General features: G+C 35.9%; 3 protein-coding genes across 5 annotated transcripts; 1 reads left to right on the top strand and 2 right to left on the bottom strand.

Moving 5' to 3' along the window:
* Window positions 1-16,371: 16,371 nt before the first annotated feature.
* LOC120158026 (GDT1-like protein 3) lies at window positions 16,372-19,826 on the bottom strand. Its single transcript, XM_039168966.1, has 9 exons — window positions 19,496-19,826; window positions 19,319-19,387; window positions 18,824-18,949; window positions 18,511-18,609; window positions 18,262-18,334; window positions 18,078-18,163; window positions 17,507-17,590; window positions 17,337-17,396; window positions 16,372-16,752 (listed from the first exon to the last, which is right to left on the bottom strand). Exons 1-9 carry the CDS (start codon window positions 19,571-19,573, stop codon window positions 16,564-16,566), a joined length of 864 nt encoding a protein of 287 aa, XP_039024897.1. The 5' UTR covers window positions 19,574-19,826; the 3' UTR covers window positions 16,372-16,563.
* Window positions 19,827-25,468: 5,642 nt separating this feature from the next.
* LOC120158027 (protein ASYMMETRIC LEAVES 2-like) lies at window positions 25,469-26,637 on the top strand. The gene is made up of 2 exons (XM_039168967.1): window positions 25,469-25,622; window positions 25,944-26,637. The coding sequence occupies exon 2, from the start codon at window positions 25,962-25,964 to the stop codon at window positions 26,619-26,621; it is 660 nt and encodes a 219-aa protein (XP_039024898.1). The 5' UTR covers window positions 25,469-25,622; window positions 25,944-25,961; the 3' UTR covers window positions 26,622-26,637.
* Window positions 26,638-31,978: 5,341 nt separating this feature from the next.
* Window positions 31,979-42,446, bottom strand: LOC120157988 (probable E3 ubiquitin-protein ligase ARI8). Of its 3 annotated transcripts, XR_005519188.1 has the most exons (17): window positions 42,332-42,444; window positions 42,035-42,237; window positions 41,083-41,207; window positions 40,727-40,832; window positions 40,516-40,606; window positions 39,958-40,130; window positions 39,245-39,349; window positions 39,063-39,151; window positions 38,370-38,477; window positions 37,991-38,081; window positions 37,784-37,873; window positions 33,850-33,897; window positions 33,627-33,698; window positions 33,453-33,552; window positions 33,077-33,203; window positions 32,430-32,806; window positions 31,980-32,264 (listed from the first exon to the last, which is right to left on the bottom strand). XR_005519188.1 is itself a non-coding variant. In XM_039168936.1 (16 exons), exons 2-16 carry the CDS (start codon window positions 42,230-42,232, stop codon window positions 32,533-32,535), a joined length of 1,797 nt encoding a protein of 598 aa, XP_039024867.1. In that variant the 5' UTR covers window positions 42,233-42,237; window positions 42,332-42,444; the 3' UTR covers window positions 31,979-32,532. The 3 variants fall into 3 exon arrangements, 2 of the variants coding, with proteins under 2 accessions (XP_039024867.1, XP_039024868.1); XM_039168936.1 differs by having other exon boundaries at window positions 31,979-32,806; XM_039168937.1 differs by having other exon boundaries at window positions 31,979-32,806; window positions 42,035-42,446.
* Window positions 42,447-72,089: the final 29,643 nt, after the last annotated feature.

Raw genomic sequence — 72,089 nt, forward strand, 5'->3', positions numbered from 1 at the left:
GGAAGAAAACAATTTGCAGATATATGGCTCATTGATTTAGGAGCAACATATCACATGACCTCAAGAAGAGAATGGTTCCATCAGTATGAACCTGACTCAGGAGGATCTGTGTATAGTTGCAATGATCATGCCTTAGAGATCATTGGCATGAGAACCATCAAATTGAAGATGTATGATGGAATAATTAAAGTTGTTCGAGATGTGCGGCACGTGAAAGGCCTAAAGAAAAATTTATTATCCTACGGATTGTTGGATAATAATGCAAGCAAGATTAAAACACTGAAAGGAATCATGAAGGTGTTCCGTGGAGCGCTTGTGGTGTTTAAAGGTGAAAAGATAGCGGCAAACTTGTACATACTGAAGGAGAGACTTTGCTAGAAGCAGAAGCCTCTATTGCCTCATGTAGTTCAGATTCTGCAATGCTATGGCATCAGAAACTTGGACGCATGTCAGAACAAGGAATGAAAGTCCTTGTGGAGCAAAAGCTACTTCCCGGCTTAACAAAGATATTACTTTCTTTGTGTGAGCATTGTATAACAAGTAAGCAGCACCGGTTGAAATTCAACATGTCAAATTCTAGAGGCAAAAATGTTCTAGAATTGGTTCATTCTGATGTATGGCAAGCACCAATTACATCCCTAGGTGGAGCAAAATACTTTGTCTCATTTATTGATGACTACTCTAGGAGATGTTGGGTGTATCCTATTAAGAAGAAGTCAGATGTGTTTTCAACTTTCAAAATCTTCAAAGCGCAGGTGGAACTTGATTCTGGAAATAAGATCAAGTGTTTCAGAACAGATAATAGAGGAGAATACACAAGCGAAGAATTTGATGACTTTTGCAGGAAAGAATGCATCAAAAGATAGTTCACAGTGGAAAACACTCCTCAACAAAATGGAGTGGCAGAGCGGATGAACAGAACCTTGTTAGAAATAACAAGAGAAATGTTGAGGGATGCAGGCCTAGAAAAATCATTCTGGGCAGAAGCAGTCAATACCGCTTGTTATTTGGTGAATCGAGCTCCATCAATTGCAATAGAGCTGAAGACATCAATGGAGATGTGGACTGGTAAACCATCTGATTATTCAAACCTCCATATATTTGGAAGTATTGTGTACGTGATGTACAACTCCCAAGAAATCTCAAAGCTGGATCCAAAATCCAGGAAATGCAAATTCTTGGGGTATGCTGATGGAGTCAAGGGGTATCGCTTGTGGGATCCCACTGCCCGCAAAGTGATCATCAGCAGGGATGTTATCTTTGTAGAGGATAAACTACAAAGAAAAGAAGACAATGATAGCACTGAAAAGTCAGAGACTACACAGATAAATGTGGAAAAGAAGTTTGAACAAGGAGATTCTTCAGAAGCAGAACCAGCACATGATGAACAATAACCAGAGAGTTCTGAAGCACCAACAACTCGTCAATCATATCGTGTAAGAAGACGTCCCAATTGGCACTCAGATTATGTTATAGAAGGTAATATTGCATATTGCCTTTTAACAGAGGACGGTGAGCCATCAACATACCAGGAGGCAATAAACAACTCAGATGTTTCACTGTGGGTAATGGCGATGCAAGAAGAAATTGAAGCCCTTCATAAAAATAATACATGGGACCTTATGCCACTACCACAAGGAAGGAAGCCAATTGGTAACAAATGGGTTTTCAAAATCAAGCGAAATGGTGACGATCAAGTGGAGAGGTATCGTGCAAGACTGGTGGTTAAAGGATATGCTCAAAAAGAAGGTATTGATTTTAATGAAATATTTTCTCATGTGGTTCGACTAACAACAGTTCGAGTAGTTTTGGCAATGTGTGCTACATTGGACTTACATCTAGAGCAGCTAGATGTTAAAACAGCTTTTCTTCATGGAAATCTTGAAGAAGAAATTTATATGCTCCAGCCTGAAGGTTTTGAAGAAAAAGAAAAGAATAACTTGGTTTGCAGGTTGAACAAATCTCTGTACGGTCTAAAGCAGGCGCCGAGGTGTTGGTATAAGAGATTTGATTCCTTCATTATGTGCCTTGGATACAACAAACTTAATGCAGACCCTTGTGCTTATTTCAAGAGGTATGGTGATAACGATTTTGTTATATTGTTGTTGTATGTGGATGACATGTTGGTTGCAGGACCCAACAAAGATCATATTGAAGAATTGAAGGCACAATTGGCTAGGGAATTTGAAATGAAGGACTTGGGATCAGCAAACAAGATTCTAGGGATGCAAATTCACCGAGACAGAAGTAATATGAAGATTTGGCTTTCACAAAAGAATTACTTGAAGAAAATATTGTCACGATTTAGCATGCAAGATTGTAAGCTAATTTCTACCCCTCTTCCTATTAACTTCAAATTATCCTCCAGTATGAGTCCTAGCAGTGAAGAAGAGAGGATGGAGATGTCTCGAGTACCGTATGCATCAGCAGTGGGAAGTTTGATGTTCGCTATGATATGCACAAGACCAGACATTGCACAAGTAGTGGGAGTGGTTAGTCGGTACATGGTGAATCCAGGCAAAGAGAATTGAAATACAGTAAAGAGGATCCTGAGATACATCAAATGGACCTCAAATGTTGCATTATGTTACGGAGGATCAAATTTACTTATCAATGGGTATGTTGATTCTGACTATGTAGGGGATTTGGATAAAAGCAAATCTACTTCAGGATATGTGTTTAAAGTTGCTGGTGGAGCTGTAAGCTGGGTTTCAAAATTGCAGTCAGTTGTGGCTACATCCACAACAGAAGCAGAATATGTAGCAGCTACACAAGCCAGTAAAGAAGCAATTTGGTTGAAGATGTTATTGGAGGAGCTTGGGCACAATCAATAGTATGTCTCTCTGTTTTGTGACAGTCAAAGCGCCTTGCATCTAGCAAGGAATCCAGCATTTCATTCAAGGACAAAACACATACGAGTTTAATACCATTTCATTCGTGAAAAGGTGGAAGAAGGACGGTAGATATGCAGAAGATCCATACCAAAGACAATATAGCAGATTTCATGACGAAGGCGATCAATGCTGATAAATTTACCTGGTGTCGATCCTCTTGTGGCCTGTCAGAGACGTAAGCAACATGATGGTATAAGGTAGAAAGAATGGTGTGAAGATATGATTGTTTCAATCAAATCTTCAAGTGGGAGATTGTTGACTATGCATCGAAAGTGTGCATAATAAATGCAACTTTCGGTGCTGCTTGGAAAAAAAGAGGGTAGCAGTTATTGCTGAATTTTGGAAATGGTAGAACCTCAATTTTAGCCATTATAATTTAGGATATTTACAAATTAGTCCTTAAAGCTTCAACTATAAATACCCTAGCTCATTTAGCTTCAAAACCATCCCAAAACATTTTAGCTTTCTTCCAATACTAGAGAGAATTTAGAGAGTTTCTTGAGAGTTGTTTTCTCCTTTTTATCAAGCGAGAATTATCATTGTTTTCTCATTGGTAGATCGAGAGAGGTTGTAATTTCTATTTTCTCATAGTGAAATTCTTCTACCGTTGCCCGTGGTTTTTACCTTATATTATATAGGGGTTTTCCACGTAAATTTTGTGTCTTCTTTATCTTCATTTTTATTTTCTCAAATTATCAGTTACGATTTTACTCTATCCGATAGCCGTCTTCCGCAACACATGAATGATTTTCGGAAGTTATTTAACTATCCAACCTTGGAGTAGATCTTTCAGGACTTCGGAAAAACACCCATAGCAGGTTATTGTCTGGATACGCTTACCAGGTTTGCCGTATCGTTACTATACCAAGGCTCTCTTTTGATATATTGCTTCATTTATTGGCAGAGTTGTTAAAATTCACTACAATACTGATGGTGGGGAGAGGTAAATTTGCTAGACTGGCGGTACTCGTCGACCTTAATAAATCGCTCTTATCTTGCATCCGTATTGATGGTTCCATTCAGAAACTTGAATATGAATACAGCAGGTTTGTTTTAATTGTGGAGTTTATGGGCACACTAAGGACAATTGTGGATCTTCGCAGTATTCGTCTACCGCATCTAATAACGGGGAGGGTGCTAAAGCTGAAACAAAAAAACAGATTGATGAGGATATATCCGAATCCAGTTTATTTGGACCTTGGATGGTGGTGGATAATAGGCGTCGTCGGTCGGGGTCGACTAGCAATTCTTCAAAAATATTTAATGATCCCAGTAATAGTGGGTCTCGTTTCTCTATCCTTGAGAACAATGCTAATAAAGACTAATCTGAAAAAATTGAATCGTTCAAATGTTAAGCATTCTGCTGTTCAAAAAGATTTACCAAAGAAAGACCAAGCTAGTAACACCACGAAAGGTAAAGCCCCGGATGTGGTTCGAAATGCTGCTTATATGGCTTCTAATCCAGAAAGGAAGAATAAGTCTGCTAGACCTGCCACCCAAACAACGGAAGCTATTCCCTTAATAGAAAGCCAAGGTGTCCAGGTTGTGAAACATAACTCGTCGGTTACTGGGGGTTCTCACAAAGCGGCTATTTTAATTGGGAAAAGGACAATGGGGTTTCAACTTCTACCTCTATAAAGAACCGAAGTCGTCATATTATCATCAGGGGTCAAACCGATAAGCCTCGTCATGGTTTTAAAAATCGAAAGTCTCATGATTCTCGTACTGCTCACCATATGACTCCTTTCGAATTAGCGCAGCACATTTCTGATCAACTTGGGCAGGTCAGCCCTGGAGAGATTTCTTTGCCTCGTACTCGTCAATAGTCTCTAATCCAGATTCTTCATTAATTCATGAGGTGGCTATTGAGGCTATGGAGCTTAATGACTCTCACGTTGTGGACAATGACATTGGGATGGAGCAAGAGTTTGGTCATCCTGCTAATGATCAGTAAGGTTTCTTCCTTGTTTTTCCATTTTTTTATGATTAAGTTTCTGCTTTGGAATTGTCAGGGTGTTGCTAGCCCGACCTTCAGGAGATACCTCAAAATGTTTGTGAATGAACACAAATTGAACTTTGTTGCATTGTTTAAAACTCGTGTGAGTGGCCAGATTGCGGATAAAGTAATCTCTAAAGCTTGGGTTTGTTAATTCCTTCCGAGTTGAAGCTCACGGTTTTAGCGGTGGGTTGTGGTTACTTTGGAACGATATGATCGTGGTGGATATTAGGCAGATCTCTAATCAGTATATTAACAGTATGGTGCATGTTAAGAATGGGCATTCTAAATTCCAGCTCACAACTGTTTATGCCAGTCCGCAAAATTCTAAGCGTTGACATATCTGGAGACAACTTGAAAATCTTTACCCTTGTGAAAATATTCCTTGGATTCTTGGAGGCGATTTTAACGTCATCCTCTCTGTTGATGAACGTGTTGATGGTAGTCGTCTTTTTGCGGATTTTATCCATAATATAGGTCTTTCTGATCTGGGTTTTTGGGGGTCGCCTTTTACTTGGTCTCGTAGTAATCTTCATCAAAGGGTTGACCAATGTATTGTTAATGCTAAGTGGAATTCAACCTTTATGAATTCTCATGTTTCTCATCTGGATAGACTCAGATCAGACCATCTCCTGCTGTTAGTTTCTCCTGATGGCGATCTTGTCATCGGAGGAATAGTCCGTGTCGTTTCATTAATGCTTGGCAATCTCATCGGAGGAATAGTCCGTTTCGAGAACAATATTAATCAATTCCAGAAGAATATTGAAAATTGGAACAATGAAACTTTTGGTCATATTGGCTCTAAAAAGAAACGAATCCGTGCTCGTTTAAGAGGCATTGAAAGAACCCTTTTAATCCGCCACTCTGAATCCCTTTTGACGTTATCGGTTGTGCTGAAAACGGAACTTGAGAATATTATGGAGCATGAAGAAAGTTTTTGGGGGTAAAAAGCTTACTCTCGATGAGTTTCTTATGGTGACCGAAATACCTCATGCTTCGGTTATGGCAAGACGTAGGTCAAATTTTATATCGACTCTTCGGAGAGATGATGGTACTTGATGCACTGATAATGATGAGCTTGAATTTATGGCTCTGGAGTTTTTTCGCAATTTATTCTCAAGCTCTCTTAATTCCGGCCTAGCTACTCTATTCGGAATAAATCCCCCAAGTTATCTGACTCTGCTAAAAATGGGTTTTTGTTTCCTGTTATTAATGATGAAATTCGCCGGGCACTCTTTGATATGGGCGCCTCTAAAGCTCCTGGGGTTGATGGCTCTAATGCCTGGTTTTATCAAGCTAATTGGAATATAATTGGGGAGTATGTTTGTAAGTTCATTAAACAGGTGTTTAGTTCTGGGATAATTCCTGCTCGCATTAATCGTTCTCTTTTGGTACTTTTGCCAAAAGTTTCTGTTCTTGAGTCTCTGAATCAATTTCGGCCTATTAGTCTTTGTTCTGTGATTTATAAGGTCATTTCCAAAACTTTAGTTAATTGGCTAAAACTTTTTATTCCTTCTTGGGTCTCGGATAATCAAACTAATTTTGTTTCGGGGCAATCAATTACCGACAATATTGTTATTACCCAAGAAGTGGTGCACTTGATGAAGAAAAAATCTGGTAAGCATGGGTGGATGACGATTAAAATTAATATGGAGAAAGCGTAAAACAAAATCTGATAAGCATGGGTGAGACTTTATTGATGACACTCTATCTGACTTCGGTATTCCTGATTCTATGCGTCTTTTGATTATGCAATGTATTTCCACTGTTTCTTTTCAAATTTTGTGGAATGGTTCCATGACTGATTCTTTTATCCAGGGTCGAGGCATTCGTTAAGATGACCCTTTATCCCCTACATATTTGTTTTGTGTATAGAGCGTCTTGCTCAATCCATTCAATCAGAAATTGCGCACGATAGGTGGCGATCATCCAGAACTTCTAAGACTAGTCTGTCGATTTCTCACTTATTTTTTTGTTGACGATATGATCCTATTTACTGAAGCTACTCTCGATCAGTTAAATATCGTTCGAGTGGTCTTGGATGACTTTTGTCAGGCTTCTAGCATAAAGTTAGCATAGCTAAAACGACAATATTCTTTTCTAAGAATGTCTCCAGCGCTTTGTGTCAGAGTATTAGTGGGGGATTTGGTTTCACTGAGGTGGACGATCTTGGTAAGTATTTGGGTGTTCCGCTTTTGCATAGTCGGGTTGATTCTTCTTCTTATCAATACTTGGTTCAGATGGTTCAACGGAAGCTTAGTGGCTGGAAAGCGAGTTGTTTATCTTTGGCGGGCCGTATTACCCTTGTTAGAGCTGTTCTTTTCGTTATTCCTTCATATATAATGCAAACTGCAGTTATCCCGAAGCATATTTGTTTGGATTTCGAACGGTTGATTCGTCAGTTTGTTTGGGGCAACTATAACTCCAAAAACGGCATCCCATTAGTTAAATGGGATGATGTTCGTCGCTCGGTTCCTGAAGGGGGTTTAGGCTTCCGCAAAATTGCTATACAGAACGAAGCTTTTCTTATGAAACTTGCGTTCAACCTTTTAACCCGTAAGAACGACCTTTGGGTCAAGTTCATATGGGCGAAATATAAATGCAGTGATGGTGTTCAGACGATGCTTAGGAGTTCGAACTGCTCTCTTCTTTGGAAATGTCTGAGCGTCATTTGAACGATGTTCGTAATAATATTGTTTGGTCTGTTGGATCAGGGAATAATGTGGATTTTTAGCATGATTCATGGCTAGGTGATTTTGGTCTACTTGCTCATGTTGTTGATACAAACTATGTAGCTCATCTTGGAAATATTCCTGTTGCTGCAATGGCCAATTCTAATGGGGATTGGAAATGGAACACTTGCTTCCTCAAGATGTGCTCCTGCGGATTGCTGCCACTAAGGGTCCATCTTCTTCGACTGCCAATGATATTATTATTGTTGGTAAAATAGACTGCTGCAAAACGAGGCGTTAGCACTGACTGAAAAATATTAAATAAAATAATCAATCAGAATAATAACCGTGTCGTGGTAATCCACTGCCTTAGAAGCAAATTCGCCCCGATATGTGTAATCGCTACAATGAACGAACAACCCCCTGAGGTTAACACGGCTCTCCAAGAATTCGTACACCCGAAAACTGGAGTGAACTTGGTGGTATTGCTCTTCTCTCAACTCAAACAACACTCAAAAGAGAGAGTGTTTCAAAGCAAATGATTGCTTGGGATATCTCAAAGTGAATGAAATTACCCTCTATTTATAAGCTAAATAATGAGGGCAAAATAGTCACTTCCAAATAACAATTTAATTCTATTAAACATAGAATTAAAAACCATTAAAAGACTGTTACAAATTGAGCATTACCAACATTCCCCCACTAATGCGAAAGAATTCTTTCGTAAAGATGAGAGCAATGAAGTTAAAACACGAGAAGAGCAATAGCGAGATTAGTTGCTTAAGCACTAGTGAACGTATCTGGAACTAGTACATAGTGATGATGAGCAATCCTTCTCTTAGATAAGTAAAACTAGTCTGGAACTTTCTAAGATTGGGGTAAACTCATAACACACAACTAACCCCTTCATCCACCTGAGTCCTCGATGTGTAAGATATATATATACAAAAGTATATATTTGGCCATCTTACCTCAGGATTCTAGTAAGTGTGCTAGAAAAATGGCCCAACATTTTTCATAGAAGGCGGCTAACCCTTATCACTTACATAGGTTATTTCATCAAGTTTATCTCGACATAAACCACCCTTAAAAGGGATATGAAATAATTAAGAGCTTTTATAATAGCTCAACCTCACAAAGGGTATGGTAACTTTCTTCAAGTTCATTATTAATGAACCACCCAAACTCTGGGCTAAGAAGTCATTAAGAATAAATATTTAACTTCATTTATCGGTAAATTAAATAAGTCTTCTCACTAGAACCATCCAAATACTTGGATTTGAATTTATTAAGAGTTTAACAAACTCAACATTTCTGTCGGTAAGTTCATTGTTTCCTTCTCATTTAGGAATACCCACTTACTCTGGGTTATGAACCTATTAAGAATAGATATTCAGCCAAAATCGGTAAATTCATCAAGTCTTTCTCACTAAGACCACCTAAATCCTGGCTATGAATTTATTAAGAGCAATTAAGCTCATCCTGGGCATGCACATTATTCATCATAGGGATAGGCAATAAGAATGTGCACTATGAGTCTTTCCATGATTTCGTTTGACCACATGGAACTTAGATAACTAAGTTGGGTATGCACCATGAATTCCTCAACCAATGGGCTTTAGACCCATCCCCCTCGATGAATCTAGGACCACAGATCTGCTAGGTTCCTTTCCGACTTCACATACTCTAAAGAGATATATGTTAGTGTCACAAGGGTTCGAACAGGGACGACATCAAAACTGTCAAATTTCTTTAACACTTTCTCAAGATAGTGTGCTTGACATAAAGAAAATCCCTTTCCAGTAATTTTGACTCCTAAGATTACATCAACTTCACCCAGATCTGTCATCTCACATTTAGTAGACAAGAAATTGTTTGTTTTGTTAATGGACTCAATGTTAGAACTGAAAATCAACATGTCATCAACATACAAAACTTATGATGACGTAATCAGTACCAAACATCCTCGAATACACACAAGCATCCGAACCATTCACAACAAAACCAAAACTAAGTATAGTTTTTTTAAATTTCTTGTACCATTGTTCCCATATAGATCTCCTCATCTAGATCTCCATTCAAAAATGCAGTCTTAACATCCATTTGATGTACTTGCAACTTATGAATAGAGGCTAGTGCAAATAATGCACGGATCGTTGAGATGTTCATGACGTGAGAGTAAGAATCAAAGTAGTCTAAAATAAACTTTTGAGTGAACCCTTTGACAACTAGCCTTGCCTTGTCAACTAATCCCAAGTATGATTAGACATTATCGATTCTAGTTCATCATTAATAGCGCGTTTTTCTAGAAACTAGCATCGATAGATCTTATAGCTTTTTTAGGATCCTCATATAATATTTAAGCTATATGATCAGAAAGAAATTCTAAATCATTTATCTCAGAAATAAAGGAAGTGATAAAATTTGGTCCAAATAACCTTTTACTTCTTCTAGTCTCGAAATTAATTTCTTGCGAAGACCTAGCAGGAATACTAGAAGAAGTTGATAGAATATTTTCTATTTGAGTTTATGCATTTAATCTACATTTTAAGACACCCCCACATTTCTAACATTTTAGGATATCCATAAGCATCTTGTAAAACGTGTAAACAAATACTCAATCATACTAGAGTAAAGTTTGTTATGAGTTTTAGCCATAAACTATATTTTAACAAACTCAAGTTTTGTTTACACATAATTATATTCTCAAAGTTTTGAGAAGTTACAAATCATTAAGATTAAAATGCATAAACCAATATGAAATTCTTTATGACTTTTCCTCATTCAAAATGAATTTCGATTTTTTCCTAACATCAGGAAAAAATGTTCTCAAGTTTAAAACAAGAGATTTTAGCACAACTGAAATAGATAATCTCTTTTCTTTCCTCTACTTGGGAAAATCACTTAAAGAGATTTAATAGCTACAACACACTTTTAGTAGCAATAGATTATATCATATACTCATTCATGATATTCAACATATTAGCCTTAAAGAGATCATCATATATTTTATTTACTATGACAAAATTTGGTATTCATTCAACCAAATTAATCTCTACTCTTTTAACTTCTGCACTAAGTTTTAAGAGTTTTTATCTTGTCATAGTATTTTATAAATTGGAATAGTGAGCATAGTAATGAACAATGCACCATGTAGGTTTCTATGAAAGAGAGGTGGTGCACTAGGCACGCTTAAGTACCAAGTCTTCATAGAACCAATCATAGACATGCACTTTCATACTCATCACACTTCTTTCCAATAAATCATTTTTGAATTTTCTCTTTATTTAAATAAGATCTCTTTAAAGAATTATGCTTGATAATATTACTCACAATAGTATCTTATTAAGCACATATATTTCGGGCTTGCACTACTACGTTATCCTTAGTAGCACTACCTTAGTCTTTACTAGTGGTTTATCTCATTTCGTAGTATTTCCACTAAGTTTTAAAGACTAACTCAAAGGCACATCTATACTAATTCATGCATCATTATAAGCATAAATTAATAAGTAACAAGTCTAAATAGTCTGACCTCGCAGGTAGAATCACAATTTTCAAATAGACTTGTTCATCCTCACCATGCATGCTACTTCGGCCTTTGCATTAGGACCCAAAATCTATCATGACAATCACTTCATCTGAACCATCATCTCTTTTGAATCTTCTGAATTCAAATGAAGAATCTTCTTGTCCAACATCATCATCTTCATGATTCTCCAAAATTACAACCGTTATGTTATCTTTATAAATTTCTCAAAAGAAATTATTAGTATGATAAAATAGTTGATATTTGTTTTCAACTTAATATTCAGAAACTGAATAATCTTCCCCCCACATGAAAATAAATAGTTACTTTTTTCACATATTAACCAATCATACATGCATTATCTCACACAAAAATGTTAATCAACTTTATAATCATGTCACTTCTTGATTATAGCATATAAGTTTCAAAATTGAACATTTACTAAATACCAACATTTATATAGTTATTTAATAAACCGTTCAACCTCCTTAAAAATCATTTAAATATAATGATTATAATTAACATTCATACTTAAGATTAAAAATCATGAAACTGCAACACTAAATGTGTAAACATGAGTTTCATGTAAAAATTAATGCAAAGCTCTATTGCATTTAAATGATTAACCTTAATGCACATTAAAGGTTTCTTTCACCATGCATATAACAAATGGGCACTTCAATAACAATTCAAAATTTATTATAAAAATAATAATAAATTAACCAATTTCAACATTCTCATGAACCAAGACCCAAACAAGAACGAGTGAAATCACCATCGGCTAATACTTCAATCTGTATATTACTTTGTAAATAAACACCGTTAAAGCTATAATTTGCACAATTAATGGCCAATTAAAATTATTCAACGTTTCAATTCAAATTTATTTACAAAGTAATATAAATCCAATATTTAAAGCTATAATAAATGCATAGAATTGTTTCAACCCAAATGTATTAGTAAATAAAGATGTTACTCACCTTTAACTCATGTAACAACACCTTTCTACATGCTCCTTTTAATATAACAACATAATGAGTTACAAAAATCACATTAGTGAAACCGTTATAGCATATTAATAAATATATAAATTCTCATTATGCTAACGGTAGTTATAACTCATATCATTATAGCATCTAAAGCATCTTAGCATTGAAAGCATCTTTTTTCCCAAATACCTATTTTACTATATTCTAAACTATAGCAATAAAATATAGATATATATTCAAAAATATTTTAAACGTTTAAACAACCATGAATTCTAAAAATCATTTCTCCTTGATTATGATGTTACAAAAATTAATCAAACATCTTTAAAGAATTTTCATTTAAGAGAAATTTAAAGTCATTTATAACTTTAATCTCCAACACATTCAAAGGTAAAACGTTTGACATTTAAACGCTAATTATTACCTCTATTTTTTTATTACAAACCTTTCTAATCAAAGGTAATAATATAAATTAAAACCATTTAATATACCACCCAATGGCTTTATCACATAGCTTTATCACAAATGCCTTTTTATTCACCTTTAAAACCAATGTTAAAATTTTTTAATAGATAACGTTCACCTGATTTTAGACCTCATGCATAAAGGCTTTTAACAAAACATTAAAAACAGTTGTTAAAATGATGTGTCTAACGTGCAGAATTTGATTTAAGCTAAAATATTCTGCTTTTAAACATTTCTAACGTATGATCATCTTATAAACAGGAACCGTTCCGAAAAATGTTTTAGATTAACACACTTATTCAAAAGTGTGTTTTAATATTACCTCAATATTAGTAACAGGAACAATTTGAGTTTCTTACCGATAATTTTTCAGTGATCATAGAATCCATCTTTCTTCACAACACGAATAATAGTAATTATTGTCGTATTTAGCAGCAGTAAGAATTTGCTTCTAAATTGTTGGTAAAATAGACTGCTGCAAAACGAGGCGTTAGCACTGACTGGAAAATATTAAATAAAATAATCAATCAGAATGATAACCGTGTCGTGGTAATCCACTGCCTTAGAAGCAAATTCGCCCCGATGTGTGTAATCGCTACAATAAACGAACAGCCCCCTGAGGTTAACACGGCTCTCCAATAATTCGTACACCCGAAAACTGGAGTGAACTTGGTTGTATTGCTCTTCTCTCAACTCAAACAACACTCAAAAGAGAGAGAGTTTCAAAGCAAATGATTACTTGGGATATCTCAAAGTGAATGAAATTACCCTCTATTTATAAGTTAAATAATGAGGGTAAAATAGTCACTTCCAAATCACAATTTAATTCTATTAAATAGAATTAAAAACCATTAAAAGACTGTTACAAATTGAGCATTACCAATAATTGGGTGGCGAGGTAATAGTGATTTGACTTTCTCAATTAAATCGGCTTATAACCTTCGTTGTAATACTGCTTCAGCTCGTCTAGCAGCGTTTGGAAGATTATTCACAAGTTCAGGGGGCTGCCACGCATAAGAATTTTTATGTGGTTAGTTGTTAGAATAAAGTTATGACCAATGAGGAACGTGTCCGTCGGCATTTCACGTCGGATAGTAACTGTCGAATTTGTGGAGCTGCTGTGGAGAATATTAATTATGTTCTTCGCTCATGTCCCCCAACTATTCTTGTTTGGAACGAATTGATTAAACCAGATAAAATTTCAGCTTTTTTTTGGCTCTTGATTTGACAGAGTGGATATCTACTAACCTCACAAAATCAGATTATTCTGTTAATCCTAATGATAATTGGGATATTTTATTCGGGGCGATACTATGGAACCTTTGGTTAGGCCGAAATGCTAAGGTCTTTGATTCTCCTCTCGTTAATGGCAGTGACCGTAGTAAACAAATGGTGAGTATGACGCTGCAGGCGATGGAGGAGAGTCAGCGAAACCTCCGGGTACTCACGCTGCAGGTCCAGTCCTTGTCATTGGTCTCCACCGCCTGAACACTGGATTAAGCTTAATACCGATAGCGCTTGGCGTGGTTCGGATTGCTACGCTTCCTGTGGTGGCGTAGCTTGGGATAATTCTGGCTCTTGGCGGTTCGGTTTTTTATAAGTTCATCGCTATTTGTTCGGCTATTGATGCGGAAATTTGGGGCGCATATGTCAGATTATCGTTGGCTTGGGATGCGGGATTCAAACACACTGTTCTCGAGCTTGATAGTCTTGAAGCTCTTCGGATGCTTCGGAATGATTACCATGGCCATCATCCTTTGATTAAGCACCGTGCCGATCATCGTCACCATCATTGGATCGTTGAGATTAAACATGTGTGTCGTGAAGGGAATAAAGTGGCCGATGCTCTTGCATAGTATGCAAATCCTAATTATTTTGATCCTGTTTGCTCCATACTGTGCCTGCCTTGGTGGATCCTCTCTTACAAGTTGACAATTTATGCGTGTAGGACCTGGATGTAGAGTGTTTTGTTTTTCTTTCACCTAAGTTGTTTTGATGGTTAATGGCTGTTTATTGTTTGTTGTAACCGGTATTATCACATGTACTCTTTTCTTCCGAAGAATTAGAGGGGTTTTTAACGAGTCATGTGATAATACTTCCCTGTGTATGTTTTCATCTATTAATCCATACCATTTTACCAACAAAAAAAAAAGAGTTAGGATCCACTTACATCTAATGTAAAATTAAGAGCTTTACACCTTTTTGGGACAGTTTGATGAGGGAAAAACAAAAGTTGCGGTTAATTCCTTATTTTTTCCAATAAATATCTTATCATTTTCTAATGTTAATCTCAACCTTTAATTTTCCAACAATCCTAAAAAGATGTAATTTTTTTTTAGTTTTACACTGTATAATTGAATCCTATCTCATATATAAATAGATGATAATAAAATAGATCTTAAAATACAAGTCGGATAAAAAACATTGTGGGATGATTTGCTCATTTTTTTAAGAGGTACTTTTGATTCCATACGTGGTGCTAAATGTGTTTTGAATAGTTTCCATAAATTTTTGGGATTATAACTCAACGAGGCTTAGAGTAAATTATTTTTTCTCGAGAGTTTCCAAGGAAGAGTTAGAGGGAATTCAGGTGTGCATGAGATTTAAGTTGGGTCAGCTTTTGGTGCAGTACTTGGGTGTGCCATTGGTCACTAAAAAGTTTGTATAGAAAGACTGTCAGCTGTTGTTAGAAAATATACAAGGCAAGTTTAGCCAGTGGACAAGCCGAAACCTTAGTTATGCGGGGCGACTTCAGTTGATTCGTTCGGTATGTGTAGTATTACGAATTATTGGTGCATGCAACCAATCTTTTAAAAAGTGTTGAGCGTAAAATTGAGGAGGACTCGGGCTTAGAGATCTTGCTTGCTGGAACAAAGTGTGTCTTCACCGTTTGATGAGGAAGATCCTTACTAGTGAGGAATATCTTTGGGTTGTGTGGGTAAAAGATTAAGCTATTCGCGTCAGAGATTTTTGGACCATGGAATTTCCTATGTCCTTGAGTTGGAGTTTGCAGAAAATCCTTTCCCTCAAAGCGGTTGAGGATATTATTTTTGTGGCTGATGTGGATATTAGACGAATCTTTTCCCATATAATTTGAGAGGAGATTAGAGTTAAAAGGGGGAGAGTTAGTATAGATTGGTATGGTTTCCTTCGTACACCACCTAAGCATGCGATTATTGTGTGGTTGACTATTTTGGGTAGGCTAAAGATAAAGGAGAGAATGGCTCGTATGGGGGAAAATGTGGACAGTTTTTATGCGTTTTGTGGTGCTGGTAATGAAACAAGAGATCATATTTGATTTGGTTGTTCGTTTTCAATAAGCATTTGAAGGAGCATTTTAGACTTATGAGGTGAATTGAGCGTCTACCTTCCTTAAAAGTAGACAGTTTCTTACTCTTAAAGATTGTATAGGGTGTTTTTATTGGAAGGCTGTGAAGGGGGTGGGATGTAGTTTTTAATATTATCCGGGATACCCTACAGATTTGATCTGCTGGAAAATGTATAGATATGGCTAATGTGGTGAACAATCAATTACGTATAACTTAAGATATTGTGGATTGAGTTGATAGGTTCTTTTGACTTGTAACAACTTGCTACTTTCTTTGGATATAACATGTAATTTTTCTAAAACAATTAATGAGCCGTAAAAGAATATTTTACTAATCTTAAGGATAATATCAATACTGATTTGATATATAATTTTTAAACAAAAATTTTAAATACTGAAGGAAAAGTTTAGATATCGATATTACAAAATGAGTATCAATACTCACCTATCAGCATCCTACACTGTTTTTGCTTATTATTTTGTTAGAAAGTTTTGAGCTTAAAATATAACATATATTTTAACATATTATATATGTATGTATACAAAAAGAATAAGGACATTGGTCTGGTTTTTATGCCAGTTAGTATAAAAACATTTCAGTGTTGCACATGAACTAGAGATAAAACACTAGGAACATTTGAAGAGCAAAGGAAATTGGGTTCTTCCAAAAGAATCATGTTAACCTACAAATCATAGGGGAGGGTAGAAATATGATGAGAGAGAGAAGCCAAGGAAGAGCAAGCCTCCGACCATGGCAACAGTGCGCTGCGAGATCTTGGCTGCTAGCATGCTTCCTCCCACCACGGCCAGTGATGTACAGATGGTGTGCCCTATCACAGCTCCTACTGCTACACCCACCGCGTTTTTATGCGTTGCCAGCTGCAGAAATAGAAAGGGCTTCATTTAGATGACAGTATGCGATTCCTTTCAGAAATTACAAACACCATCACAACTGCACTGTTTTATTTTTTTAACCACATAGATAAGGATTTATCCATGCACAAGTTCAAAAAATAGTGATGTAAACTTGTTCGAACCTCCTTTTTACCAGATAAGAACTGTTATCAAGGGGTTTTCAACCGAAACCATGGTAGCCTTCTAAAGGATTGACAAGAGTCATCAAATACAATGATCCCAGATAAGAGTCGTACAAAACTCGTATAGCATTTTAAGGTTGATATGAGCTTTTACCTAATTACGAACCAATGACATAAGGGAAAAAGTTTATCGTTGTCCTAGATTTAAACCCTAAAATCTCCCGCATCATTTTAAACTAGCATGAAGCACTTTTCCCCCCAAGTGTGATGAGCAGGTATATACCAATAGAGATGGATTGCCAATTTTTAAGAAGAGCACATGCCAGCTATTGTTCCTTACAAACTTCTACAGTAAAAGAACCGAAAAATATGAGTAACCATCAGATCACAGTAATGACTTAAGGTCAAGGATAGGATTTATCTTACAGCAATTGTGGCAATTTGGCTTCGATCCCCCCATTCTGCTAGAAACGTTAGAATAAATGACTGTGTGGAAAGAGAAAAAGAAGAATTCAGTAATCATAGATGATTAAATTGATGTATGAAAATAGACTAAATCTAAATATTTAAGACAAATGGTAATGTGGAAACAAAACCTCCAAGAATATTGGTGTACAAAATCTGGAGAGGAAGCGTCGATAATATGTTTTCCCTTGGCCAGTCTCAAGTTTTTCTTCCACCTAAACATGCGAGATAATCAGAGACCAAATTCAATATGAAGGTGATATGAAAGTTGACAACAAAGAGAAAAAGATTTCAGATGCTATATGATGCAATCTTTAAATATAGTACATATCGTTGATGCTGGATAGGTTAAAATTCAAACAATATGTACGTGTATATAACATAGATATATACATATATATATGCAAGAATATGCACACATTACACGTGGATGAGAGAAATTCAAGATCCTCTTGAAGAACTTGTTCACTTACTGAAAACGAACATGCATTTATCCAACCTTCTATAATATAGAAAACAGATAAAGGAAACACTTTGGTAACCCAACTAACTAAATTACAAGTATAACCATTCGGTCGGCCTCGAAATTATATCTGTCACCTTATTCCAGTTCTTTTATTGTGAGAAACATCTATAGTAACCAAATATGATTAAATGGACGTATTAAAGAAAAAAATCAAATTTAAAGTTAGAGAGACACACTTCTTCCATTTCCTTTTTCTGAGATCCCTTTGTGTCTGATCTCCAAGCAATGTAAAGTAACCGAAGCCCAAAAAATGCATAGAGAACTGCATATAGGGAGAAATGGTTATAACAAAATGACCATAAAATTAAATCATCAGAAGAAATAAATAGGAACATTAAAAGACGAAGTCATTATATATACCTGTAGCTGCACTATTTGTGTGCTTCCTTGATATCAGATTCGGCACAATCCTACCTAGTCCAGTGGAAAGTATCTAGTTGAGAAGAAAAAAATAAACACTGATAACATTAAGAATTTAGCAAAAATGATTTTCGCAGTACATGATGAAAAAAATCATTTCTATGAAGCCAAAAGGGAAGGGAACTAAAACATATATAGGTCAATCAAAGTCAAAAGATGAAAAGAGCGAGAGAGAAAATGGCCGCGTACTGTCATTACAAAGAGGGCAGCTAGCGCACCAGATAAAACAATTGACTTTGGGTGCCGCATAGCCATAAGAGCTGCTATTATAAAAGTTTCATCTCCAATCTGACATTGTATCCACAGCATACCCAATTCAGCATTTGCTCCAAATGGTATTACTTATAAAAAAATGTAATGAATGGACATGTTTCTCAGCAAAAGACCTTCCTTTGAAAGCACGTAATTTGCAACATAAATTTGCAAAAGAGCGAGCGCGCGAGCGCACATATATATATATATATATAGAGAGAGAGAGAGAGAGAGATCTGAATACACAAACCTCACTGACAATTATCATGGAAAAACTTGCAAAGAATGCATCCAAGATGCCGAGACCAGAATCAAAACCAAGAGCAGTACCCACCGGATCGTCTAGTACACCATTCTTAAGGTTCTTCGCAGCAATCTGTATTGCATAAATCGATTAATCAACATAATCGGATAATCCAAATGCAAACACAAATTACATCTTCAATTACATGGATTAAAAAGTTGAATAACAGTGTAAATTACAAGGTAAACATAAACCTTTTGATCAGCACTTTCAGGTGAATAACTAACACCCTGTTTTACTACTTAACTCTATTACCTAAACAGCTGCACGAAAGCAAAACAAAAATCGAAAAAGAAAACCAACTTCCCAACAGCTAATAACTAAGCAATTAATCAATATTCAAAATAGAAACTAACTAAACCATGTGAACTCTATAATTTCCAAGTTTATCAACAATCAAACAGATGGAAAAAAAAACCGGAAAAAAAAGAGAAAGCAGACCATGCCCCGCCGGCCCAAATCTTTGATTGACCCACCAGATTCCTCCCTTTCAGCTTGAACTTCTGAATCCTGAGAAATTACACAAATAGGGAAAACCCCATTTTGTTATTTACATTAATATGGAAGAATAAGCTTTCAAAAAGTATAAAAAAATACACAGAGAGAGATGAATAGTACCTGAGCAAATGAAATGGAAGACACAGCGAAGAAGACAAAGGAAGCAATGAAGAGAAAGCGAATGGAAGTGGAACCCATGACGAAAAAAACTGGGTTTTGAGAGAGAATCGAGGGATCTTGAGATTTAATCGGAAGATTAAATTTTTAAGAAAAACTTTGAAAATTGAATCAAAGGAGAGAGATCTGGGAAAAGGGTAATGGATCTGAAGGAATCTTCAATAGGATTGAAGGATTCATTTGTGAATCAATGAGATCAAAGAAAGAAAGAGAGATCGTGCGAAGAATTGTGAAGGTCTTCCTGCAGATTCTACATACGAACTGCTTCTTCCGCCCTCTCAAATTCTTTCTCCTTTAACATGGTTTAATTGCATGATCGCATCTAACATTTCGGATATCATTCGAATGGTAACTTTTATTCCAGTCCCTGTACGCTTTAAAATTCTGAATTTTAGTCCCTATGCTTTGGGGAAATATACATTTTACTACATGAACTGGCTTCAAGGTGTAATTTAATACTTAAGCTTTTAGGCACTTTGCGCTTTGCACACGCATAGGAGTGTTTTTTATATGGTTTTAAGGTACATGAAAATGGATGTTCATGATTATTTACTTATCCTTCCTAATAATAGCATCTCAAAAAGGGTTGAATTTAGGTTTTTATCTCCTTATCTGTCTGAACTGGGTTTTTTGAATTGATGCATGCATAAAGATAATATTTAATTAAATAATTGTTTTAATTTGTTTTAATACTTTAATCTTAACGGTATTTATTTAAAGATAAATATAAAATACTTGTCGCATCCAAAACTTAAAGAACATAAACAATCACATCTAAACACGTTTTAAAACACAAATCCTTTAATTCACATCTACTCTAAGCAAGGAACTATAAATCTTTTAACTATTAAAATCGATCGATAAAAATATATATATAGAAGTAAAGGGGGGGGGGGGCAGAAACAAGATGGGTTCTGCACACCTAAAAGTAGGGTTTGATGATAAGAATCAGAAAACAAGGATTTCACTTCAACTGCTCACGGTTTGACCACTCCTTGTAGCAATAAGCAGTCAAGCATGTCTTTCCAAATGTCACCAAATCTGGCATAATAATTACCCCGCAAACACCACTCTTTTGCCATTGAAAGCTTTCTCCCCCAACGGAAGAAAGTAGAGGCTAATCAAGAGTTTCATACTTTGAACCATATAGCACGAACGGATCTATGATTAAAATTTTATTATTATTATTATTATATTTTGATTATACTATTAGTTTTTCGGAGTTTTACTTTGATTAATTAATATCTATTCATGTCGTACATTTAATTTCAATAAATAAGTATTTTAATGGAATTTTTCGCATTTACATGGTTTTGAATTCAATATGTACTTAAACAACATTAATTTACTTACTACTTGAATTAATCTTCATTGATTAGTTATATTATTTATATATATATATATATATATATATATATATTATAGGAATTGCAGGTCTCGTTAAAAACCTCCTTCCGGAAGGAGAAAAGAGTGCCTTAAGATTTTATTAACCATAGAAAGAACACGATACAACCAGGGAGCCACCCCCAATATGAACAAAACACCAAAAACAGCCACCAACAATCCTACCAGAACCAGCCTAATCCAACAAAGCAACAACAACAGCCTAAAAAAGACTGGCCAAACAAAAAACCTAAACGAGGCCCGATAACACTCAATCAAACAAAACAACTAGAAAAAAGCCAAGGGTGACAGCTAACTAAAACCATAAAAGCCAACTTCTAACTCAAAGGCCACGGAGCTTTCACATGATAAGAAAACAAAAAAAACACGCATATAGCCGCCTTTCCACCACATCACCACGTCTTGTTGGCTAAAGACTATCCGAACTTCCAGTTCCAGACAAAAAACATGGTGTAGATCACCTGAACCTTTTACTCCTTCCCCCGCCATCGTCTTCCGACAATAGATACACTACTGCGCCATTAGACTCACAACCCAAATCTTTCCCAAAAGGGAAGGAATTGAACATATCCTTCTGTTGAGAATGCCCCAATACTGGAAAATCAGATTCATAAGTGAATCTGCCATCAAAAACATACACCTCTTCCTCCCAATACACCTTACTCTGATAGCTCTTGCTTCGGGAACCCCTATACTTTCTTTTAGGAGCTGTAAAATTCCCTTGAAAAAATTATTTAGATCTAAATTTGTTGCCAGAACCCACCTTAGGTCTCATGTACTTCCTTGCGATACCCTTTGGATTTACGAAAGCGTAGTTGTAAGAACAACCCTCGTGAATCCCTTCCTCCACCTCCCTTATCTCAACCCGATCATCCAACATGGGGAAATCATTAAAATAATCCTTTGAGCCTACAAAAGCACATGCAGACTCATTATTTTTCCTAAAGGCAACTTCATTATCCCTCTCCACGTGAACCAACAGATCCACTTTATCCTTTAGGCTCACATCTTCCAATTCCTTTGACACTAAGAGACCATCCTGGATGGGAGAATTAATTAAAAAATCCTTACTCTCCACAAAACCACGTGCAGGCAAACAAGTGTCCTTAAAGACATCCACTGCTTCTCTCTCCGCATGCACCAGCAATGTCTTGTGTTCCCCCACTCCCTCCATTTGGGAAAGAACCATCCTTTGACCCCCAACGTCGCTCCTCGGACCCATCATCAAAGCCTCTCCTATGTTCCTGTCCTCCACGCCCTCACCCGACAGGATGTTGCCTCTAGCACTAGTCCCCAAACAACAGAAAACATTTTCTTCATTCTCAGAACACCTCACGGTCGACTGCACCTCCGAAGAGTGAATGGAACTTCCAGCTTCTTCAGAACCCTCTTCCAGCTCAGGAAACTTAACTGAAAAGGCACCAACGAGCTCCCTCACCTTGGATAACGGGGATACGACTGCCTCTTCAAAAGAAGACGACTCTACCCACTTAATAAAAATTCTGCACCATCCTAACAAGCTGTCTTTGAGAGTTGAGAATTTACTGTCGTCAACAGAACCATCAATGGAGCCACCATGTGACTAACATCCTTCCTTACATTGTTTCCCTCGACTGAATAAGGACCAGAGAACTTCTTCCTCCAGAAAACATCACGAGGAAGATATCTCGCCATGAATACTCTAATTTTGTTGCCTTGAATCCAAGATCTATCAACACAGTTGATAGCCTTCCTCGCGTCCTCCAGTCTGGTGAAACGAACAAAACCAAACCTACTTCCTCCCTTGCTTCTTTTATTGGGGATGAAAGAATCCACCACCTCGCCATATTTATCGAAAAATAACCAAAGACCTTTGTAATGAAAACTCTCTGGAATGTTGAAAATGATCACAGTGACACAGTTTTTCCCAACCGGAACTCTCACCTTACTCGCCATTAAGAGAAATGATAAGGAATGAAAATAGAAAAACTTATCTAAAACACCTGATTTTTAGAGAGAAGGAGGAGCTTCTCTCACTATGTACTAGCTGATTGGTACATCATATTTAAGCTAAATTAACAGTGATTAATAATAATCTGAGTCGATAATTAAACTACACATGATAATGTATAGATGTTGGGATCAAGCCATTTAAGTATAGTAGTATTTTAGGTTCTTTTTAGTTTAAAATTAATCAAATAAGGTATTGTTTTCTTATAATTTTTAAATTTAAATATTTAGTAAATTCATGTTCCTTTATTGTAAAGTAAATTATTTTCTCCCAGTGTTTGATCCTAACTTCATCCTTTTATATATATATATATGACTTTTATGCTACATACATAGACGAAGCTATGCTTTTCCCTAGGGGTCACTGCTCTTACTTTTTCTATCGTTAACAAATATATAGAGATATATACTTATTCAGACCTTGTAATTTTAATTATTTTGATTTCATTTTCTATTTGCTATTGTTGATTATAGTACTTTATCTTATTGAACTAATATTTTGATTCCGTCCCGACTCCATAACAAGTTCTAATTGTTTGAATGTTCCTGTCATATGAATGAAGATCAATTAGAACTATAAACCAATATTTCGGTCTACTTTTTTTTAGACCTTTTTTTTATAAAAAAAAGTACTTAAGATATAATTTTATGAAGTAATTTATTATTTAAAGAACATGAATTCAAATATATTTAGATATGTTTTATTCTTAAGTTGTAGGAAAGTTTGAATATATTGTTTAAGTTGGGATATAAATATAGATGAATACAGGAGTTTATGTTCAAACTTCAAAGTGTAATTTTAAAAAATATATATTAAATTTTAAAATATATTATGAGTTATGATCTACTATCAACATTCCTCGGTCCATCCTTGAATATAAATGAGGAACTTGGTTACATGGACAGATGCAATAAGTTATACCAAGGGATGCAAACTTAAAAAATAATATTACAATCTTGAGAGTGTGATATTACAAAATTACAGGAGTGCGAAATTAGATCATTAACAAAAAGTATTAAAAAATATTTAAATTATATGTGAATTTAAACTTTTTAGGAGATAAAACCCATTAGACGACTTTAGTGGTCAAAGAGAATATTATTCTCCCTTGATATATCGAATTCAAACAGTTACGTTTGTAAGATGTATATACATTATGAATATTTAAAAATAATTTTAAACATATACTATCATATAATTAATTTATAATATTTAAAAAATTATAAAAAATATGATGGTACCAAAACAACCCTTATTCATACCTGCCTGGCTAATAAATATCATTTGATCCATTGAAATTAACAAAACTACAGAAAGTAGGTGGGTGGGTAAACCCACAGAATGGGACCACATGCAAACCTGAAACCCTAAAAGAAAGAAAACAGAGAGAGATGGTACAAACAATGCAACAGTATGTGCAGAGAAAAAGGAGGAAGGGTCATGTCACAGCAACACCAACATGCCCCAAAGATCTCTGATAAGTCTGACTAATAATAACCAGAAAAAAAAACTACCCATCAATAATAAAAGAAAGACAGAATAAGAAAGGTTAAACTACATATTAATACCTAAACTATTATTTTTATTCCATTTTTATACCTAAATTTTATTTTTTTAAATTATACTTAACGTTTAGTTTAGATTTCAATTTGGTATCTTACCGTTAAAAAATTAGTAGAACTGTTGACGTTAGATTTTTTTCAATGATGATATGGTATTATTTTATGATGGCACATCAACATCACCGTTAAGTTTTTAACGGTGGGATATCAAAATGAAACATAAACTAAATGTTAGGTATGATATTGAAAACAAATAAAGTTTGTGTACTAAAATGGAATAAAAGTAATTTAGATACGTGTAGTACTTTACCCAAAAAGAGTCAACACAAAGAGTCATCCCTTTTCTCCCACAAAATCAGTCACTTCACCTTCACCATCCTCAAACCACTCACTCGTTTGCTTTCTCCCCGTCCCCTTTGCCTCTGCTACTGGGGGGGGGGGAACAAAAACAACGTCCCCCTTCCATTCTCTTTCTCTCTATCTTTATGCTTCTTTATCTCGGTCTTTCTATATAAGTAGCTAGGGTTCTTCATATATACTCCATCATCATCTTCATGCAACTTTCTTGGGGGTTTTCCTCCCAAAGTTATAGCTCCCAGACCATCTGCCCCATTCTACTGTAGTAAAAGGAGTCTGCAGGCCAGGAAAGTAATCAATAGAGAGCTAATGAAAATAATTTTTATAATGGTTTGACTGAAGAAACCGAGGCCACGCTCATCTAGTACTGGTAGTGATATCACTATTTTTCTCTTCTCTACTTTATTCTTTTTATTGTATTAAACTCCCAAGACAAAAAGAATAAGAACAATAGGTTAATTCTTCATCCCAATATCTCCCCATTGTCAGAGCCAGACGTCTCTTTTCTTTTTTAACTTTATTTAAAGGATCTAATTTCTTACTGTTTGATCGAATTATTTTTTATATTTTTTTCTTGTAATAAAGTTTCTTTATTACATTTTCTTTTACACCTTTTGCAGCAAAATGAAGCAGCTGGTGAGAATATAGTATTTTCTATGAAATTCAAGCAAGATCTGTTCCCCAGAAGCTTTTCCATCGAAATTTGTGTAGTAAAAGGTCTTTTTCGCGAGATCCAATCACTCCCACTAGCCTACTGGTAATTTATCAGCCACCATGAATTGCTCCTTTCTTCTTCTTCTTCTTCCTCCTCTCTTCTCATATAACCCTAAAATTTTACAGTCTTTCCGGTTTTTCTTTCTTTCTAGAAAGTATCATTTCAAGATTTTGTTATCATTTTTCCATAAATAAGAGAGGTTTCTTTCCGGTTTTAAGTGTTTTGTTTATAGACGTAAATTTTGTGCAAATCTGTGAAATTTCCATTTCTTTTTATATGGTACACTACTGGGAATTAAAATATGGATTTATAAGCATAGATTTGATTCTTTGTTTTTTTTATGGTTGTTTTTTGGTGTTGCAGAGAAAAGGGTGGAACAACATGGCGTCATCGTCGTCGAATTCTCCGTGCGCGGCGTGCAAGTTTTTGCGGCGGAAATGTCAGCCGGAGTGTGTTTTCGCGCCTTACTTCCCGCCGGACCAGCCGCAGAAGTTCGTCAACGTCCACAAGGTGTTCGGCGCCAGCAACATCACTAAGCTGCTCAACGAGTTGCACCCGTCGCAGCGGGAGGATGCGGTGAATTCGTTGGCGTACGAGGCAGATATGCGCCTCCGTGACCCCGTCTACGGCTGCGTCGGGGTCATATCGCTCCTCCAGCACCAGCTCCGCCAGCTGCAGTTGGATCTCAGCTGCGCAAAGTCCGAGCTGTCCAAGTACCAGAGCTTGGGCATCACCGGACACGCCGGGCTCATTGCGGCGGCAGCTGCCGCCACTGCTACAACACACCAGAACTTGGGGATCAATCTGATCGGGAGCGGTGGAGGTGGCGGAGGGCGGGAACATCATTACCACCACCATCAGTTCTTCCCTAGAGATCATCATCACCATCAACAACAGATGATAATGAGCTTAGACGCCAGCAGTAATTATGATTCAAACCTTCTCGCTATGAATGTCTCGTCGGGGATCGGTCAACTCAATCAGTTCCAACCACCTAGAGCGGCTGCCGGAGATGAACGCCGTACCATTCATCCATCTTAGGTTAGGGTTTATTTTAACCCTACAATCATCACAGCCACCTAAAGATATACTCCGCCCTTCTCTGTTTTTATTTATTTTTTCTGTTGAAAACCATGAACGATCGAGTTGACTCACATGCCATGATCACAAAAACTAGGGTTTTTATGCAATTTGCTTGCTGCTAAATAAAATTTTAAAATTAGGGTTTTAATCTAAAAAAATCATATATAATCTTAAAATTTCAAAACTACTTTCAAAATATCATTTAATCAAGAAAATTCTTATTATTTATTTTTTAAAAATATTTTTAAATATATAAAAAATATTTTTCTTTAGATAATCTGAATAAATCATCCTCCTTATTATACATATTTATTTCCTTACTAAAAGAAGCTTTAAGTAACATAGGATTATACAATCAATCATCCGATCTAGTAGGATTAGCCGATTAGGGATAGATTATAGGGGTGTTGGATGGGGTTGTATTTCTGGAAATTTAAATTTTTCTATAATTTAAGTAATCTATTTGTATTTTATATTAATTATATAATTTCGTACTCTTAAAATTTTATCATTTAGTATCCCATAAGTTTATATTATAACTTATTAAGTTCTCACGCCTTGACATATTGTGTCAGTTCCTGAGTGGGATAAGACATTGTATCTATTAAACAAAATTAGAGATTTGAATTGTAACACCTCAACCCGTACCCGACCCGGATACGAATATGATGTGTTACATTGACTTTTTCAAAACTGACTCTTATAAAATTGTTTGAAAATTTAAAACTTTTTCTTTATATTTTGTGGTGAAACCATCATACAACAGTTTATATATAAATTTCATAAACTTAAAATAGTATAATTACAAAACTGATCAAAGCATTTTCATTTAATACTTTGTAATACATTCCAACAAATTTACAAAATAACAAGAACCTACAATTCAAATGGTTTTGATCTGATCTTCTTCAGGCGTATGTTGTCCCTCCCTAGCTTTAATCTCCTGATCTCTTTGAACCTACGTGTGAAACAATCACACGTTAAGTCGTTGACTTAGTGAGGCAATAATGAGTATAATAAACCATTTAAAAACACTTGCTTATTCAATCCACATAAAACATTTCATATTGAAATCAAGATACATTTCATGAAAATACATATATTGTACTCATTATTCGATTTATATCACTTTATTATTTTATGCCCAATGCATATTACTGAGAACTCAAGTATTTGAGTACATTGAGGTTGTGCACTAATGTAGTCACCACTGTTCATATAATTTGTACCGAAGTGCCACGTAGAATTTGTCCCGAAAGACCACGTAGAATTGTCCCGAAAAACCGCGTAGAACCCTAGACTCTTGGCATGCCAACTATACCTCTAGTTCTCATACATATACCTTGGGCTTTAACCATATAATTATGTTTCATTTCATTATTCAAAGTGTGTTTTATTCACGTAGAGTACATTCACATAGGTTATTTTCACGTAGAACATTTTTCACTTAGCACATTATCACATACCAATAAAATCAAAAAAATAATTTGAGGGTACACTTTAAATAGAACATCATAAAAATAATTGCATAAAATAAAAAAACCATTTCCGATCAAAAACTTTGAGATTGACTTATCGCAAGCCGTCCTCATATCTAATGTAAAATAAATTAGTTGCACTCACCTTTGTCTCACGTAAGTTCTAAACAAAGTCCCTTTCCTTTCATTCAATCTCGTACTTTATTGCTTCGTTAGTAAGCTTTTGATCCAAATCTACGCATCAACGTATTCAAGATAAATTTTGAATCTCGATTAACGATTAACCAATACGGATTTACATAAACAAAATAAACCATCCAATTTAAAGTCTCAAACTGAATAGTATCAGTACCCCTCATACAGTACCAATACTTCTCCTCTATGGTACCGATACCCACTTCAGTACTGATACCATTTCAGCATTCTGGAATTTCATTTCAATTACAGTATAGATACCTTCCTCTTGGTATCGAAACCTCCTCATCAGTATTGATAATACTTCAATCGATATCGATATTGTTCATCTGATTCAAACATTTTTCCTTCAATTTACCCTTATAGTACCGATATTGTTCTTCTAGTACAGATACCCGAACCTAGATTTTACCTCTTTCACTTTGAAAATTTCTCACACTTCACCTAAATCTTAAGTTTTTAACTCTATTCATACCCTCAAACTTATTATACTTATCCTAGCTAACTTACCTCCATAAATCCCCTTATAACATCTAAATTTCTCCATAGACACTTAGAACTAAAAAACACACCAAATATTCAAACATGTTCGTAATCCTTTCTAATACTTCTAACTTCTTAATTAGACAATTGACAAATTAAATATATCATTATAAATCCAATTACTAATCCATCTCATCAAATCCCTTAAAAACCAATTTCACCAATTTATCATTAATTCACGAAACTCTTAGTTTTATTCATCCTTAAGCTTTCCTTAAGTTTCTATACCACTCAAGGCTTCAAAACCAAACCAAAATTTAAAGAAACAACCAACTTAAAATCAACTTACCTTAACAATGGAGTCACGGAAAGAGAAGAAGAAGAGAAGTGAACCAAGTTCCAGACTTTTCCTTATTTCCCCTTTATCCAACACATGTTAAATATCTTTAAAGAAATTAATATTAAATTCATTTCATACTAAAAGACTATAATGCCCTTCCATTTTTCCATCTTTGGTAATAAGTTCTAGACACAATTTACAAAAATTAGTCCTTGAACTTTTCAATTTATTCAATTAAACCACCAATTTTAACTCCTTACATATTAGTCATTGACCCGATGTTTGGGGTATTACATGAATTATGATGTTGTGAATGAAACATATTGAATTAGGAGAATTTTCCTTATAATGAGTTTTTTGTAGTACCCGATTGAGATTAGTTGATAAATAAATTAAAAATCGGTTCATCAAGAAATACTAGTTTAATTAACCTAAAAACTTTGTTAAGTAGGCACTCTTTAAGTTGTCATTTAAATAGATATTAAATAAACCTTGAACACTCTTTAAAGCTTTGTAAACTAGCTTCTTTCAAGGGAACCTAAAACATTCCTGACCAGGTCACTGTGAAACCCTAGTTTTTAGTTTCACCATAAAAAGGTTTACTGCAAATAGTAAAAATAATTTAGCATATTTTGAAAAATTTTAATTGGTTGGCAGAATGAAGTGAAACCCTAGTTTTTAGTTTCACCATAAAAGGTTTACTGTAAATAGTAAAAATAATTTAGCATATTTTGAAAAATTTTAATTGGTTGGCAGAATGAAATGCATGGTATTGTCGTGGTCGTATCTTTACAGTATCAAAATAAAAATAAAAGTTTTTAAATGGATGTTAAGACAGTTTCCAATTGTGGTTGACCAAACAACCTTTTATATATATATATAGAGAGAGAGAGGGGTTAAGATTTACTTCTATAATATAAAACTATTTTAATTTTATACAGATTTAAGATCATTAAATGAGTGAAAATAGATTACTTATATTAATTTTTTATTTTTTTAGTGAATATCTTATCATTTTCTACTGTTAATCTCACTCATCCAACGACACTAAATTTATGTAAAACTAAAAGAGTTTTATATTGTGTAATAGGATTATATCCCTATATATATATAAGATGCAGTATAATTGACGTAAAAGGTGAGACTTTGATCATGCATCCATAATTATCAACTTTTGTACTTAGGTTAGGTAATTGTGTTTATATGTTTGAATAGTGTTCCATTAGTATTTGATTTTCGTATATTTTAGAATCTTTATATATATTACGTTTCGTGTTGTATAATCGTATAATATTAAACTACGAACTTGATGGTAATATTCATGGGGGAGATATTGGATTAACTTATCGTTTTGCTTATAATGCAGGCAAAGTGGTGGTAGATTTCAAACCAAAGATTCAGCATTTAGAGACTGCCTTTTTTTATTTTAATTATTAAAGAATGATTAAAATAGGGCTTCTTCTCTGTTTCTGTTTTGCTTTTGGTAGACATAATATAAATTATTTTCTTTAGTTTTAAATTTAATATTCATCATCGTTGTAATCATAATATTATATATTTGAGCTTAAAACAATGCACTAAAGTATAAACTCTTCCCATCCATGCTTTGGTTTTTGTTTCCGTTCTTTTTAATCTTTCTCCTTCGGCAGTTCTCTCCTCCCCCCTTTGGGTGTGTGTAAGTGTACATATATATACTGTTAAATATTCACTTATATAATGTAAAATTTTATTACTTGTATATAATTTTATAACTGTGATTAATATTTTAATAACCTGGCCGTCGTATTGATCACATGGATCATATTTTAGATTTAAATTAATCGAATACAAATAGATGGATGTAAATAGAATGAAAATTTGGAAAGATAGAGGCATAGAAATGAGCATTAAATGGGAGAAGACAAGTGAAAGAGACAAAGGGGAGGGTGGGGAATTTAAAGCTCACAAAAACGAAGGCATCCGCAGAGGAAGCGTGGATTGTCAAATCCCATCAAAATGCATTTAAGAGACAATGCTAAATGCTATTTGCCATTCATCTCTAAACCCAAAGCATTCACTATGCCATTGACGATGGAAAAGAAACACACTGCCTTTGCCTTTGCCTTGCATTGCATTGCATTTGCATGCATGATAATGATGACGTACTTTTGCAATGATGCCTTTTCCATTCAATACATTGCCAGTGTGTATTTATTTTTAATACTATTTTCTCTCTCTTAATAGGCTTTCAATTTTCAAACCCTCCCACTATCATTTTTTAAATAGTTATATAAAAATATCGATTTCAGTTCGGTTCGATGTAAGTTAAACTTTTAAACGAGAGTAAAACTCTCCCTATATCATTTTTTCTTAATATAAAATCTTACTTCATAGAGTTTGGATTTGGTTATTTCAGTTTTATATATCAAATCGTTTTATTATCAAAATTAGAGTAATCGAATCAAGTTTTTTCTTTCATACACTCATTAATAGGTTATTCTCAAAACGGAATAAAATTTGAACAATAAAATAATAATTACAAATTCAACTATTTTTTTCCACTTAATTCGATCAAATACTCATTCTCGCAAAAATAGCGAAATAGGGTCCAAAACCTAGGTTGGATGCATTAAATTGACGATTGAAAGGGGGGATAATATCTTTGAACGTATAAACAGCACTAATAAAATTGGGCACATAAGCGATAAGATTCAATCATACTGTAATAAACAGAGGAAGAAATTTTTATGTTCATTTCAGCATTGAATTCAAACAGCCCAGATAACAACACAACAGAATGTGTTGCTTTCTCTACTCTGTCTAACATTATACCCATGCATGACATTATTAAAAAAACGGCACCGGAAAATAAACGGAAACACCACTCAATTTCTAACGTTCGACACCATCGGAAACCAATCTACAAGTAATATGACGAAATTATACATACAACACATGCACGTCGGAAATTTAGTGCCCCCCATATGATTAAAATGGTTACAACAACAAATTATTTATCATCACAGACGGTCACAGTGCAGCCTATCGTCGCATTTCATTGCAGTCTGCTTGAAACCCGAAATCCATTGACCCTAGAAATAACTTAAGAATACATTGGACAGACGCCTGCCATATGAAGAAAAGCCAAGTTGAAGGGTTTTCGTAACTACACGGTATAACTATATATATACAATTCACGTAAGATAAACACACCCCTTCTCCCGATATCAGTTCCACAGTGCTGCATCACGGCAAATTCGATTTAAGAGATGGAAAGAGAAGTGGAAAAACCTTTTTTTTTTGCTCTCCCTTTGGCAATCCTCTAAAGTCCTATGCCATTGGAGACATGAATCAAGAGGCGAAGCCAGATAGGATCTGGTACAGCCAATGATATTTATCGACGCTGCTGGCACATTACGCAAAAGGTGGCTGACTTGACATTTGCGAATGTACAGTATTCGCAGGACCAATGGCCGGAGTCGTCAATATTTCTGTTGGAGCAACTGGGTCTAGAGGTTGAACCTTTGCCCTTCCCACTTCTTCCCCTACTGCTACCACCTACCATGCCCTTTGAGCTGCCCATCCTGCTGCAGGCTCCACGGGAGTCCACATCTGATAGACCATTTTCTAGAGCTCGAACTAAATTCTCAAAGTAATTCCGTGTCACACTGTTGTCACGAAGTTTTTGCAAGTAATTAATTTATAGATGAAAGAAGGAGAAGGGTATGAGAAAACGCTTTCTAAAGAGGTTCAAGTAAAATATAAATCATCTTTTCCCAACATAATAGATTTTTCCACAAAACCAAGCTTTTGAACTGAATCTTTTCAATAAGACTTGATGCTAAGATTATCAAATTCTACTCCATAATGAGTTTCAAAAGGAATCTAAATGGTATATATATATATATATATATATATATATATAAACAAAAAGTTACCTAGTCAATCCAGCAAGTTTTGTCCGAAACTCGTTAAAATCTTTTGATGGGCCTTCTGCATTGAGGTAAACCTGCAGCTCCTTCTCTGCACATTGATGAAGTCGTTCTAACCCAGACTCGGCTTCACCTGCAAGACAATAGAGGGCATGAGAGTGCAAACCACTGACGTTAAGGGCACGAGGGGCAGTTTAGGTGTTATATTGCCTGAGGTGAAAGGCGCTAAAAAAGCACCCGCTTAAGTGAAGAAAGGTGAAATATGTGTATTTTGTGTGTCTATCCGTAAACAAAAGAAATAAGCTTAAGATATATAAATATAATAACAAACTCCGAAGAGTGGTCCAATATTAGCCATAGCTTATAGATGGAGAGACATTACCTTGTAAGTATTCAAAGAACTGTCTTTTAGCATGTTCGTGTTCTGGTAAATAATATCCATAGGCATATGTCCATTTGAGAACTCTCCTACATTCTACTATCTGCACAATTTAAGTAGCAGTGATGAGCTAAAGTAACATCTAGAGAGTGAGCCCGGCAGAAATTTGGAAATTACCTGTAGCCATGCCTCAGTGATGAACTTCAGCTGTGACTCGGGTTGGCACTGTATGTCACTCAGCTTCTCAAGCTGCAATCGACACATGATTATCAGCACTCTTCAATGTTTTTGATAGCCTTTCAATAACTATATTCATGACAACCATGATAAAGGGTAATAAAATAATTGTCTTGACCAGCATAACCATATTTGGTAAAAAATTATACAAAGTTTGGCTTACATGCACAGATTGCATTTGCTGTAGATCTGCCACTGCCTTTTGCCTAGACTGCATCGAGTAAAGAAAGTTTTAGAAGAACCAACAAATGCTTCTAATTGAAGAATAAGGTGGCTATTCACCCAGAAAGTGTTTCCAGAAAATAGACTTAAGCAGTCAAAAGAAAGAAGTCAATAATGTATTGCATGCATCCAAGAATATATACATAGAGGGCGGGCTTTTAGTGAGAGAATGTCCCTCTTCTCTCTAGATTCCAGTTTTTTTTTAAAAAGTCACGTGGGTATGACTGAACACTCAACCCTTCCACAACCTTGACCACTGCCATCAGTCGTCAACTATCCACTTTCCACCGTTCTTCGTCCACCATCACTGTTCGCCGACCACCGTCCGCTGCCGCAGACCGCCGGCCGCCGCTGCAATTCGATCTCCGTTCGACGCCATTTTTCTCAGGGAAGCTCGTCTGCTTATGGAGATTCCAAATATGGGCTTAGATTTGCGATGAAGTCTTCCAATCGGTGTAGATCTATACTTTCTTCACTGCCGATTTTCGCCGCCAACCGCCGTCCGTTTCGACAAAGCCTCACCACCAAGCTCTGCGTCATTTGGCGACCAAAACCCACCTCTCCTTGAGTTGAGAACCGTTGCTGTTCTCCGGGATTCGATTTTTACTGTTTCGTAATTTCCAGAAACTGTTACTGTTCTGCCTTCTACTGCCGTCGTTCTGCGTCGACCAGGTTGTTCCGACGTTACTAGGTTCTTTGACATTACCGGGGGTGCTACAGATTATCCAACAATTGCTCTAAATCTGTCCGTTTGGGCTCAACTGGTGTTATTTCAGATTACTGTTTTCTGCTGTTAATTTATTGAGAGCATTTCCGGATTGCTCTTTTGAGGAACAAAAGTTAGGACGGATGGCTCAAAGCTCAGGGAAGGAAGGTGAGATAGTAACTGTTTGTGCAAAACATACCGCCTACATATCACTGGAGTGGGTTGAGACATCTATTCGGGAGGCATGGTGATGTGATTAGTTCTTATATAGCAAGGAAAAATGATAGAACAGGAAAGCGCTTTGGCTTTGTTAGATTTTCCAACAGAGGTGACTCAGTTAGAGCAGTCCAAAGATTAAATGGATTCTGGTTATTTGGATATCGGTTATCAGTCAAAGAAGCTCGGTATGGAGCCAAGAATCAAATCTGGAAACTGAAATATCCTTCAACTTCCAGTGCTACAAACAGGGTAGAACAAGGAACAAGCGTTAGTGGAGAAAGTCCGGAGGAACTTGCAAGGAGGACTAGGTTAATTCAGGGGGATGTAGATGAGGAAGTTGTTCAAAAGCTCCAGAAGTGCCTCGTGGAAACGATGGCGACGGTATGCTTTTCGAGTCAGGTGGATGACAAATTACAAGCTGGTGGTCTAGGAGAAATTAAGACCAAGTTCCTGGGAGGGAGAGATTTCTTATTGCAAATAGCTGAGGAAGAGTTATACAGAACCTTGAAGGAACAAAACTGGTCGATTTTAAATGAAGTTTTCCAGGAAGTTCAACCTTGGTCAGAATCTTACAGAGCTTCGGAAAGAGTTACATGGATTAAATTGTTTGGAATGCTGCTTCACTGCTGGAATCATAGCACCTTTAAGAGGATTGCACACAATGGGGAGAATGCTTAGCACTAGGGGAAAACACACTTCAAGAATTGGGCTGCGAGGAGATGACTATTCTGATAGCAACTACTAGGAAGGAATTAATTGAAGTGGTAGACTTGGAAGTAGGTAGAGATTTATTTCGAATTAGAGTAGTGGAAGTTCCCACAGTTAGAAGTGATTCTTTGTTTCGAAAGCGGGAAGAAAAAGATGGTGCGGTTGTAGTCGATTCTGATTCTCCGGCAGGAAGAAGCGTGGACTCATCGGAGGAGAAGAATTCCTAGAGGTGTTCTGAGGAAGAAGACAGTTAATTATTGTGTATGGGGATCAGAGCTGAAGGTAGCAACTTGTCTGGTGAGGATGAGGAGGAAAGGAACATAGGGGAGGAAATAATTATGGGTCTGAGGAATAATGTTGCTGGTCAGGGGAAGGTTCAAATGCAAATCGAGGAAGCGGTGGAACATGAGGAAGTGCTGGAAGCGGTGGAACACGAGGTAGTGCTGGATCACGTGCTGAGAGGGGCAGAAGATGACAACAGGAAATTTGATAAGACTACACGTGTTAATGAGGGGATGAAGGATAATTTAATAGATTTGCCCATCTTGGATGGTCGTTTAGAGGATGTGATTAATATGGGCCTTACAAATAATTGTGCTATCATAAGATCCAAGGGAGAGGAAGTCCAACATGATGGGGTTTGTGGTTGAACGGGTGATTGGAAAACCCAAATCAGGGATAGTATGTGAGGATTTGGACCAGAGTCTTAGCTTGTCAACACAATTGAGGGACGTTTCTTTCTCACTCAATTCCAGGCAGATCCAGAGAGCTAAGGAGGGGATTAACAATAAATATAGCTCTCTCCAAATAATTGAAGAGAAATATTCGACTCCCCGTAGGAAGACTAGACTCTGCCGAAGCAAGATTAATCAGAAGAAGGTGCATCGCGAGGAAGAATGGACTGAACTTGAAGGCTCACAAGTATTTTTGATTTCGGAAAACTATAGCAGTGGAAGAATTGGAAGCTTCAGGTGATTCGCATTTGATTATTGAATGAAGTTGGAGGTTCGGATGGTCTCCGATGACAAGACGAGCAATAAGTGGTAGAAAGGCGGATAGAGTGATTTCGAAGCTAGATTTTTTTACTCTTATACTGTGGAAGCTCATGGCTTTTGTGTTAGAATTTGGCTTTTTTGGAATGAGTCAGTTGATATTGAGGCTGGCAAGATGATGGATTCTTTCATAGTATCTACAGATCCAGGCCCTCCAACTTTGCTGGAGCTTTTTCCTAGGTCTTGTAATATGGAGGCAGACAAGTTAGTTAAGGAGGGGATTGGTTGATTGTTTCAGGCATTTGGTTGTACTGTTTTCTGTTGTATTCCAGGAAATGTTTAGCCGTTAAGTCTTCATTGTTGTTGCTAAATTGGTTAACAACTCAGCCAAAATTTATACTGTGTTAGTAGCTTAGTTGGTTTAGGCTGAGCTAGTTCTGTTGTATAGGGTTGTCTTCAGTTCTTTTTTGGTTTTTTGGTTATGTTGGGGGTGTTTATCTGGTTGTATCTTATGTAATTTCTTTTGGTTAATGAAATCTTTAGGCACTCTTTTCCTCCTTCCGCTGATTAAGGAGCTTCTCTACAAGCTCCTTTAATCAAGAAGGGGGTTTTTAACAAGGCCTTCAATTCCTATAAAATATATATATATATATATATACATGGTTGTTCATGCAAAGGGCTAATTAATCAGGTAACCAGCAAGCATTAATCATACTTCAAAAATAGTTTAGCGAACTGAACAAATGAGTTCAAATAAATATTCCTGTATGGGCACAATGATGCACGTGCTCTCTCAAACCTTTTGCTCGAGCTGATCTGTAAAAGTTCTAAAAAAGTATGCAGCATGATTATCAACAGGTCATACATGAGAAAACTATCACGTTCAAGCTGATTGTAAGATTTTCTTCAACCCATCACATATTTTATCATTTTAATAACTATTTCTATCTTAAATCCTTCCAAATTACTTCTGAAAGCGTCCTCAATTCCATGACAAGGAAACCACTAACATTTCTCTGCACTTACTCATTCTATTTTTACCAATATGACTTTCAACACAAAGCACCCTCCTTGGACACAAAAGATCAACCGAGTCCTAGCACATCCTACAGGGCTTTTAGAATAGTATAGCTAAAAATATATAACATCCTACATAAAAGAATATTTATAATACCAACTGGTTATTCAAAATTTAGTACAGTGACAAGCATAATCTCATTTTCACTAGAAATCTCATAAGTAATACATACCGATTGGTTCGTTGCCCATCGTTCATAATAATGAGTATATCTCTCCAGAGAATTTTTAGCCATCTCTCTTCGTTTCTCGGCCTCATCATACTGTAAATAAATACTATGGATCAGAAACTCAAAGTGGGCAGTTAAATAATGACGCAAACTGACTAATGACAAGCCCAAGGGAATGCTGAATGCCAGAGGAAAGAACTAGTTCCCTACCACACCATCTTGCTTTGCTGTCTCATAACGGTTGCAAGCATAAAACCCACCAGTTCTCTCACCATGTTCTGACCATGCACCATGGCAAAGCCTGCACATATCTATGGTCAATTGACAGCAATTCTCATAGAAAAAGGAGAAAGAACACACTACACATATGAAAGAAAAGGTTCAATTTGGTCCAGCCTTCATTTACGAAGTATTAACTCTTGCTCAGTACAGAATAACGCTAAACAAACAATAAGAAAAGATACAAATGAATAAGAGAACTATTTATTTTGTTTTTCAACAGAAAAACAAAATAACCCAAATCAAGTAGTGATGTCAGAATCTCATCAAAATAAAAGCAACACATATGTATGCAGAGGTAAAAGCTCACCAGCAAAATTCAAATTTACATGGTGGTGTGCATGTAATATGCATACACCCCTGGTTCTTCTCAATTGGACGCTTGCATTTTGGACAAGGCTTGGAATTAGCCAATATCCTGAAGATTAAGACAAGCACAATGATTAATAAACTGACCATTATAACAATATGGCACAGAATGATATAATATTGCAGAACCATTTTAAATGTTCACCTTCAGGTCCAATGGTAGAGGGAGGAAAAGAAAATGAAACTTCATTTTAAATATAAAAATTTCACACATGCATTTTGTTCATTTCAACTTTCAACATATTCAGAAGAATATGATGCATAATTTTGAATATAAAGTTTTGTTAGTGAAGATGTATAAGGGAATTCTTATTTCACCACTTCTTTAGTTCAAAGCTCCCCCACCCCATCCAACCCAGCCCTAGGCATCCCTTTCTCTATTTCTATCAAAATAATGATTAAGGACTGAATCGACTATCGAGAAAAGCTTTCTCGGGCGCATCAGATACTATCCGGTAGAAGTGGTATTAAGATAACAAAGCATTCTATGCACATCCTGTTTACTTTTAGTGAGGAAGAGCAAGCAAATTTCTTCTTTTGGGTGTGCCAATACTACACAATTTTAAGAACTTCGCATTTTGGAATGCATTAAACAACCTCATGTATTGGAATAAATCTAATTACTATTTCCTACCAATTCATATTTTCAGACTCTGCACTATTTTTCAGTATCCATTTGGCTACAGTGCCACAATCAACAGGACGGTGAGCTTCCTCAGCACACTGCAAGGTCAAATGCACATTATGTATCAAAATTCTGTTAGCAACTTCAAAGCAAAATAGAGGTACTACAGCCAGAATGAGAAAAAATCTTACATTCCAACAAAAGCTATATGAGCAGCGACAAGTAACATCATAAGTTCCACTGCCCAAAATAAATTCCACAGCATAATCACACCCTGGTGCAGGACACCATTTGGTCTACAAAATAACACAAAAACATATAGAAAATGGGTTACAATACGAAAGAGGTGAAAATGAAAATAATGAAAAGTTATTCATCTATTTCTTTTAGAGATTCTGCTACTGAATACACACCACAGTAATTAAAAAAGAAAAGAAAAAGGTCTACAAAATAAAACATTTAGAAATATAGAAAAATGGGTTTACATAAAATTCATATTTTGATTCAAATGTATATAGAAAACTTCAAAAATCTTTGAGGAAAATTTTACAATTGAAACCCAAAAAGCCAAAATACGCATATTTTTTGGGATAAATAAGCCATAGCACATACATGATATAAAAGTGGTTAATGTATTTTTATGAAAAATTGTTAAAGAGCACAACAAATTTTCAAATTATCCCCAATTAAATACTAACCATAAAACATAATACATACAACTCCATTACCCATGCAGATGCTCCCCCATCCTTCAACCCAAAAAAAAAATATTGCAAAACTGTAAAAGAAATGTAATTTTAAAATCTTTTTGCAAATTTAACAAGTGAAGCAAAAATAAATGAACACATTAAATGTCACTACTGTACGACTGACCAATTAATCAAGCTATATTAAGTATTATTACCTTCCTATTGTCTTCAACATAAGATCTAATTAAATAACGGAAGTACTTCTCTCTGTCTTCTTCAGAAGCCAATGCACTAATCATATCTTGACCAACAGCAGCAGCACAGGATGGATCAGGGCACCGCAACATCAAACATCCAGGACCATCATTGATGGCTGTGCTAATATAACCTAAGCAAGAAAATCATTGAGATGGTCAGTTCCATAGAAAGGTTAGGAAAATACAGCTAGAATGGCTAAAGTACTGTCAGGCTAGCTACTGAGCTTAACAATACATACAGCTAAAGTACAATAATCATGTACAAAAAAAAACTTTTTACATGTACAAGGGCCATATTGAGCTGATTGAGAGTTCCAAAATATGGACTATTCATCATAATCAGGATAAATAGTAGAAATGAATTATTCGCAGATCATTAGCCCTTTAGCCCTTCAAAGCCAGCTGAGCATGTGAAGCCATTGCTTTGACCAAAAAGAGATATCCAACGTCTAACCTATAACTCTTGAAACAACATCAAAACTAAAAAACATAGAGCATTGCTGAATCAAAACGGACCTGTCCAGCAAGATTTACAAAAAGGATGACCACATGCAGCAGCATGAAGCCTATCATAAGCATAGTTTTCAAAACATATCCCACAAATCATCTGCCAAAAGAAGAAATATGAAGAAGAATAAAAGGTATAAGCCGTCAAAGCAAACAAACATAGGAAATCCTAGCTCAAAAATAAACATGTGAAAACTCAGTTGAGTGTTCCACAACTCACTTCTCTACCATTAGGAAATGGAACTACAGGCTTCTCCAATAAGCCGACAGACCTGCGAACCTTTTCCTCATCTGCAAACCATTCATCATTTACTTTACTGACACTCCTGTAAGCCCAAAATGAACATAAATCATTTACAACAACAAGCCACACAAACATACCATTTCCAAGAGATTGCAAAATAGATCCTTGTTGACCAAAACAGAGAGACAATAATTTCACTCTACATTTACATAGATGCAGTTAAAGTCCATTAAAAATGATTTTGTAAATAAGTAAAAAAAACCTCTGCAAAAATTGACAAGGAACAGAAGTGATTTCAAATAACATAATTTAAATCAATCAAGATCACTCACCAACTATAGTACCGTAGCAGATTGCTTGCTTCAACCTTTGAGATGGAAAGCACAGTAGATATCCTCATGATATCATCCTCTTGATGCTGGCGAATATCTACTTCACTCAAAATGGTATAATTTTGCTAAGGAAAAAGAGACATCAATTTAGGATAAACCACTTCAGAAAAACTAAAATAATTAACAAAATGAGGGCTCAAAACCCACAAACTTTTATGTACACAAGGTTGAGAAAAGATATAAGCTTCCTGGAGGGAGTTATAGCAAAAATAACTGAATGCATGCTCTACAAGTCAAAAGCATAAATTATCACATTAATTATAAGATTGAAAAAGTGAACGTGTTTCAATTTTAGACATTAGTTAGGGCTGTAAGTTTCCTATGCAGCATTAGAAAAGATAGGTCTTTCCTGACATACACTATGGACTGTTCAGTAATCTAAGTGTTGCACATAACATAATCCAATAGTTCATATTAAGTAAAAGTTTAACCGAAGAAGCAAACAATAGGTAAATTCCTTTCACAGTTGAGGTCTCGTTTCTAGATTTTAGTGTGCATTGTGCAATGACATCACATGAATTAAACCAAATCCACAAATGCTCCAAAAAGATTCAAAATCTGTGAACATCGTCAAAAATTTGAAAACAAGGCAAAATTGGAAAATTGGCAACGACTTTCAGAAATAAGGCTTTTTTAAAAATATAAAAGTTGAAACATATAATTATCCTTTTTTTTCTTTCTAAATTTTTTATCACTTAGCACGTCCTAGTTCATACAACTAAATAGTATAGATTTGACAAACATCTTAACCAAAACCAACCCTTATCATCAAATGCAACATAATGCTCTAAATTAACAATAACAAAAGCAAGGTAGCAAGAGCTTGAAAATTCCAAAATGAAAAATCAAAGAAAATAAAGCAAAATCGAAAAAGCAGAAGAAGGATAAATACCTGGTGTCGATGAGAGACGAGATCATCGGAATCATCTGAATCATTGTCGATGAACTCGTAATCGGCAACATCGGCATCTGAATCATCGTAAGAAGCGGCGATGGGCCCAGCATCATCGTCACCGCCGCTGTAGAATTCGTCTTCCTCTCCTGGTTCGTTGTCGGCGTCGTGCTTATCGAACTCATCTTCCGATACCATTTTCCCTGCCGTATTTGTTTCCTCTTTAATTGTCAATGTATTAATAGGAATTAACAAAGTGAGGAAATTGAAGTTTGAAGAATCTGAGAGAAAGCAAACCCTAGAAATAAATAATGATCGGATGGTGGTGAGAAATCGATGAAGCAGCAGAGATTGGAGATAGATTGCGGCTGGTGAAGAAAAGAATTGATAAAACTGTGAGATAAAGTCCAAGTGAATAGTTAATTCAATTTGGCAATCGATGGAGTAAAGAGAGTAAATAAATGGAGTTTGAATAAATAAAAATATATTTATATTTGTTTATTGGTAAAGTATAGTATTGGTCATTGAACTTTTCTAAAGATTTCATTTAGGTCTCCTAACTTTTAAAATTTACAATACAATCCTCTGATATTTAGTTCATTTGCAATATGGTCCCCGACTGTTACACTGCCGCTAGTACGTTTGCAATATGATCACTGAACTTTTCAGGCACTTGCATTTAAGTCCCCTAACTTTTAAAATTTACAACACAGTCCTCAATTTCATTCTAAACCCTAAATTTCAAAATAATTCAATTATATTTTAAACCCTAAATTTTAAAATACTTCAATTTAGGGTTTAGAATATAATTAAAGTATTTTGGAATTTGGGGTTTAGAATGTAATTAAAGTGTTTTGGAATTTTGAACATGAATTTACTATTTGATAGTGTTTACTTCAATATAAATTTGAGGTTTATTACATGCACATACAGTGGATGCAGTACTTTGAACATGAAAAGTGCATCTATCACGTTTATTGCATAAACCGTTGAAGTAAAAGTAACAAGGCTAATTTGTCTTGTTCGTAGCTACCACACTTTGGTATGACAATCCAATAGGTTTGGATGGAACTTGAGCATGCACATCCAACGACTGCGAAAATAGTAAAGAGTTTTAGTTCATAGGACTACAACATACAACCAAGCAATAACTAAAATAAATCAAAAATATCAATTAATAACTAATTCAAAATGAGGACTTAATAAATAAAGGGAAAGAGATTCGGTCATAGTCACTCCAAAAGCTAAGGCGTCAAATGGCATATCCTTTTAACATATAATTGCTTATAATGCTCCATGTTTAATGTTCCTCAATAGCCAAACATGATGAGAATATAAAGCAGATAGCGGAACTAAAATCATAGGACCTCATAATTCTTGTAAATTCATGACATGTCAGCAATAAAAGACATTGTAAAATATAGAGGACACTGCAACAAACATATATATGCCAGAAATGAAGGTGCAAATGTGCAATGATCGAACAACATATCAAGTAGCTGCTCTAAATATACTATACTGTCATGATGCCTTTGAGTTACGTGCATACATAATTGTCTTCTAAAGCTATAATTCAATACAGATTCAACTGCAAAATTTCTAAAACATGTAAAAAAATCCAATTCGTTCACTATATATCAGTCACATAATCAACATGAACTTATTAAAAAGAATACGAGCTCACAGACGCCGAAAACCATAGGTCGGATCAATAAATTCCCAGTAAACTAGTACCAGCATCTCTCGGATTGAGCCTGGCGATTTCACTATGTCAATACTCACAACCAATTCCCTGATTTAAAAAAAACCAAACAAGAAGATAAAAAAAAATTAGCCTAGGACCCTCTTTCACTTCTACTATGATTGACTGAATATCTTTCATAAGGAGCACTAAAAGTTTTAATTAAGAAGAAGGAAAGAAAATTAGAAGGTTTGGTTTAAAACTAACACTGAATATCCAGATCCTTGACATGTTGATCCAGAAATATAAAAATTTCAACAACAAAAAAACACACAATACGAGCTGAAAATGGGAAAGTGCGAAAGAGGAAAAGCTTACTTCCGGATAACCAAAAGAGAAAAAATACCCTCTTGCAAGTGAGAGGATATGCTAAGAAATAAACACAATCGGTGTTGCGTTCCAATTTCTTACTCCATTTTTTCTTTGTACATAAAAAGCTGAAAGACAGACCACTGCTTGGGTTTACAATTTTACATGGCGGAAAATTGAAGAACAAAAACCAAACGGGAGTGCATGTGAGCGAAAGAGACTGAGAGGTAAATGTGTCCGTTGTTTGTGAGTACTATAAATGGTGCGGATATGTGTGCAAGTATACACAATCGAACAAGTAATAAAGTGATGAGTCAGTATCGTTCTCCACAGGGATTGGGGAAATCAAATAAGTTTGTCACGGCACTTTACTCTGTCACCTAAGTAAAGTTAGAGATGGTATATATACAAATGGTAATACTGTGGCAAATGAATGGATGGTATGGAAATTAAACGATGACAATGTGATAGCAAATGGATATGTTGTGGCAAAAAGAATTGTGTGTACTGCAATAAATAAAAATGTAAAGGCAAAATAAACTGTAAATATTAGATTTGATTATAAGGACTTTAGACTCCTCACACGACAAGCTACTATGGAATAAGTGATAGGAGTTACTTAGGAAATTTAAGTCTAATTCTCATAATGTTTTTACTTCTATGCTTTATCTGTCCGACAGAGTTTACTAAGGGTGCCCTATGTTATCTCTAGTAAGGGACTCAACAGATTGAAGATGCCTTGGCAAAACCGATTGGCGTTATCTACTGCAGGGATCCTATTGGTCCAGATAACAGGATATGTCTCGGCAATACCTTTTTGCGGAAATATTAACATCTAACCTATCACTCATACACAACTCCTTTTAGTAGAATAAAATCTTAGCCTTATGTCTAAGGTGGATTAGGCCTAGTTACTATCTAGAACCCCTTACTTATGTGGTTCCTCCCTAGTTTCTCTCGAACACTAAGGACGTGCTACCTAGACATTCTCTCGAACACTAAGTAATCTCCTAAGGAACGACTACTCTCGTAGCTCCTACAACCTTAAGGCGCTAAGCTTCATAAACAAAACATAATATAACATAGAAAAATAACCATTCATTAAAGCAAAACTTAAATATCCAAAATAAACTCCCACCAAATAGGATTAGTTCATGGTGGGGTTCGAAATAAGCAAGCACAAAGCAAGTTAATCCGTTCTTACAACCCAAAAGATAAATATGAAAGCAAAAGCAAAGGGAAGGAGGAAAAGCCTTCGATGTGCACTACGGAGCTTCCCTCGACCACCACGAATAGTCCCAGCGATCTAGCTCCTCTCGAACGCCTAGTTCGCCACTCCCTATAGCCTGTCAACAGAGGAATGCCACGGCAAAAATGATTGACGGAAAAAGAGAGCTTTTTCTCTGAATTTTTAGGCTCTTGGCGGCTGTCTAAAAATCTCCAAGTCTCTTTAAAAAGGCAGGCTTCATCTTATATTTATAGGGGAGAATGAACCTAGGGTTTTGTGTTAAAATTACACTAGCACCCTAAAGTTCATTCCTTTTATGTGAGAGTCGGTGCAAAGATGGTAACTGGCCCCTCCATTATGGATGATTGTAGAAAGCACTTTTTATGCCATGACAGCTGACTCTTACTAAAAATATTCTTCTTTCATTTTGATATCTCTCGAAATGCTAATGGTTCAACATTTGCATTCTGCTCAACAGTCTCCTTATATCATGGCATTTCCCTTTTGCTTTTCCTTGCTCCCAATCCTGCACATCACCAGACAAACACCTTCCTCATAAAGCAACACTGATTACAAAATAAAATGCCGCGGCAAACAGAATTTCACCAAATGCAACTATATGCTCCTAAATGCATCTATATGATCCTATATGAGCTCTAAGACAGTCAATAACTTAAGTGAAAAGGTCCAAATATAACCTTTTTACGGAGTTATCACACCCCCAAACTTAAGCTATTGCTTATCCTCAAGCAATGTATAATATTAAGCAAAATAAAAATACCATGGCAAGTTCAGAAGCAGAATAGTTATATGGGATAGAATTTCAGCCCTCAGAACATTTGGCTTCAACATGCTAGTATGGTTTGAGAAATCAAGTATTGTCCCCTAGGGTAAGATTCTTTGTGTGAGTGTGTGCGTGTTTGTATCCATTCCATGCTTAACAAACCTAAAAATTTTCTACGCAAGCTTTCTTGTTTTGCCACGACATTTAAAATTTTTACTCCCACATTGTTTTTGGTTTTTTTTTTTTTTTTCATTCCTTCTATGAAGGGAGTCAGCCCATCGCACCTACTATCCCACACTCTAGGTGAAAGGGAGCATACCTTCCACCCCCGAGATAGTCAGGTAGAGTCATCCCGTGACTACTTTCATTCACTCATATACCATAGATGTCTTTTATTTATTTGTAGTTTCCAGGTAATGTTATGTCATAGCAAAGTGTCCCTCTACAGATATGCCGAAACATTTATTCACAACTTCAATTTTTTACATAGTGGAGTTTTCATCGTTTATGCCAAGACATGCAAGAGTTCTCTTATAAAAAATTTCTAAGTTCCTTAAGCATGAAAAACATACAATCGTGTATTCAAAGGTTTCAAAGAAGCAAGTCCTAGAGTTGGTTTTATCATCCTCAACAGTCATGTACATTCAATCCTAGCCATCAAGAATTTATCATCATCGGGCATCCTTAATTTATTTCAGAAAACCAATTCAACCACTTACTAATGTCATGACATATTCATTCTACTAATACTATCATGCAATGATTTGGGAACCCTACCACCCCCAAACTTGAGAGAAGCATTGTCCTCAATGCTAAATAAAAACTAAGGAAAAATCTAAACTACATGCTATGAAATTCAATACAATGCAAGGTACATTGACTTCATGTTTGTGGTGGTGCGGCGGTCGTGCGACATGTGCGCTTTTGAAATTGTGTGGGGCTGGAGTGTTCAGAATCTGATGCTGGTACGGTTGAAATTTGGATGGACCCTAACCTTGCAAAAAAATAAAAAATAAAATAGTAAATTAAAAGGAAACTGAATAAAAACAGTAACAAAATAAACATTTATTTATGTACAAGAGTAAATCTAAAATGTCACAGCATCCTTAAGATGTTGGGCCAGTATCAACTTCATGCAAGAAAAGTGCAGTCTTGTCAAGCAATGGTAGGACTCTTTGGTATGCCTTCAGGCGCTGGCCATTGACTTTAAAGACGGACCCATCGTCCATTTTCTTGATATCCATAGCGCCATACGGGTAAACATGGTGGACTTCGAATGGTCCCGACCATCGTGACTTCAGTTTGCCAGGGAAGAGTTTGAGCCTAGAGTTAAACATGAGCACTTTCTGTCCAACATGAAAATGTCGTGGTAAAATAATTTTGTCATGCCACTTCTTCGTTTTTTCCTTGTAGAGCTTGGCATTTTCATATGCTTGTGCTCGAAACTCTTCCATATCATTCAGATCGAGCAGTCATTTCTCCCTAACTAGTTGTGCGTCAAAGTTCAGCTTTTTGATTGCCCAGTATGCCTTATGTTCTAGCTCAACTGGCAGGTGACAGGCTTTTCCATATAAATCTTGAAGGGCGACATTCCCAAAGGTGTTTTAAATGTCGTCCGATATGCCTAGAGCGTTTTATCGAGTTTTGGGGACCAGTCTTTCCTTGGGGGGTTCACCACCTTCTCGAGAACCTGCTTGACCTCACGATTGGACACTTCAGCTTGCCCATTTGTTTGTGGGTGATATGCCGTGGAAATTTTATGTCGCACTCCGTATTTCTGTAATGCTTTAGCAATTAGCTTGTTGTCAAAGTGGGTGCCCTCGTCACTGATAATGGCTCTTGGTGCTCCAAATCGAGTAAAAATATTATTGTGAAGGAACTTGAGCACCGTCTTCGAGTCATTCCTTGGTGTCACAATCGCTTTAACCCACTTGGATACGTAGTCCACCGTGAGTAAAATGTATAAGTTTCAAAAAAAGATGGGAACGGTCCATAAAATCGATGCCCCAAATATCGAATAGCTCTATCTCCAAAATATTTTGCAGTGGCATTTCGTGTCGTCTGGAAATGTTCCCAGTACGCTGGCATATGTCGTAGGCCTTGCAAAATTCGTGGGCATCCTTAAATAGCGATGGCCAGTAGAAGCCTAATTGGAGGACCTTGGCGGCAGTCCTCGCACCTCCAAAATGCCCTCCACAGGGTGCTGTGTGGCAATGGTGTAAGATATCATGTTGTTCATCTTCGGGGACACACCGTCAAATCATTTTATCAGCACATTGCTTGAACAAGTAGGACTCATCCCAAAAATAGAACTTGGCATCATGCATAAACCTCTTTCTACCCTAGATGTTCAATTCATATGGAAAAACAACACTAACAAGAAAATTAACGAGGTCAGCGTACCACGAATTGTCGTGGCATATTAAATTTTCTCGTAAGGGAATTCTTCTTTAATATAAAAAATGTCATGGAATTCAGAAATGTTTCCTAGCCTAGATAAATGGTCTGCAACCTGGTTCTCTATACCTTTCCTATCAACTACCTCTAAGTCGAACCTTGCAATAGTAATATCCACCTAATGAGTCTAGGCTTGGCATCTTTCTTGTTCACTAAGTATTTTATAACTGAGTGATCGGTGTGAACTATGACTTTGGTGTCTATCAAGTATGGCCTAAGCTTGTCAAATGCAAAAACACGGTAAATAATTCTTTCTCAGTGGTGGTATAGTTTAATTGTGCCTCATTCAAGGTACGACTAGCATAATATATAACATGAAAGGTTTTACCTCTATGTTGCCCAAGCACAGTTCCCATAGCAAAATCACTTGCTTCACACATTAGTTTGAACGGTGTCGTCCAATTTGGGGGAACCACGATCGGTGTAGAGATAAGTCTTTACTTCAGCTCTTTGAATGTGCCATGACATTTCTGATCAAATACAAACGGTTGGTTCTGTTGCAGCAAGGTGCACAAGGGCTTGGATATTGTGGAGAAGTCCTTGATGAATCGTCTATAAAATCCAGCATGTCCAAGGAAACTCCGAATGCCCTTGACAGAAGTTGGTGGCAGTAGCTTCTCGATCACCCGATCTTGGCCTTGTCAACCTCAATGCCCTTTGCAGAAATCTTATGGCTTAGAACAATGCCTTCGGTCACCATGAAGTGACATTTTTCCCTGTTCAGCACGGGATCAGCCTCCTCGCATCGCTTCAGTAACTTCGCCAAATTGCCGAGGCATTTTTGAAAATCATCTCCAGAAACAGAAAATTCATCCATAAAAATTTCCAGAAAGTCCTCAACCATGTCTGAAAATATGGCTTGCATGCAGCGATGAAAAGTTATCGGGGCATTACAGAGTCCAAAAGGCATTCTTCGAAAGGCATACGTGCCATAGGGACACGTGAATGTTGTCTTCTCTTGGTCCTCCGGTGCGATGACAATCTAATTATATCCCGAGTATCCGTCCAAGAAACAATAAAAACCTTGCCAACAAGTCGATCCAACATTTGATCGATGAACGGCAAAGGGAAGTGATCCTTCTTGGTGGCCTTGTTGAGCTTGCGATAATCCATACAAATCCGCCACCCGATGATCGTGCGTGTAGGTATCAACTCATTGTCCTCACTCATCACCACGGTTATGCCTCCCTTCTTTGGCACGCATTGGACGGGACTCACCCAAGAACTATCAGAAATAGGGTATATGGATTTCTTTCATCACAACTTGCTTCATGATTGGGTTTAGTCTACGTTGCGGCTCTATGGATTTGCTGTGGCATTCTTCCAGTAGGATTTTGTGCATGCAATTGTTGGTGTAATATCCTCAATACCGAGTTAGTGACTAAATTGTAAGGTTTCAAAATTTGGTGATTTAAATTAGAATAATTGAGTGGTTTAAAGACTTATATGAGAAATGAGGTGTAAGATCAAATTGAAATGAATGAGGAATGAAAGGATAGTATGGTCATTTACAAAGAAAAGAAAAATATAATAATAATATATGGTATATATAGATACACGTGGAAGGAAAGAAAAAAAGTTTAGAGGTTTCCAGAGTTCTCATCTTTTTTTCTTCTTCTTCTTCACGTGTGAAGCCAAGCAAAGTGAGTTTTCTCTTGAGCTGATTATGTGCTGAAATTTAAGTTTAGTTTTGATTATTAGATGCTAAGTAAGATTAAGGAAAGATTAATTTGCTTTAAAACAACAAGATGAAGAGTTTATGAGGATTTAAAGATTTGGAGTTTTTGAATGAAATATCGAAATAAAGTTTATATTGAGAATTGGAAGTTGAATTTGACTTGTCCCGAACTTGATTAAAGGATATGAAGGGTTAGAATCAGAATTATATCATATGGGAATTTGAGTGAAATTCTTAAATTCTATGTGGAGGAATGGATTTTGAAGTGTAAGAGATATTGAATGGGTATTAATTAGTTTAAATAAGTGTATGAGAGTTAAGAACATGAAAGGGGATGAAATATGAAGCATTTGAGTTGTTTTGAGTAGATTTTCTGGATTTAAAATGAATTCTGAGCTATGTGCATCAATGCATATTCAAGGTGCACCGATGCACATTCAAGGTGCACCGATGCATCAAGGGTAAATCTCTAGAAATTGTTCAGTGTGTATCGATGCACCTATTAAAATGGAAACATCGAATGCAATTGGTGTATCGATGCATAAGGAGTGCACCAATGCATCCCCTTAAAATGAAAACATCGAAGGTGATTTGTGCATCGATGCACGGGTATTGCATCGATGCACATGCTAAAGAATGCATCGATGCACTGTTGAATGCATCGATGCACTTCAAGAGAAATAGAAATAAACCTTTCTTTTGGTCTAAGAAATGATAGATTAGAGTATATTAATTGGATACTGATATGTATCAATGTATTATTATGTAGATATTGAACGTGACTTTGCTTTAAAGTAATCGAAGGGTGAGAATTGATTCAATTCAATCAAGGCTAAGGTGAGTGCATATGCATAACATGATTATGTTAGTATATTCAGTTCTAGACTTTTATAAGTCTAGATTTAATATCTTGATACATTATTCATTCAATATTATTAAAGATGATATGAATTCATACCATATGCATTATGGGATATACTATGCAGATTGTGGTAAGTCTATTTTCCAGATTAGAGCTTATATATGAATGTATGTGCCATATGGGATTGAATGAGTTACGAGATATCTATATTAGGTATATGAAGTGTGTGTGATGTGTTTTTTATGGTTTATATGTATGAATGAGCATATGTATTGACATGTTACAGTATATATATATTATATGAGTTGTGTAAATAAGTAGATAAATGTGTTAAATATGTGAAATAGTTAAAATGATCAATATGATTTCATAAGAATATGAAATAAGAAGTATGGAAAGGACATAAGAAAGAATATGAAATATATAGCATATGAATATGAAATCATATGAGGGTGACATGAATTATATGAAAAATAAACTACGTGATTACAAATATATGAAAATATGCTAGTGTGATGGGACCTAGGAACTAGTATACGTGATATATATACATTTATATAAGTTATTGGATGAAAAATGAACAAGAGATAAAAGAGATGAAGGATAATACTATAGGAGTATGATAAAAACATAAATGATGACATGTATGTATGTATGTAATGGTTATATGAAAAGGTCTAGGTGATAAGATGATCATATGAACATGTGATAAAGAGCTATAGGAAAAGAAAAATGTGATATGATGTGTGAATATGTAATAAGGTAAAAGACAATGCCCATGATATGAGTTATGAGAACTGTAGGTATAGTTGGCATGCCAAGAGTCAAAGAACTACCTATGTCTTTCGAGACATATGGACAGTATACCTATGTTCTAAGGAACATATGGATAATTTACCTAGGTTCTTTGGGACATCTGGATAGTTACCGAAGATCTTTATGACCTCTGGATAGGTCCTTCGGAACATTCATTGAGCTGTGGTGACAGCATACGTGTGCACAACCTCATAATACTCGTATACCTTGGGTTCTCAATGGTGTATATGGGCTTAAATAGGACATAACGAGGATGTATATAATTGTATCTTAATATGGTATTATTATGATTTATATTGTCTCATATGTGGTATAATAAATGATGGTGTGATAGTATAATTGTGTTTGGATAGTAGATGACATGTTTATATTTTTAGTAATTCTTTATTATGTAATTATGCCTCACTAAGTCTATGACTTAGCGTGTAAGTGTTTTTACACGTAGGTTTCGAAGAGCAGGAGAATCAAGAATAGGAATTTGCAGATCAACATATCTCCACTCAGCGATCAGATCAGAAGGAAAGTCATAGTAGGTATTTTGTTGTATGTAGTGTGTTGGCATGTAAGAAAAGTGTTAGTTACAAATGCTCTGATTAGTTTTGTCTTGTTTTGGTTAACTCGTGTACAATGACAATGTTATTTTAATAAAAGTTTTAAATTTCATTGGTTTTTCGTTAAAAGTTTAAAGTTTGAAAAGTCAATGTGACACCTCAGACTTGTATCCGGGTCGGATACGGGTTGAGGGTGTTACATTTAATGGTATCAGAGATACGGTTTAGTCGATTTTCGGCATAAACCAGAGTCCATAGTGTCTTAAAAAGTGTTCATGCCAACACAGTAGTAATAACTTCTGATCTGATACGAGTAAAGAGTATGTTGTTTAGCTGATTCAAATATTTGGTTATCTCATATTAGATGTCCAGACAAGATAGATCTCAGGGTGAAGCAAGAGATGATAGATTAGCTGAAAGTAGTAATTCACCTGCCCTGGCCAGGCAAGGTGAAGCAAGAGATGATAGATTAGCTGAAAGTAGTAATTCACCTGCCTTGTCAGGCAATGTGAAGGACAGGTAACCTCGGGAGTGCCTGTACAAGATCAAAATGTATTCTTCAGGACGTTGGGCACTATTTTGACACGTTTCAAAAATCCTGCATCCTCAACGCAGAGGATTAATATAGCCAAAGAGTTAAAGGAATTAGGAGCTCCAGAGTTCAAAGGTGAAGCCGAAGAAGGTCCTGTTGTTGCGGACCTTTGGCTTAATGATGTAAAGATCATGTTAGAGGGACTACAGTGCTCTGATATGGAGAAACTAGATGGGATGGCCTCTTTGCTCCGTGGGAAAGTGAGAATCTGGTGGACGAATGTTATTCATAGGATGCCAAATGATCAGAAAACATGGTATTTGTTTTTAGAAGAGTTTAAGCACAAGTATATAGGAGATCAATTCATCAGGGAAATGAAGCAAGAATTCTTGAATTTGAAACAGCTGAATCGCACTGTGTATGAATATGAGTGTGAATTCAACAAGTTAAGTCGATTCGCGCCGAATTGATTCGGACAGAGAAAGAAGCATGTGAGTGGTTTGTTGAAGGACAACGACCAAGGCTAAAAGAGATGTTGATTGTTTTGAACTTGTCCTCATTTCAGGAAGTAGTAAATCGTGCTAAAGCTCTAGAAAGAGCTCAGAATGAGCGGTTTGGGGATCAGAAAGCTCAATCTTCCAAAAGAACGGGGGCTTCGTCGAGATCTGTACCACCCAAGAGAGGTAGAGATTCTGGGTTGCAATACCAAGTAAGGTCTGAATAAGTGGTATCCTCTGCTAGAGGATCAAATCAGATGAGAGCTAGACGGACTCAATTAGGAAAGTCTGGTGATGGAAGAGCACAACAGAGACACTATCAGATTTGTGAGAGATATCATGGTGAGTTGAATCTGGAGCTTGTTTCCGATGTGGGAAAATAGGACATTTCATAAGAGATTGTCTATTGGGGTTAGGAAAGCCTGTGCAGTCGGAGCGATCTGCTTCGATATCCCAGAGAGGATGGGGTAGAGGTAGAGGAAGAAGTCAGACAAATTTTCTACTCAACAGGAAGTACGCTCTACGGCTAGAGTATATAATCTCAATATTAGTGAAGACAATAAGGATCCAGAGATAATAGCAGGTATCTTCTATTGTACAGTAAATGCTTTATGATATTAGTTTATCTGAGCTTGTATAACCATATATGAGTAGAGAATGGGTAAGAGAATTGAGAATTTAGTTAGAAGTCATTTTTTAGAAATAGTGTAGTGACAATTCCATTAAGGTACAGTGCTAAAGTAAACAAGATATGTTAGAAGTGTTACATTCGAATTCAGTTAATTTAATTCTCTGTTAATCTAATGGAGATATTCCTCAAGGGATAAGTAAGGAGATAGTGATTTATAAAGGAGTATATATATAGCGAATTAAATGAAAAAGGGGTGTAAAGTGTGAATTATAAGTTGATATGGGGTAAGGAAATGGTAGATAGTGCTATGAAAAGATTGATTGATTTCGTAAAGTATACGTTTAATAACATTTGAAGAGGTTTAGGGTTGTGTTCTGAGTTATAAAATGATGGAATAAGAGATTGGGTATGGTTATAAGGTAATTAGAAATGAATTGGGTACTTTGGGAAGTGAAAGCAAATCATTAATTACAAATTGCAATGGGATAAAGTAGAGAAAGGAACAGGAGAACATTGAAAGATATGTTCTTATCGGTATTTGTAATGAAAATTTGAGGACAAATTTTCTTAAAAGGAGGGGAGATTTGTAAAATCCTCAATATCGGGTTAGTGACTAAATTGTAAGGTTTCAAAATTTGGTGATTTAAATTAAAATAATTGAGTGGTTTAAAGACTTATATGAGAAATGAGGTGTAAGATCAAATTGAAAAGAATGAGGAATGAAAGGATAGTATGGTCATTTGCAAAGAAAAGAAAAATATAATAATAATATATGGTATATATAGATACACGTGGAAGGAAGGAAACAAAGTTTAGAGGTTTCCAGAGTTCTCTTCTTTTTTTCTTCTTCTTCTTCACGTGTAAAGCCAAACAAAGGTGAGTTTTCTCTTGAGCTGATTATGTGCTGAAATTTAAGTTTAGTTTTGATTATTAGATGCTAAGTAAGATTAAGGAAAGATTAATTTGCTTTAAAACAACAAGATGAAGAGTTTATGAGGATTTAAAGATTTGGAGTTTTTGAATGAAATATCGAAATAAAGTTTATATTGAGAATTGGAAGTTGAATTTGACTTGTCCCGAACTTGATTAAAGGATATGAAGGGTTAGAATCAGAATTATATCATATGGGAATTTGAGTGAAATTCTTAAATTCTATGTGGATGAATGGATTTTGAAGTGTAAGAGATATTGAATGGGTATTAATTAGTTTAAATAAGTGTATGAGAGTTAAGAACATGAAAGGGGATGAAATATGAAGCATTTGAGTTGTTTTGAGTAGATTTTCGGGATTTAAAATGAATTCTGAGCTATATGCATCGATGCACATTCAAGGTGCACCGATGCACATTCAAGGTGCACCGATGCATCAAGGGTAAATCTCTAGAAATTGTTCAGTGTGTATCGATGCATAGGAAGTGCATCGATGCACCTATTAAAATGGAAACATCGAATGCAATTGGTGCATCGATGCATAAGGAGTGCATCGATGCATCCCCTTAAAATGAAAACATCGAAGGTGATTTGTGCATCGATGCACGGATACTGCATCGATGCACATGCTAAAGAATGCATCGATGCACTGTTGAATGCATCGATGCACTTCAAGAGAAATAGAAATTAACCTTTCTTTTGGTCTAAGAAATGATAGATTAGAGTATATTAATTGGATACTGATATGTATCAATGTAATATTATGTAGATATTGAACGTGACTTTGCTTCAAAGTAATCGAAGGGTGAGAATTGATTCAATTCAAACAAGGCTAAGGTGAGTGCATATGCATAACATGATTATGTTAGTATATTCAGTTCTAGACTTGCGATAAGTCTAGATTTAATATCTTGATACATTATTCATTCAATATTATTAAAGATGATATGAATTCATACCATATGCATTATGGGATATACTATGCAGATTGTGGTAAGTCTATTTTCCAGATTAGAGCTTATATATGAATGTATGTGTCATATGGGATTGAATGAGTTACGAGATATCTATTAGGTATATGAAGTGTGTGTGTGTTTTTTTGGTTTATATGTATGAATAAGTATGTATTGACATGTTACAGTATATATATATATATGAGTTGTGTAAATAGGTAGATAAATGTGTTAAATAAGTGAAATAGTTAAAATGATCAATATGATTTCATAAGAATATGAAATAAGAAGTATGGAAAGGACATAAGAAAGAATATGAAATATATAGCATATGAATATGAAATCATATGAGGGGTGACATGAATTATATGAAAAATAAACTACGTGATTACAAATATATGAAAATATGCTAGTGTGATGGGACCTAGGAACTAGTATACGTGATATATATACATTTATATAAGTTATTGGATGAAAAATGAACAAGAGATAAAAGAGATGAAGGATAATACTATAGGAGTATGATAAAAACATAAATGATAACATGTATGTATGTATGTAATGGTTATATGAAAAGGTATAGGTGATAAGATGATCATATGAACATGTGATAAAGAGCTATAGGAAAAGAAAAATGTGATATGATGTGTGAATATGTAATAAGGTAAAAGACAATGCCCATGATATGAGTTATGAGAACTGTAGGTATAGTTGGCATGCCAATAGTCAAAGAACTACCTATGTCTTTCGAGACATATGGACAGTATACCTATGTTCTAAGGAATATATGGATAGTTTACCTAGGTTCTTCGGGACCTATGGATAGTTACCGAGGATCTTATGACCTGGATAGTTACCGAGGATCTTTATGACCTCTGGATAGTTACCGAGGATCTTTATGACCTCTGGATAGGTCCTTCGGAACATTCATTGAGCTGTGGTGACAGCATACGTGTGCACAACCTCATAATACTCATATATCTTGGGTTCTCAATAGTGTATATGGGCTTAAATAGGACATAACGAGGATGTATATAATTGTATCTTAATATGGTATTATTATGATTTATATTGTCTCATATGTGGTATAATAAATGATGGTGTGATAGTATAATTGCGTTTGGATAGTAGACGACATGTTTATATTTTTAGTAATTCTTTATTATGTAATTATGCCTCACTAAGTCTATGACTTAGTGTGTAAGTGGTTTTACACGTAGGTTTCGAAAAGCAGGAGAATCAAGAATAGGAATTTGCAGATCAACATATCTCCACTCAGCGATCAGATCAGAAGGAAAGTCATAGTAGGTATTTTGTTGTATGTAGTGTGTTGGCATGTAAGAAAAGTGTTAGTTACAAATGCTCTGATTAGTTTTGTCTTGTTTTGGTTAACTCGTGTACAATGACAATGTTATTTTAATAAAAGTTTTAAATTTCATTGGTTTTCGTTAAAAGTTTAAAGTTTGAAAAGTCAATGTGACACCTCAGACTTGTATCCGGGTCGGATACGGGTTGAGGGTGTTACATTTAATGGTATCAGAGCTACAGTTTAGTCGATTCTCAGTATAAACCGGAGTCCATAGTGTCTTAAAAAGTGTTCATGCCAACACAGTAGTAATAACTTCTGATCTGATACGAGTAAAGAGTATGTTGTTTAGCTGATAGAAATATTTGGTTATCTCTTATTAGATGTCCGGACAAGATAGCTCTCGGGGTGAAGCAAGAGATGATAGATTAGCTGAAAGTAGTAATTCACCTGCCCTGGCCAGGCAAGGTGAAGCAAGAGATGATAGATTAGCTAAAAGTAGTAATTCACCTGCCCTGGCCAGGCAAGGTGAAGGACATGCAACCTCTGGAGTGCCTGTACAAGATCAAAATGTATTCTTTAGGACGTTGGGTACTATTTTGACACGTTTCCAAACTCCTGCATCCTCAACGCAGAGGATTAATATAGCCAAAGAGTTAAAGGGATTAGGTGCTCCAGAGTTCAAAGGTGAAGCCGAAGAAGGTCCTGTTATTGCGGATCTTTGGCTTAATGATGTAAAGATCATGTTAGAGGGACTCCACTGCTCTGATATGGAGAAACTAGATGGGATGGTCTCTTTGCTCCGTGGGCAAGCGAGAATCTGGTGGACAAATGTTATTCATAGGATGCCAAATGATCAGAAAACATGGTATTTGTTTTTAGAAGAGTTTAAGGACAAGTATATAGGAGATCAATTCATCAGGGAAATGAAGCAAGAATTCTTGAATTTGAAACAGTTGAATCACACTGTGTATGAATATGAGTGTGAATTCAACAAGTTAAGTCGATTCGCGGCCTAATTGATTCGGACAAAGAAAGAAGCATGTGAGTGGTTTGATGAAGGACTACGACCAAGGCTAAAAGAGATGTTGATTGTTTTGAACTTGTCCTCGTTTCAGGAAGTAGTAAATCGTGCTAAAACTGTAGAAAGAGCTCAGAATGAGCGGTTTGGGGATCAAAAAGCTCAATCTTCCAAAAGAACGGGGGCTTCGTCGAGCTCTGTACCACCCAAGAGAGGTAGAGATTCTGGGTTCCAATACCAAGTAAGGTCTGAATCAGTGGTATCCTCTGCTAGAGGATAAAATCAGATGAGAGCTAGACAGACTCAATTAGGAAAGTCTGGTGATGGAAGAGCACAACAGAGACACTGTCAGATTTGTGAGAGATATCATGGTGGGGCATGTAGAGTTGAATCTGGAGCCTGTTTTCGATGTGGGGAAATAAGACATTTCATGAGAGATTGTACATTGGGGACAGGAAAGCCTATGCAGTCGGAGCGATCTGCTTCGATATCCCAGAGAGGACGGGGTAGAGGTAGAGGAAGAAGTAAGACAGAATTTTCTACTCAACAGGAAATACGCTCTACGGCTAGAGTATATAATCTCAATATCAGTGAAGACAATGAGGATCCAGAGATAATAGCAGGTATCTTCTATTGTACAGTAAATGCTTTATGATATTAGTTGATCTGAGCTTGTATAACCATATATGAGTAGAGAATGGGTAAGAGAATTGAGAATTTAGTTAGAAGTCATTTTTTTGAAATAGTATAGTAATAATTCCATTAAGGTACACTGCTAAAGTAAACAAGATATGTTAGAAGTGTTACATTCGAATTCAGTTAATTTAATTCTCTATTAATCTAATGGAGATATTCCTCAAGGGATAAGTATGGAGATAGTGTTTTATAAAGGAGTATATATATAGGGAATTAAATGAAAAAGGGGTGTAAAGTGTGAATTATAAGTTGATATGGGGTAAGGAAATGGTATATAGTGCTATGAAAAGATTGATTGATTTCGTAAAGTATATGTTTAATAACATTTGAAGAGGTTTAGGGTTGTGTTCTGAGTTATAGAATGATGGAATAAGAGATTGGGTATGGTTATAAGGTAATTAGAAATGAATTGGGTTCTTTGGGAAGTGAAAGCAAATCATTAATTACAAATTGCAATGGGATAAAGTAGAGAAAGGAGCATGAGAACATTGAAAGATATGTTCTTATCGGTATGTGTAATGAAAATTCGAGGACTAATTTTCTTAAAAGGATGGGAGATTTGTAACATCCTCAATACCGGGTTAGTGACTAAATTGTAAGGTTTCAAAATTTGGTGATTTAAATTAAAATAATTGAGTGGTTTAAATACTTATATGAGAAATGAGGTGTAAGATCAAATTGAAAAGAATGAGGAATGAAAGGATAGTATGGTCATTTGCAAAGAAAAGAAAAATATAATAATAATATATGGTATATATAGATACACGTGGAAGGAAGGAAATAAAGTTTAGAGGTTTCCAGAGTTCTCTTTTTTTTTTTTCTTCTTCACGTGTGAAGCCAAGCAAAGGTGAGTTTTCTCTTGAGCTGATTATGTGCTGAAATTTAAGTTTAGTTTTGATTATTAGATGCTAAGTAAGATTAAGGAAAGATTAATTTGCTTTAAAACAACAAGATGAAGAGTTTATGAGGATTTAAAGATTTGGAGTTTTTGAATGAAATATCGAAATAAAGTTTATATTGAGAATTGGAAGTTGAATTTGACTTGTCCCGAACTTGATTAAAGGACATGAAGGGTTAGAATCAGAATTATATCATATGGGAATTTGAGTGAAATTCTTAAATTCTATGTGGAGGAATGGATTTTAAAGTGTAAGAGATATTGAATGGGTATTAATTAGTTTAAATAAGTGTATGAGAGTTAAGAACATGAAATGGGATGAAATATGAAGCATTTGAGTTGTTTTGAGTAGATTTTCGGGATTTAAAATGAATTCTGAGCTATATGCATCGATGCACATTCAAGGTGCACCGATGCACATTCAAGGTGCACCGATGCATCAAGGGTAAATCTCTAGAAATTGTTCAGTGTGTATCGATGCACAGGAAGTGCATCGATGCACCTATTAAAATGGAAACATCGAATGCAATTGGTGCATCGATGCATAAGGAGTGCATCGATGCATCCCCTTAAAATGAAAACATCGAAGGTGATTTGTGCATCGATGCACGAGTACTGCATCGATGCACATGCTAAAGAATGCATCGATGCACTGTTGAATGCATCGATGCACTTCAAGAGAAATAGAAATAAACCTTTCTTTTGGTCTAAGAAATGATAGATTAGAGTATATTAATTGGATACTGATATGTTTCAATGTATTATTATGTAGATATTGAACGTGACTTTGCTTCAAAGTAATCGAAGGGTGAGAATTGATTCTATTCAAACAAGGCTAAGGCGGGTGCATATGCATAACATGTTTATGTTAGTATATTCAGTTCTAGACTTGCGATAAGTCTAGATTTAATATCTTGATACATTATTCATTCAATATTATTAAAGATGATATGAATTGATACCATATGCATTATGGGATATACTATGCAGATTGTGGTAAGTCTATTTTCCAGATTAGAGCTTATATATGAATGTATGTGTCATATGGGATTGAATGAGTTACGAGATATCTATATTAGGTATATGAAGTGTGTGTGATGTGTTTTTTATGGTTTATATGCATGAATGAGCATATGTATTGGCATGTTACAGTATATATATATTATATGAGTTATGTAAATAGGTAGATAAATGTGTTAAATATGTGAAATAGTTAAAATGATCAATATGATTTCATAAGAATATGAAATAAGAAGTATGGAAAGGATATAAGAAAGAATATGAAATATATAGCATATGAATATGAAATCATATGAGGGGTGACATGAATTATATGAAAAATAAACTACGTGATTACAAATATATGAAAATATGCTAGTGTGATGGGACCTAGGAACTAGTATACATGATATATATACATTTATATAAGTTATTGGATGAAAAATGAACAAGAGATAAAAGAGAAGAAGGATAATACTATAGGAGTATGATAAAAACATAAATGATGACATGTATGTATGTATGTAATGGTTATATGAAAAGGTATAGGTGATAAGATGATCATATAACATGTGATAAAGAGCTATAGGAAAAGAAAAATGTGATATGATGTGTGAATATGTAATAAGGTAAAAGACAATGCCCATGATATGAGTTATGAGAACTGTAGGTATAGTTGGCATGCCAAGAGTCAAAGAACTACCTATGTCTTTCGAGACATATGGACAGTATACCTATGTTCTAAGGAACATATGGATAGTTTACCTAGGTTCTTCGGGACCTATGGATAGTTACCGAGGATCTTTATGACCTCTGGATAGTTACCGAGGATCTTTATGACCTCTGGATAGTTACCGAGGATCTTTATGACCTCTGGATAGGTCCTTCGGAACATTCATTGAGCTGTGGTGACAGCATGCATGTGCATAACCTCATAATACTCATATATCTTGGGTTCTCAATAGTGTATATGGGCTTAAATAGGACATAACGAGGATGTATATAATTGTATCTTAATATGGTATTATTATGATTTATATTGTCTCATATGTGGTATAATAAATGATGGTGTGATAGTATAATTGCGTTTGGATAGTAGACGACATGTTTATATTTTTAGTAATTCTTTATTATGTAATTATGCCTCACTAAGTCTATGACTTAGCGTGTAAGTGTTTTTACACGTAAGTTTCGAAGAGCAAGAGAATCAAGAATAGGAATTTGTAGATCAACATATCTCCACTCAGGGATCAGATCAGAAGAAAAGTCATAGTAGGTATTTTGTTGTATGTAGTGTGTTGGCATGTAAGTAAAGTGTTAGTTACAAATGCTCTGATTAGTTTTGTCTTGTTTTGGTTAACTCGTACAATGACAATGTTATTTTAATAAAAGTTTTAAATTTCATTGGTTTTCGTTAAAAGTTTAAAGTTTGAAAAGTCAATGTGACACCTCAGACTTGTATCCGGGTCGGATACGGGTTGAGGGTGTTACAGTTGGACTTATTCCCTTGAGATTTGTCATCGTTCATCCTAACGCTTTATTATGCTGTGACAAAATACTTAGCAAACTCGATTCATGGTTAGAGTAAGGGCAGAGGAAATAATCACAGGTAAAGTTTCATTACTACCCATTTAAGCATATTTAAGATGTTGTGGCAAATTCTTAAGCTCTAGGGTAGGTGCATGTTGCAATGGGGGCTTAGGAGGAACAAACTCGTCAAAGTTAAGAGGTTCAAAATATGTACCTGAGCTAGCATGTTGTTCCTCGATAGAAAAATCATTAGGCTCTCTAGCCTTTAAGTCTTCGAATAACCCCTCATCAGGTCCCAGCTGAATGAAGTTGTCCTGGAAAAATTGATTGCTTCTTTCGTGATTACTATATCCACTTCTAAAATGCTTTGGCATTATTCAGAATCATCCACTTCGAATAACCCCTCACAGTGACATGTTGATCGGCCACTCTCATGGTCAGCTCGCCCCTCTCGCAGTCGATGAGAATACGCCCGGTAGCTAGGAAGGGTCTCCCCAAGATGATGGGTGCTGTGGCATCGACCTCACAGTCCAGAATCATAAAATCAACAGAAAAATGAACTTTTCAACCCGCACGATGACATCTTCAATTCGCCCTTCAGGACGCACATGTGATCGATCAGCTAATTGCAAGATGACAGATGTGGGTCTCGCATTTCCTATCCCAAGCTTCACGAAAATTGACTTAGGCATCAAGTTCACGCTTGAGCCAAGGTCACATTGTGTCTTCCCAATAAATTTGTTTCCTATCGAACATGGGATGATAAAACTTCCCGGATCATGTCTCTTCGGTGGCAACTTGCTTAAGGATGAGCAAAATTCTTTTACCGTGGCAATTGTCTCGTACTGCTCAGCCTTTATTTTCTTGGTCACAATCTCCTTGAGGAACTTAGCATATGTAGGCATTTGTTCCATAGCCTCTAGAAAAGGAATTGATTTGAAGTTAACTCAGAATGTCAACAAATTTTCTGAATTGAATATCCTCGTTATGCTTTTTCAGTCTTTGTGGAAAATGAGGTGAGGTCCTGGCTTCCTGTACTGACGGGGTGGGAACAGAATTTTCCTTGGCATTTTTGTTTGCTCTCTTAGTCACTTTACTTGATGAACTCTCATCCTTATCCTCTTCATCTGGTGCTTCTTTAGCACTTCTTGATCAGCTTGTACAGTCTCAGGGGTGAATTATCCTTCGATTTTCCCCCAAACTTATCTTCGACATTAATTTATGTACCACTTCGTAGAGTTAGCACACTACAGTGCTCTTTGCCATGAGGTTTTTTGACTTTAGTGTCACTCTGCAGATATCCTGGTCGTCGTTATTGTAATGCCGCGGCAATTTGACCAACTTTATTCTCCAGTGTCCTCATCGACGAACTGTGGCTCTGAAGTAGAGCCCCTTGGTTTTTTATGGAGGTTGCATGGTCTTTCAGCATTGTCTTCATTGTTGCTATGAACTCTTGCATTGTGGCCTCCAAAGAACTGATGTTAGATGAAGATGGCCCTCCCTTTTTGGAATTATGCCATGGCATATTCGATTGAAATCCCTGGGAGTCATTGAAATTCTGCTGCCAACCTGGTTGATGAGCATTGTTGGTTCCTTGGTTTCCCCACGAAAAGTTTGGATGTTGACGCTATCCAGGATTATATGTGTTAGAATAAGGGTTGTTGTTACCTCGGTTAAATTTGCCTACATAATTGATGGATTCTTGATTGTTCGGGCGGTTACTCTCATTGTGATTGTCATGGCATAATAAACATGCTGAATGGGTTGCCTTTACTTCTCTCACCTCGCTTGGTCTTTGCAAATTCTTCAGCATATTGGTGATAGCAGCAAGTTGGGCGGACACCGAATCCTTAGTGTCTAGCTCGAAAGCTCCATGTGATTTTCACCCAAGTCCAAGCCTTGTGGATGGGAACTGATAATCGTTGGTGGCAATCCTGTCCAGAATGTCAAATGCCTCTATTGGTGATTTGTCAAGTAAGGTCCCATTTACCGAGGCATCTAGCATCATCCTCGTGGGCGCATTAACTCCATTATAGAACATCACCACTTGTGTCCAATCTTGAAAACCATGATTCAAACATTTACGAAGCAATGCTTTGTATCGATCCCAACACTCATACATTGATTCGTCATTAGCTTGACAAAAAGAAGCTATGACGTTCCTCAGTTGGGTGTTAATGTTCGGAGGATTATACCACAGTAAAACTTTTTTGCACATATCAGTCACGACTACATTGAACACTCTAGAACTCCACTCAACCAAGCTCTTGCTCGGTCACACAGGGAATATGGAAATAGCTTTAATTTCAGAACATCTTCGTGCACTCCTTGTTGGTGAAAAGAATCGCACACCTCCAAGATGTTACGAATATGATGCCTGTCATCTTCATTTGGCATACCCCCGAATTGCCCTATGGAATTCAACATATTGAACATGACAGGTTTGAGCTCGAAGTGGGCTGTCTGAATTTCTGGTGCCACAATTCTAGGATTTAAGTCATCTAAGATCGGGTTTAAGTGATCACGAATGGCACGAGGTCGGGCTGCATTCCCAACATTTAGATTTGCCTCGGCCTTCTGATCATCCTCATGACCAATGCCTTGATTTCCGATTTGATACATATTTGCACGTTGAGCACATCTTCTTTGCCTAAAAAGCCTCTCGATCTCATGTTTAACCGGTTCTAATGGCTCGTCCGAATGTCTTCTGGTCATACACCGCGAAAAACCTGAAAAAGATAAGGAAAATAAAAAGTAAAACTATCTAAAATAAATAAATAAATAATCAAGTAAAATAATAATGCTATGACAAAACAAATTAACTTCCAACTGCCAATCCCCGGAAACGGCGCCAAAAACTTGTCCGCTATTTGTGAGTACTATAAATGGTGCGGATGTGTGTGCAAGTATACAATCGAACAAGTAATAAAGTGATGAGTGAGTATCGTTCTCCACAGGGATTGGGGGAAATCAAATAAGTTTGTCATGACACTTTACTCTGTCACCTAAGTAAAGTTGGAGATGGTATATATACAAATGGTAATGTTATGGCAAAATGAATGGATGGTATGGAAATGGAACGATGACAATGTGATAACAAATGGATATGTTGTGGCAAAAGGAATTGTGTGTACTGCAATCAAATAAAAATGTAAAGGCAAAATAAACTGTAAATACTGGATTTGATTATAAGGACTTTAGACTCCTCACACGACAAGCTACTATGGGAATGAGTGATAGGATTTACTTAGGAAATTTAATTCTACTTATCATAATGGTTTTACTTCTATGCTTTATCTGCCCGACAGAGTTTACTAAGGGTGCCCTATGCTATCTCTAGTAAGGGACTCGACAGATTGAAGATGCCTTGGCAAAACCGATTGGCGTTAGTTACTGCAGGGATCCTATTGGTCCAGATAACAAGATATGTCTCGGCAATACCTTTTTGCGGCAGCATTAACATCTAACCTATCACTCATACACAACTTCTATTAGTCGAATGAAATCCTAGCCTTATCTCTAAGGTGGATTAGGCCTAGTTACTATCTAGAAACCCTTGTTTATGTGGTTCCTCCCTAGTTTCTCTCGAACACTAAGGACGTGCTACCTAGACATTCTCTCGAACACTAAGTAATCTCCTAAGGAATGACTACTCTCGTAGCTCCTACAACCTTAAGGCGCTAAGCTTCATAAACAAAACAGAATATAACATAGAAAAATAACCATTCATTAAAGCAAAACTTAAATATCCAAAATAAACTCCCACCAAATAGGATTAGTTCATAGTGGGGTTCGAAATAAACAAGCACAAAGCAAGTTAATCCGTTCCTTACAACCCAAAAGATAAATATGAAAGCAAATAGCAAAGGGAAGGAGGAAAAGCCTTCGACGTGCACTGCCAGAGTTTCCCTCGGCCATCACGAACAATCCCAACGATCTAGCTCCTCTTGGACACCAAGTTTGCCACTCTCTATAGCCTGTCAACGGAGGAATGCCACGGCAAAAATGTTTGACTGAAAAAGAGAGAGTTTTTTCTCTGAATTTTTAGACTCTTAGCGGATGTCTAAAAATCTCCAAGTCTCTTTAAAAAGTCAAGCTTCATCTTCTATTTATAGGGGAGAATGAACCTAGGGTTTTGTGTTAAAATTACACTAGCACCCTAAAGTTCATTCCTTTTATGTGAGAGTTGGTGCAAAGATGGTAACTGGCCCCTCCATTATGGTTGATTGCAGAATGCCCTTTTATGCCATGACAGCTGACTCTTACTAAAAATATTATTCTTTCATTTTGGTCGCTCTCGAAATGTCAACTGGTTCAACATTTGCATTCTGCTCAACAGTCTCCTTATGTCATGGCATTTCCCTTTTGCTTTTCCTTGCTCCCAAATCCTGCACATCACCTGACAAACACCTTCCCCATAAAGCAGCACTGATTACAAAATAAAATGCCGCGACAAACATAATTTCACCACCTGCAGCTATATGCTCCTAAATGTATCTATATGATCCTATATGAGCTCTAAGACAGTCAATAAATTAAGTGAAAAGGTCCCAAATATGACCTTTTTACGGAGTTATCAAAATGCGTTGTTTGGGATTTCATTATATTTGATCATCTGTTGGAAAATCTTTAACCACAAGGATTAAACAAAGAAATTATTATATGCCATTTATACAAAATAATTCCAGCTTTGTGGGTGACTTTCAACAATGATATTTAGTTCATCTTAGTAGTATTTGTCAACTCTGCATTTCTAACCCTATTTTTTTCTCAAAAGCATTTCATCGAACATATATGCTTCACTTAAGCTGACTTGTATCTAACATTACACCTTGAATCGTTGATGCCCTGATAGTCCCTTGGTCGGGCCTTTTCTCAATGGACCCTTATTCAAGTCAACACCTACACATAATTCAAAGTTAGATTAGAATTTCCCATGCATCCTCGGCTGAAAAGTTACGCTGGAAATGAGAAGAGATAAGCAAAAAAATGAAATTCGAGATCGAAAAGGAATTTGGGGTTTAGAATAAAATTAAGGAGTGTGTTGCAAGTTTAAAAAGTTGGGGGACCTAAATGCAAGTGCCTGAAAAGTTCAGTGACCATATTACAAACGTACTAGCGGCAGTGTAATGGTCGAGGACCATATTGCAAACGGACTAAATATTAGAGGATTGTATTACAAGTTTTAAAAGTTGGGGAACCTAAATGAAAGCTTTATAAAAGTTCAGTGACCATTACTATACTTTACCCTTTGTTTATTTATTTAAAAAAAAATTATATTCAATTTATATTTGTTTAAAATTTTAATATTGTATCTGTAGTTAGCTAGAGACGTTAATTAAATAAACAAACAAATAAAATAAATAAAACAAATTAAATGGTGAAATTATACTATTAGTCTTTAATTTTCTTAGACTTCACAATTTGAAATTTATTTTTTGTTTGATTTAATCCTTATCTTCACTAATATTTAAAATATAAAAAAACAAAAACAAAAACAAAAGGAGAAACATATAAATAAGCTTTTAAGTAAGTTGATAAATGAGTTTATTCGTGAATATAAATGAAGTGCACACACATCTATTCGTATCCGTTCGTTTATTAAATGAATATAATAATTTTATTTATACTCATTTATCTAACTTAATAAATAAACACTATGTGAATGATTCATAAATATTTCATTGAACGCTAAGTTATTGTTTTGTCCCAACCATTGAAAACTACCCACCTCATTCTTTTTTCTCTTCATTTTATTGTTTTTCAAGGATGAATCTTCAACTTTCTTTTCATGTAAATACGAAAGTGATTACTTACTTAAAAGTTAATTATGAGTGGATTAGTGATAAAAAAAGGTGAGTAAAATAAATGATTTTTACACTATAAATAACGTGAGGAGAAACCACTACATGTGTAAGAAGAGACGCTACATCTGAAATACCATCTGTTACAAGATTGAAGGGTATTGAACCAAACCATAGTTGACGAGTTCTTGGCAATTCAGCACAGGCTTTGTGCAGAAAGAAATCACAATGTGAACAATAGTAAAATGAGGACATGATAGATAGCACACACCCATCACGATATTTATTACCCTGCTTTTTCGCATTTACAGACACCAAGTCAATGCTTAACTGCAACTTTTGCAATCATACTCAAGCTGACCACAACATATTCTAAAATTAGTTAAAATATTAAGCATCCCACATGGAAATGGAACCTGAATCGACTTAGTCTTACACATGTAACTTGAGCATATTTATGCATTTAAAAGAAGTAGATAGTCATTATCAAAGAATGTTCATCACATTTATGCCGAATAATACGTGGAAATGTCACACATCTCATGCAAATCAAATGTACAATCCTTAAATCCATAAATCCCTAAATTATGTCATAAATCTTTACAACAAGCATTGCACTTGTCTTTATGCTTTTCAACATAGAAGACTAATGTTGTGGCTTATCAGCTTGATATGTAAAACAATGAGATATTAAAGCACATCTGAGACATTTTAGCAGAACTTCTGATTAAAAAAGCACATGTATAGCATAGTTGAGTTTCCTAATAAGTTAATACCGACGTTATTTTCCAACTTACGGATCAGAAAGTGTCCTATTAAGTTACCAAAACGATCAATGAATTATACCGATATTATTTTCCGATTTTATTTCATCTCGTTTTCATAATCATTTTTCAGAGTAAATGAGTCATCACAATAAACCGAATTTTCAAGAAGTTAATACAAAACTGGAGTTTCGATTTAAAATAAAATATGACACCGAAGTATGTCAATAGAGTTTACGAATACAGTTGACGTATGGATAATCCACATTGCACTCAAGCATGAATCAACCATAGGAAAAACAAAACAATACAACTTACAAGACCACTGCTAGTACCACAAAAAGTAACACAAAGACAACAGAAACATAAACTAAACTAAGCAAAACCACCATGTTTTCCAGTCCAAGCTTGAAAAACAAGGAATTTAGTACACAACAAACAATTTTAGTTTAGACTAAATTAGCTTCATACACATTCGCTACCACTATCACTGTCACTGCCAGGAAGAGGAAAATCGGGTTTTATGCATCTCCAGTGAACAATATACTTGCATCTATGCTCCATACACTCAATGGCCAGATCTTGACAAGGCTCACCACAGAGAACACAATAAGATATTGATAAATTTTTCTAACGAATGTGAGAGGATGTGGATGACCTTCGTATGTGTATTTGCTTCCAGCCTTGATAAATGGATACTCTCCAAGAACACATTCGATATGCATAGCATTGTCATAAGTTTTACATTGATAAAACCATCTTTTGGGGTTTCTTCTTTCTTCACAAATGTCACAGTAATGTCGTAGTGGATATTCATCACTATCTTGATAAGCAAGTGATAAAGAATGATGATCACACTTATGCCATGCAATGCGTGGTAATGTAACACATCTTCAATCCAAAACAAGCGTACAATCCTTGCATTTATATGAAAATTCAAAAAATAAATCTATAGTCGAAAAAAAACTTGTTCCGAATGAATTTTTTTATTTCTGCCGAATATGGCTGACTTAAATAGAGTTTACAATGTAACAACTTTACATAAAAAGATGCATAAAATTAGCAACAAAATAAAACTGATTCTATCTAATTAAAACTGATCCTATCTAATAACTAACAGAATAAAAAACTGATTCTATCTAATTAAAACTGATTCTATCTAATAACTAACAAAATAAAATATCTAGTTAACAATCCTAATATTTAATTTAGATATTCTCAACACTCCCCTCAAGCTGGAGAATAGATATCGATCATTCCCAGCTTGGACAGAAATCCTTCGAACATCGTAGTAAACAATCCCTTGGTGAGAACATCGGCGAGCTGCTCTGATGATGGAACAAACGGTATGTAGATATCGCCATTTTCTAGCCTCTCGTTGATGAAATGTCGATCTATTTCGAGATGTTTGGTCCTGTCATGCTGTATAGGATTCTGAGCAATACTGATTGCCGATTTGTTGTCGCAATACAACTTCATCGGTTTATCTCCTTCAACCTTCAGCTCCTCCAAGATTCTCCTAAGCTATAACAGCTCACATACTCCTTGTGCCATGGCTCTAAACTCGGCCTCCACACTGCTTCTAGAGACAACTGGTTACTTCTTGCTTCTCCAAGTAACTAAGTTACCCCAGACAAAGGAGCAATAACCGGTGGTAGATCTTCTGTTTGTAGAACTTCTGCCCCAATCAGCATCAGTGAAGATCTCCACTCTTCGACTTCCATTCTTCGAAAACATGATTCCTTTACCCGGACTCCCTTTCAAGTAATGAAGAATCCGGTAAACAACCTTGAAGTGTTTTTCTGAGGGACAATGCATAAACTGACTAACCAAGCTCACAAAAAATGCAATATCTGGTCTCGTATGAGCCAAATAAATCAGTTTCCCCACCAGCTTCTGATACCGATTCTTGTCCACAGGCTCAGCACCATCTTCTTTTTCGAGTTTTTGATTCGTATCAATAGGAGTCGCCACTGGTTTACATCCGAGTAATCCGGTATCTTTCAAGATATCGAGGACATATTTCCTTTGCGAGATAATTATACCTTTTGAGGATCTAGTCACCTCCATTCCAAGGAAATATTTGAGTTGTCCTAGATCCTTGACTTCAAACTGGTTGGATAAGAAGTTCTTCAGCGACTCCAACTCTACTATGTCATCTCCTGTCATAACAATGTCATCTACATACACAATTAAAATAGCAATTTTACCATTATTGTGTTTGTAGAACATAGTATGATCGGACTGGGCCTAAGTGTAACCATGTTGTTTCACAGCTCTCGTGAATCTCTCGAACCAGGCTCTCGGAGATTATTTCAATCCATAAATGGATTTCTTTAGCTTGCTGACTCTGCCATCCTTCTTCAATTCATCAAAGCCTTGAGGAACTTCCATAAACACCTCTTCTTCTAGCTCACCATTTAGGAACGCATTCTTCACATCAAACTGTCTGAGAATCCAATCCAGATTGGCGGCTAGTGAGAGTAGGACACGTACGGTGTTTCGTTTGGCCACAGGAGCGAAGGTTTCCTCGTAGTCAAGGTCATATATCTGAGTGAAGCCTTGTGCTACGAGTCTTGCTTTTTATCTCTCGACCGAGCCATCTGCATGGTATTTGATGGTGAACACCCACTTACTGCCTATAGATCGTTTCCCCTTAGGTAAAGGAGTTAGATCCCACGTGTCATTCTTCTTCAGGGCCTTTAACTCCTCAAAAACTGCCTCTCTCCATCTCGGAACCTCTAGAGCTTCATGTATCGACTTAGGCAGTTCATCATCCATAATCCTGGTGGAAAAAGCTTTGACATCTTGAGAGAGTTTATGATAAGACATGAAATTGGATATTGGATGTTTTGTGGTACATGATCTGACACATTTGCGCAAGGCTATAGGTTCAAAGAATTCTGTAAAAGGCTCTAAATTTGGAGAAGAAATAGGAGAAAGAGAAGTCGTACCTTAGACCATAGTCGAGTCCGATGGTTGGTATACCTTGGAGGCCGGTGGAACATTACTTAGTCGAGTCATCCTTCTAGAATAAGCACGAAGTTCAGTAGGTGGTTCCAAGTTAG

This window comes from Hibiscus syriacus, unplaced genomic scaffold (assembly GCF_006381635.1).
Source record: "Hibiscus syriacus cultivar Baekdansim isolate YM2019G1 unplaced genomic scaffold, ASM638163v2 tig00111298_pilon, whole genome shotgun sequence".
Lineage (NCBI taxonomy): Eukaryota > Viridiplantae > Streptophyta > Magnoliopsida > Malvales > Malvaceae > Hibiscus > Hibiscus syriacus.

Coding starts and splice junctions, on each gene's coding strand:
- LOC120157988 (XM_039168937.1), bottom strand. CDS start 42,232: ATGGTATCGGAAGATGAGTTCGATAAGCACGACGCCGACAACGAACCA. Junction 33,898..37,783: donor GATGGGCAACGAACCAATCG/GTATGTATTACT, acceptor TACTCGATGCAG/TCTAGGCAAAAGGCAGTGGC. Junction 33,553..33,626: donor TCACTGAGGCATGGCTACAG/GTAATTTCCAAA, acceptor TAAATTGTGCAG/ATAGTAGAATGTAGGAGAGT.
- LOC120158026 (XM_039168966.1), bottom strand. CDS start 19,573: ATGGGTTCCACTTCCATTCGCTTTCTCTTCATTGCTTCCTTTGTCTTC. Junction 18,164..18,261: donor CACAAATAGTGCAGCTACAG/GTATATATAATG, acceptor CCCTATATGCAG/TTCTCTATGCATTTTTTGGG. Junction 17,591..18,077: donor AGAAAAAGGAAATGGAAGAA/GTGTGTCTCTCT, acceptor TCGCATGTTTAG/GTGGAAGAAAAACTTGAGAC.
- LOC120158027 (XM_039168967.1), top strand. CDS start 25,962: ATGGCGTCATCGTCGTCGAATTCTCCGTGCGCGGCGTGCAAGTTTTTG.